Source organism: Sphaeramia orbicularis, chromosome 21 (genome assembly GCF_902148855.1).
Source record: "Sphaeramia orbicularis chromosome 21, fSphaOr1.1, whole genome shotgun sequence".
In the NCBI taxonomy this organism is placed as follows: domain Eukaryota; kingdom Metazoa; phylum Chordata; class Actinopteri; order Kurtiformes; family Apogonidae; genus Sphaeramia; species Sphaeramia orbicularis.
In genome coordinates, this window is record NC_043977.1 from 27644935 (window position 1) to 27717023 (window position 72089).

The 72089-nt window shown below is 38.5% G+C and overlaps 2 protein-coding genes across 4 annotated transcripts in view; both read right to left on the reverse strand.

The window, feature by feature from the left end:
• Positions 1-453: 453 nt before the first annotated feature.
• satb2 (SATB homeobox 2) lies at positions 454-50508 on the reverse strand. 3 transcript variants are annotated; one of them, XM_030125128.1, is made up of 15 exons: positions 50202-50508; positions 49739-50015; positions 40515-40730; positions 35088-35273; positions 26545-26671; positions 25384-25507; positions 24246-24348; positions 23440-23490; positions 22773-23362; positions 21661-21873; positions 18885-18971; positions 17922-18074; positions 16053-16247; positions 4127-4330; positions 454-4001 (listed from the first exon to the last, which is right to left on the reverse strand). In XM_030125128.1, the coding sequence occupies exons 3-15, from the start codon at positions 40684-40686 to the stop codon at positions 3384-3386; spliced, it is 2823 nt and encodes a 940-aa protein (XP_029980988.1). In that variant the 5' UTR covers positions 40687-40730; positions 49739-50015; positions 50202-50508; the 3' UTR covers positions 454-3383. The 3 variants fall into 3 exon arrangements, with proteins under 3 accessions (XP_029980988.1, XP_029980989.1, XP_029980987.1); XM_030125129.1 differs by having other exon boundaries at positions 4127-4309; positions 49739-50508; XM_030125127.1 differs by having other exon boundaries at positions 49739-50508.
• A 21038-nt stretch (positions 50509-71546) lies between these two features.
• dnajb11 (DnaJ heat shock protein family (Hsp40) member B11) overlaps positions 71547-72089 on the reverse strand; it is an 8242-nt gene continuing 7699 nt past the window's right edge. The window contains exon 10 of the mRNA XM_030124976.1: positions 71547-72089. This exon is cut by the window's right edge and continues 645 nt beyond it. The gene's annotated coding sequence lies outside the window, so the exon portion shown is untranslated.

The window sequence follows — 72089 nt, forward strand, 5'->3', positions numbered from 1 at the left end:
GTGTGTAACAAAATGCATGTCTGTATGTACTGGTGTTTGCACAAACATAAATCGCACTACTGATTGAAGGGTAATTTTGTTTTCTTCTTCTTATATTGTGAAATGAAGCAGTGAAGAAAGTGGATATTTGTGAGACTGAAATCTTTTTTTTTTTAACCCTCTCTCATGTCCAGCTTATTGTTTTCAGTTTTTAACAGTCAAAGTTAAGAGTCTATTAGTAATGCTGTGGGATAGAAGAGACCAACTCAGAGAGCTTTGGCTCAGATTCTGTGTGAATTACTGTCACTCCTCACTTATCAGAAATCCCAGCCCCTGTGGGTTTCCAGAGCTTTAATTGATTAGGCAGGGGGAAATGTGGCTCAGCTATAATATGTGTGTTTTTATGTGTTTGTGTGTGCTTAAATGAGTAAGGCGCAGATTAAATATGCTTTACAAATAACAACAGACAACTTCTGAATTCACAAATTTTAATTCACTTCAACACTGAATAAATCCAGATTTCATTGGAACTGCATTTAAGTCTAACCCTGATTCCTGTCATACAGAAAAGCACAATAACATCATATGGAGTGATTGGATTTGATGTAATTATTAAAAGGCAGGTCTTCTGTTTGAGTGTAGCAGCCGATCAGGATAGTAAAACAAAAGACTATCCAATGTCAGATATTGTTTTATACATATATTTATACACAACTGCACCAGACAGCAAACAAAAGCAGTTTTGATTTCTTTTTAAATACTTGTGAATGAACTGATTGGCCTGACACAATGAAATGAACCGATTTCACTGAGTTGTCCAACAAAAGAAGAAAGAAAAAAACAAAAAAAAAAAAAACAGCACTCATCTGGCACGCGAAACTGGCTCAAACACGTAAAAGTCACTCAGCAAAATAAAAAATAAAAGAATATCTATAACAATTTATCCCATGTTGGGTATTTACAGACATTTGAAAAACAAAGTCAAACCTGCCACTTTTCTTTAATGGCTCAAAAAAGTAGATTGTCGTCAACTGCAGCAAAAAAGCACAGTTTTTGCTTTTTCGTATTTAACTCTTTCTCTTTTCACAAAGTCTTATTTACTATTTTTGGAAACCAGAACTATAAAAATGGCATAATATAACAGGACAAGATTTTCTTTTACCTAATAACACTCAGTAACTGCTTCTTTTCATTTTTATTCACTCTGCTCCTTTTCTTCCTCTTCTTTTAGGGCAGAGTGTCTTAATGTCTCTTGTTGCCCAAACAACCGCCCTGTTCTGCAAACCAATATTTAAAACCATGGAAATAAAAACTAAAAATAGCACGCAATGACAGCAATTCTAACCATAATAACAACAATAATAACAATAATGATAATAATAATCATGGATAAAGATAGCAATAAATAGGGTTGGTGAAGTTTAAGTGCGGGTAGGTGTGGTGAAACACAAGACTGTGGGCACCAATTAGAGAGAGAAAAAGGGGGAGAGAGTGAGATGGAGAGAAGAGATTGGAAGGGGTGGACTACCGCACATAAAGTGACTGATTGTTTGGTTCCTGAATCTCCACTCTGTCCTTCCTTTCTTGACATTTTTCTTGCCACACATACGCCGGTGGTTCCAGGAAGGGTTCAGAGCCCTGGGTACACAGGCCCGAGTGTCCCTCCATACCACATCCTCTGAGGGACTCTTGATGTCAGTCCACTGTCCTTGTGCCAAACTGTCCACTCACTTGACTCATATTTTAACCTCACAGTTCTGTGAGCCTTTACGGAGGAGATGGAGGGAGAGAGGCAAAAGTCAAGTCCACAAAATATCAGTGTTTTTTTTTTTTTTTTTTTGTGAACAGTAAGTGCTAGATAGGACTGGTAGTGATTCTGGAGTGAGATGGTAAGACTATGGTGGGTTGTGGGGTTAGTTCCAACAGCGCGTCCTTCCCCCACATATTGAAATTAAGTTAGTAGATCGACGTCGACCACCATCTATATAGGTTCTCAGGCAGGCAATAGCATTAATAATGAGTCTCCTGAGGATCTATATGATTGTTGAGGGCATCGAAGAGCCCAGGATCCGGTCATAAAATGTGACCCCGCTGAATCCAACTTGACTCAGCATAGAGTTTGTCCAACGTGACTGTGCTCAGACTTTAGAGAGAAGTATTCTACGCCAAAGCAGACAAAACACTGCCCTCTTGGAGTGCCTTTTGTAGAGAAGAGAGCTGACTGATCAGTTAGATCATTGCTAGTAATGGTTGTGTTTTTTTGTTTTTTTTGTCCATTTGTAGGTTGGATGCATGAGCAGCAACACTTCCACCTCCTAATCAGAGTCTGTGAGTAAATCATTTAAAACGTATTTGGAAAAGCTTTTCTTTCACAGTTACACAACAACTGCTGTGTCATAGCACACTGCAAACCCGCTGTTCTTTGCTGAGGTAATTTTACAGCTGTCACTCCACGTATCAGGTTTTTATAGATATCTGTCTGAGATTGTCACTGTAGTGTCGAATCATGTACAGTATTCAAGACTGATTGTTTGTTAGTGAAATTGTGCCAACATAGATATACATCTCACATAGGTTCTATGCAGCCATACTCCCATTGTAAGTCCATTAATAATTCCTAGTTTTATGCCCCTCTCTCTTTTCCTGTGTCTTTTCCTCTCTGGAAAGTCTCTACATCTGGAAGTCAACCTAAATTCCTGCACTATGTTCTGCACTGCGTGTACTGTGTAAGGGCTGAAGTATGCATTCATATGGGTTCACAGGCACAGGTAAAGTGAGCTCATTGTGGAAAGGTAGCAGGTGAGAGCAAAATTTTAGGATTCTACCAATGTCTTGGAGTCAGACAAAACTCCTGACCAATAAACCACCACAAAAGTTGTAGGTTTAAATTAAGTGATATCTGTACTGGAGTGCACTATATGAGTGTTTGAACACGAAATCTACAACTTTATTTTCTCGTTTGTTTGCTTTTTTGGGCGCTCACCTTATCTTAAGTTTCATTTTATGAGACTTAAGAGCCAACACATGCAGAAGTCCCTGTGATATACACTGAGCCTGTGCATACAGAGTCAAGACACCCAAGGAGGATCCTTTTGAGGTTTTGTGTTGGTGGAAGAAGCATGCTAAAATGTTTCCTAACCTGGTACTGATTGCTCAAAAATGTGCTCAGCATCCAAAGGCAGCCAGTGAAAGAGACTTTTACTCATCTGGATTTGTGACTCAAGAACAGCAGAACCAGGGACTGTGGATAATACTCTTTTTCAGCACAGTAACCTTATGGGCAATTAACTGTCAGCATAGTGAGTAGAAACATAGTGATTGAATCTGCCAAATATGGTTAATTACGATTTATGATTAGGACGGCACAAAAAAATGAAGCACTTGAGAGTGAGTGGCTGTGTAGTCTATGTGTTTAATGGGTCCGGGCGGGTCCGGATTTGACATGGAGATAATTGCGGGTAACGGGTCTGTTCCGATACTGCGCTTTGTGGGTGTGGGCGGGTAGAGGTTTGCAAAATTGGACCCATGCAGGACTCTGAGTCAGCCTGCTCTCTAGGACTGGATGAGGAGCTCCCAGGGGACAGGGAGCCACCAGGTCGAATGTGCCCCTTGTCCTTGCCCTCCTCCTGAGCCACGCTGCACCCTGAGGACGACTGGCTGGAGTTGGAGCTGGCGGAGGCAGGAGGCTGGTTCAACCCCCCTGAGCTTCCACCGCTTCCCTCTGTGGATTGGTAGATCTCCTCAGCTCCATCTTCACTGGACTCTGGGTCCTCAGAACCGGAAAGTAACTCCTCTTCCCGATACTCACTGACATCCACACCTCCGCTGGCAGCAGCCCCCTCACCCAGCTCTTTGAGGCGGCCGTGATGCTTGACATGGTACCGCTGGTTCTGGAAGAATTTGATGATTGTGTGCTTGGGGAGGTCAAGCTGTGCTGACAAGGTGTGGATAGCCTCCTGGTCTGGGTACAGGCCAACGTCCTGGATAAAGCTTTGCAGGATACCTAAGGCCTCCAGGGAAATCTAGATGAAACAAAGACATTTTAGAAATAGACATGGAGAATTTAAGCAAAAGGAAATGATCCAAGACTATTACTTTAGAGGTCCTGAATGACACTGAGCAGGAAAATTACAATCATATATTCTACCTTGGTGCGTGATCTTGGCTTCTTACTACTTCCACTACCGCCAACTGAGCCAGGTGGACATCCAGCTGGACCCGTTCCTACAGTCTGTGACCCCGCTTCATTGGCTGGGACAGGTAAAGGCTCCTCACGCATCGGTGACAGGCGGTGCTCCTTTACTGGGGCAGGGGGTGGCCTGTGAAGGGCCTGACGAGAAAGACAGAAGAGCTGATTAATGGGGCACAGTGACCCCTGATCAAGTCTGCATCCAAAAACGGTTTTAAACTGACATTATGATATTCACCATATTGATGAATTGCAGAATACATCAGTTGCCTGTTAAATGTGAGACTGAGACAGATCTTTCACATGTTTCATTTGTGCTGCTGGTAGAGTTTGTCTGGCCTGACTCCCCTTCAAACATCCATCCAACCAAACCTGTGACAGGCCAATCACAGTTACTACTAGTACTACTACCACTTTTGGCTGCTCCCTTTAGGGGTTGCCACAGCAAATTATCTGCTTCCATCTGACCCTGTCTCAGTCATCTTCTTCTTTCCAACACCAACAACCGGCATGTCCTCCTCCATCCCATCCATAAATCTCCTCTTTGGCCTACCTCTTTACCTCCTGCCTGGTCGCTCCATCTTCATCATCATTATATGAATATATTCACTATCCCTCCTCTGCACACGTCCAAACCATTTCAACCTGGCCTCTTTTCCTGTCCATCATTGTCACTTGTACAAAAAAATCTCAACATCCTCAGCTCTGCCACCTCCAGGCCAATCACAACCATTTGTTACCTCCGCCAGAAGGTGTTGTGATCACTTTACTTTGTGTGTGTGCGTGTTTGTTTGTTTGTTAGCAAGATAACTCAAAAAGTTATGGACGGATTTTCATGAAATTTTCATGAAATGTTGATACTGGCACAAGGAAGAAATGATTAAATTTTGGTGGTGATGGGGGGAGGGGTCTGTCTTAGCGGAGGTCTGCGCTCTCCGAGTGCTTTTCTTGTTTGAAATGGGGTGAGCTTGATAAGATGCTAACAGTCTTTTGAATCCCGTAAACAAAGTGGATAGTATATTTTTCCTAAGAACAAACAACTACACATAAACTTTTCTGTACTCTGTTGTTTTGTTTTTTTTGGGCAAAACTTTACCAACATATGATTGATTGTCAATTTAATTGTATCCAGAATCATTTGGTTCCTTGGACATCAAAAATGAACTGAAAGGTCCCAGGCTGATAGATGGTAGATGCAATATTAATAATTAGAATAACTTGTTGTAATTTCAACATGTGGATCCATTGTATAGTCAATGCAACACTAAAACATGTGCTCTACAGGATCACTGACGTCAGTTAACTATGTGTGCCAGATATCCATTAACAAAGATGATGATTTATATTCTGCAGTTGATAGAAACCTGTGATGATGCAACTCATCCTATAAAACAGCCTGCCTCTCCCTTCATCACACAGTAGCCAGGGCTGCAGGGCTGCAGGGTGAACAGAGGGCGAGAACAAGTGTTTCACAGCTCACAGGGCGTCACAGTCTATTAACCAGCTCCAAGGCTGGGATTCAAGCTGCTATGTGTCCCGTATACCTTTGACCTAATGTGTGTAAGATTAGCTCTAGTAAAACGCCAACCACCTGTCTGCCAGGAAGTCTCTCATTTACAAACTTAGGACACCCCATCACTCTTTAACCAGCCCATTGAAAACTTCAGAAGGACAGAGAACTGAAGTGGAGAGGGGTAAAAGAACCTGAATTATCTGTAATCAGTAATAAAAGTCTTAAACCAGAACACAAATGTATAGAGCTTGGAGGCACTCAATAATTTGTGGATAAAGACAAATAAAACAGAGTACTGTATTTAAAAGACACCTACAATGCTTTCCTGAAACATTCAGAGCAAAGTGGCTGAGACAACCTGGATTGTCCTCAGCATAGACAGATAATCATATGGGTGTGGTTCAAATACAAGATCAATAACAAAACATTTTTTCTCTATAAAGCTGCATATATTTTGTTAAAGGCAAAACCTGATTTACTCAATGCTTATTCTAAAAATGCTCCATTATTTTAACAACTCAAAGATGAAAATTCAGCTTTATTTTATCTACGTAAATGTGGTAAAAATGAAGGGTTTAAACAGAAGTAACTCATTTTGTTGGGACTTCCACAACTACTGACTAAACACATAGGTGCTAAGTAAAAGGAGCACTGTTTTATGTAGATTAATTTGTCCAATTAATATTTATATGCAGCCTGTACCCTGCAAGATTTACATTTCAGTACTCTTAAAGCTGTAAGTATGACTACATTATATAATAAAGGAAATGGATTAACTCCATATGAGTGCGTTTGAGGTTAATCAACTCAACTCATCTGAAATGTCTGGCTTTATTGAGTTTTCAGTTATGTCAATAATGACGTCCTATGGTCTGTTATTTCCGTATGCTTACAATCAATATAAAATTGTTGGTGTGGTATAAGCAGTTCCAACTGTAGAGCCCATTAGAGTACATCTTAATTAGTAGAAGGCATACAATAATTTCATATCAGTCAAATTACTTTCATATCAATGTTTCGTCCCTTATTTTTTTGTAAGTAGCTGTATAATAAGCAGGATGACTTACACAAGCATAATGATGACATACAATAAACACAGATATTGTGATCAGCTCACTGTATGTTATACCTGTTTTATGTAGCTCGAGCTCGACCTAAAAGAGAAATTTCAACCCACACATAGAAAAATGAGTTAATAACTGCGTAGACTGACATATAATTGACATTTCTTGTTGTGTCTTTTTTTTTTTTAATTTTACTTACTTTTTTTCTTCCATTGTTTTAACCTTGTTGTATCTTTTACATAGTTTTTGTCCTATTAGATCTTTTTCCAAAATTTTTGTCTTATGTCTTTTACATAATTTTTGTCTGGCGAAGTACAACTAAGGCCTCCCATTTGCATTTCACATGATGTTGATGGGATCACCTTTTATAAACTCTTTCAGAGAATGCATGTTTTAATTGGAAAATTGTATTTATACATCATAGCATTATAATATATTTCCCTCTTCTAATCAATGACCCAATTAAAACAGCCTAACCTAAATGTGGGACCCACAGCCTTAGACGATGAGCTGTGGTAGTCAATATATAGAGTTTTATTTTTATTCATTTATTTATTGAAAAAAAAAAAAAAAGATTGGAACTAGTGGGGGCAGATGGAAGTAAATGATCTATGTCTTTTTGTTTAAGTTGAGTGCATAGTGCAAGGTGGAGAATCATTCTAAATAAAGAAAGTGTGGGTAGGTGTAGGAATGTATTTGTTTTTGTGATGGGTGGAGTTCATTCCGACACAGAGGGATTCTCTGACTGTCAGGACCAGTTTGAGGGCTATTTGACAGCAGTGAGGAGGGCAGGATGAAGTGTTGGAAGGGAAAGTGGGGACTTTGGTTGTTTGTCAGAAGGTAGTGGCTGTTGTGAGAGCGTTGCGGTCGTGTCCCGCCCGCTTGCTTTAAGAGCAGGGAGGGGCCTCCCCACTGGAATGCCCAGCTATAAATCTGTGGTGCATTAAAATTAAAGGACCCACATAAAGATAATAGTCATTCGCTTTTCTCTCCCTCTCTTCAATAATAACAGGGTATTACTTAAATAATATTGAGGGCAGGCCAGACCATGAAATTGCTCCGGTTTTATTCATAGGGGCTTTATTTTCTGGGGGGGGAATGACCAATTTACAGGAATTCAGTAGGTTTTTAGGTTTTCCTTTTTTGTTATTTTCCCCTCTACCTCCCCCATCTTGTCTTTCATGCAAAGTGCTGATTTGAGATATTGAGAAAAGACTTTAAGAATGCTAGGAAACCAACAACAGAGCGAGTGAGAGACGTAAGCCTGAAAAAAGATATCTATCCCTGCCCTAATGAGGACCACACAGCCACAAACATCCCCATACAAACTTACTGAGACACTTAATAACTAAATTGAGGGTAAATCATGGAGGCATTGCGAAACCTACCGTCTCCCCACCCCACCAGTCACAGACCTTCATCATTTCTAAACTTATTTGGGCTGACAGCAAGGACTCTTGGATCAATCGCTACACACACATGCATGTACTGATGGCGGGGCCTGGTCTCGCTCATGCACTAATGATGATGTCAGAGAGCAGGACTGAACACCCAGGGCTGTTTGGCTCATTCAGAGTTCATCTCCTTGTTTCTTGCTTGCCTCCTCTTTCTTCTGTTTTCTTACTCTTCTTTCATACCTTGTTTTTCTCCTTTCAGTGTCTTTTCCTTTTCTTCTCTACAACCCTCCTACACATTCTCTTTCCTCTGCCTCCTGCTCTACTCACTTATAATGCATCAGGACACTAATGAAGTGGGCCTTTGCCAAGCCAACATGACTCCACATCCAAATCAGCCCTGAACTGGTGAATGCCAGGATCCACCCCTCCTCTCAATGTCCTCCACCTCTACCTCCCTACCCACTATCCCAGCCCTCCTCCCCTCCTCTCTGTGTTGTCCCACCCATTGTAACGTAGTTCTTACACCTTCAGTCCCAGTTGCCACGAGTTGTTGGACTGCACTGTTTTAGTCCATTAATCATTTATTCTTAAGACGTTTTATGCCAAAAGTTAATTTTTTAACCCTCAAAAACCTAAATAACTGCTGGTGAACAGAAGCATCTCCTGATTTAAAATATTTAATAATTTTTTAAACTCTAATCCTATCAATACAATGAAATAATTTTGGTAAAATGCAGTTTCCAAGCCTTTCATTGGCATCATTTGGATGTCCAGAGGCTCTGTAGTAAAAGTCATTTTCTGCAACACTGATTCCACAAATAAAGCCCATATTGTTTGAAAAATGCCAGTCGATGTAGATGTTTGCTTTTATTTTCAGTTATTGATATATTTTGCATGTCACCATGTTGATATAATAATTTTGAATTCACACTGGGCTTTTATGAACATTTTCATGGTCAGTAAATTATAATAAGAAAATACTTGATTTTCTCAAAATACAGAAGATAATCCAGTAAATGAAAGGTTAAATGTAGATTAAAAAGTTAATTTGGAAGCTGCAGTATAAATAGTTCAAACTCTTTAAGATTTAAACATGACTTAACCCATTAACATCCACATTGGCAGTAGATAAGTGTGCCTAAAAAGCAGGGAAGTAAGTGTAGATAGTATCATGAATGCATGGAAGTTACAATTCTTTGACTTCAGTTCCCTCTTTCAAACTCAACCCCAATTTTTCAGCTTGAATGGAGATGGATGGAATTTGTCATTATGCCAGAGAAGTGGTGAAAAATAACAGGTACACCTGAGTGTCATGTTTCCATTACTTTCCATCACCACACAGAGCTGGATCCAATAAATATCCATGACTACTGAGGAGTCATCTGACCTGGGAACGAATGCCGATTGTAACCTTTCACACAGAAGACAAAAGCCAGATGTTAGTGAGTCTTTCGTCCACTGTGAAAGGGGTATTAAAATGCTGAATATTTCTTCAACTGAGATATTAGTCAAAGGAACTTATTCACCTCATTCTTCAGAATTGTGACTCACCAGTTTTTCCCTTTACCTATTTTTCTGCTCACTTTCAGAAACCCTTCTCTCAACTTTCAATTTAGGAATACAACTTTTCTTACATTAACCAGGACTATAAATATAGCTTTTTACTGTAACTTTTGGTAAACAAAGTCAAACAAAATAACACTATTTCGCAACAGACAAACATGTAATTTACTTTATCCGTCTGACTGGTTTTTTTGATTTGGCACCTCTCGGGACAAAAAACATCATCTGGTATTGGGTTGGGGATTATATATTGGTGTTAAAGACCTTAGTTTGATTGTTAAAAGAATTAACAAAAACAGAAAAAACAATTAGGGGACAGATTGTGACCATAAGAGAAAACAGCACTGACTGTTGGGAAGAAATGATATATCAGCAGCAATTTCAGTGTGTTTTACTGATACACACAACCCTGCTGCTCCAGTTTGCAGCTGGATAAGTATACCACCTTTGCTCAGATAAATTTCACTTAATAATTTGACTAAAGATGCATTTTTTTTAGCAGTTTCAAAGTGATTGTACAGCCATAAAGATGGACACCTCACTAGTTCTCCATTAACTCACAAAAAACCCTATGTCAGTTTGGCATTTATACTGACAAAATCTTTCCCATGAAAGTTCAAACACAGTTGCTGTATTTAACTTACATACATAAGCTTACATTAAATCTGCCCCTATTGACCTTTACTCCTCCCATCTCTGACCGGTACCCTATAGAGGAGACTGCATGTTACATCAGAGCAACACAATATAGTCCTGCTCTCCCGAAACCACAAGCCCTGGAGCCCCGCGGCCAGACCAGCTCTTCTCATGGCATGATTCAATATTCCTGAAAAACGTCTCTTTTTTTTTTCCTCTTCTCTGTCTCACTGTTTCCCTTTCTCTTTGCCTTTCACTCTGTTTTAGCCCCAATGCTGGCAACGTTGTGCAGTAAAATGAAAAAGTTTTCTTTTAAACGTAAATCAAGGCAAATTACGGCACAGAACTATGAAAGAATTATAGAACATGAAATATTCATCTTCTCCTTAATGAGCTCTGGTCCTCCTGGGCCCCTAACTCTCTCTCTCTCTATTTCTATGTGTAATTTCTTTCTGTTTTTCTTTTTTTTTAAGGGTGGGGGATGGCAGTATGTGACCACCAGAGACACCATTAACACAGAGATAAATATGCAATGAAGGAAAAATCACTTTTCTGTTAGTTTTGTGCATGACTTCACCTTTTCTGTTAATCAGAGTGTATTTCATTTTATTTGCTTTTTCACTCTGTGCCTCCCAGTCTGTGTCGTTTTAACCCACTCTTGTGTCTCACTCTTATATTAAGTGTGTGTGGTTGCGACTCATGACGACTGGGTCCAGGCTAAGGGAGTAGATGAGTCACTACATGGTTCCTTTTTTTTTTTTTTTTATAAAATAATGTTTCCTTGATGAAAAACTGTATACACGTAATGTTATTGAGGCTAACAGGGAATGCAGCCCAGTGTGTGTGTGCGTTTGTTTGCGTGGTTGTTGTGTATATGGATGCACACACTTGTGTTGGTGTACTTTTTTTTTCTTTCAAGCTGTGTGTGGTATTCATTCCATTTATCTGCAATTAAACAATTAACTTAATTGTGGTTTGCCAAAAAGCCCAAACTCCACCCCGTAACAATGAATAAGAGGCCACCAGGACACACAGAAGACGGAGAGAGAAACACAGACAGACTCTCAAAGTGGATGAATGAAAACGACAAAAAAAAATTGTTGAAGCTTTGAAAAGTTCATAGAGCAGGAAATCATGTGTTGTTATGACTGAGAGAAAGACAACTTTTAATAAAATGGGATTCATAGACTATGACCTTAAACTACCTGTTATATCATGTTTTGATCATTTAAGATTATTGTAGCCTTGTAGTTCACAAAATGGTATCAAACATTATTGTACTTTTCATTTTGTTTGTCATAATTGGCTGTAAGCCTCTAGTGGAAATGTTAAAACCATTGATACTCTAATAAAATGCTCATTTGCTTGGTTTGGTTTCTACTACTACTAAACAGGATCAGCCTGCCACAGTCTTCAGTGGCCACAACTCACAGAAAAGTCAACTGTATTATGTTATCTTGACCAACTGACTCATGGAGACGTTTTTTTTTACACAAATGATAATTATTTTTGCTTTATATCAAAGGTAACTTGAATAGCAGTGAAGTACAATACCTCAAACACAGTGAAATGAAAGTGAAATTATAGAGTAAAAAGGTTAGCTGTAATTTGTTACTTCCCTGAATGTCTGAAGTGTCATGAAGTGTGTCTTTCAAATTCAGTTTAGAGACTCACATGAAGAACAAATTCTAAATGGATAATGTTTAAATAAAGATGCAAAGACTCAATGAAGAAAAAGGATGTGATCTGGTGGTTTAGGAGCTTCGCCCACATTATGCAGTTAAAGTCAGAATGGTTTTGCTTCTTTTGCTTCTCTTCCTTTTTTCTCCCTGCATTGCCATATGACTGGTTTTAAGTTAAATGAACAATGAATTGTCTACTGGGTTGTAAAGAACTTTAAATGGACCCTCTTCCACCAGCTGCTACCTTTCTTCAAATACACGAACTTTGCAAAACTATTGAAATAAATATATAAATATGACCTATGTGAATGAGGAGATATGTTTACCATTTGGAGAGGAGGGCCTTTGTCTTTGATGCAAAAAAAACATCTTTGGACTGAAGTGAGACACACAAAGAGGTGAGGAAGGGTACAATTGTTCGTTCTTGTTCTAGTCCACCACTCCTGGGGTCTCAGCCACAGTGAGTGGTGATACACACACACACACACACACACACACACACACACACACACACATAAACAGCCCTAGACGTGCAGCAGAAATCAATTTAGCAAAAACAATAAAGAAATTATTTATAAGGGCAGACTCTGCCAAATTAGCTGTGGGACGCACTTAACCGCTAAAGCTGTATGAATAAGAGCTGTGGAGCGAGCCGTAGGACCATGTCAGTCATGAAGAAATGTGATGCTGCTGAGGTTACTGACATGCACACATAAACACGCACACAAACAGCACCTGCAGACCTAATAGACACTCTATGACACAGTCAGAGATCTCCCAGAGCCCCAAACATGGAGAAATAGCTCACGCTACATTACATAGTCCAGCCAAACACACATACACACACACACACACACACACCTACACACACACACACACACACGCACATACACACACATCAGTGGGTGGATTTACTGTACAGCTATGCCTTGGAGGGCAGCGCTGCATTCATTTTTTATATGTATTTTGTGGTTAGTTGTTACAGTTTTAGAGACCCTCTTATTGTCCACATACAAAGGAGTGCTCATATTACCAACTATCAGTGTGAGATTTTGTGTATGTGCATGTGTGGCAGATGGGACACATGTGTGGTCTGTGGTGGCAGGCTGGCTGGAGCCTGAGGTTGGTGGAGGCTTCATCTGGGACAGAGGGGGGTCTGAAGACAACACTACGAAAACACACACACAGTGTATATAGGTATACGCGCACACACCTCATTTACATTAATAAATCACCAGTATTTCACCACAGTTCATCTCACTGTCTCTTGAGGTGCTGTGGGGGGCGTTCCAAAATGGGCGTTCTGAGGGTAAGCTTTATTTTTAGTCTTTGCTGAGAGTGTGAGAGGAGCAGAGGAATGTGTTAATGGTGCCACCACAGCTTCCTCCCCGTCTTCCCATCAGCCTTTAATACAGAGCTCTGAATAGGAAGCGGGAAAAATTGCTCGGTGGTGGACTGGAGGTGGGTGGAGCCGCAGAACAAGCCATATGATTCGTGTCGAGATGCTTAATGGGAAGTTTCAGCATTTGCCTGTTTCTGATTTATAGCATATGGTATATGCTATATGTGGTATATAATAGCTCTGCATTGGGGAGCAGGGTGGGCTGGTGGGAAGATGTTTTAACCGGATGACCTGAGCTCATGATCACCCCACTTAAGTGTTTTTGTGTAAGCAGTGAATTCAGAATCTGTGACTGACCTTTTCACCTTTTCATACAGCATGAATTTAGTCTTCTGTTGCATGTTTGCTCCACATGGAGGTAACATTAGCTGATGTGGCAACTTTCTGAGAGGGGCACAAACATGACAGCAGTAAAATAAAACTATGGGTGATGCAAGATATTTAAGGACTGTTGAACAGCTTAAGACTGAAAGGCTTTGGTCAAAAAGTTGAATAATGCCAGAACAATTAGGAAAAATTTTAATCAACCAAGTACTTTGAATAAAATTGATCAGAAATGTCTTGTTTTTGTTGTTGATGTTTGTAGATTCGACATCACAGTAGGTGGGACAACTTTGCAAATGTCAAAAAATAAATATTCTGATTAAATGGTTTAGATCATGTGAACAGACATGTTATCAAGTTGGAATCTCTAATCACAAATCATTATCACAGTTTGAAGAAATATGCTCCATGTAACTGCAGCTATTGCACTCGAGTAAAACCTAAATGAAGTAATGATGATGAATATTTGATACGTTTCATCCAGGGGTGGGTGTAAATACAATACAGCTGCATTGGGACCCTTGGGTAGTTAATGGGCCTATGGGAAAAGATTTAGATTCCAACTGTGAACCATCTCTACCATGTTTTTTTTTTTGTGTGTGTGTTGTTAGTGTCAATCTATAACAACATTAAAATATCAAATAAACAATGACAAACTATGCAATCAAATGAATAGGTTATATCTATAGATAAGATATACTTGTATATAGAGGAAGTATATTGATGTTATCCAATCAATGTCTGGTTTCTATTTGATCGTGGTATGAGACAACAGATACTGTCAATACTTTATAGTTATGACTAAGATGCACAAGGACCCATCTTGATAGTCTGCACTAGGGCCCATTATGACTATGTTACACCACTGCTTTAATCTTATGGGTGATTTAGGGGTTTTATATCCATAGTGTAGGATCATTCATAGCCCCCCTACATAATCTAGTTAGAGGAGAAGCAGGACATTGAATATAAACAAATGAGAAGTAAATCAGAGAACTCATTATCATGGCCACCTGAGATATGTATAAAAGGTTTAACACCCCCTTGGTCATGTTACATATATTTCAGATTTATTATGCTGAAGTAAAGGCAAGGACATAACTTACGGAACTAGAGGGTATTATCAAGGGGAGCCTAGTAAAGCAGACAGAGTGTGTTTAGTATGTACAGTATGAGAGTGACAGGCAGAGGTTTACAGTGACGAAAGACGTTGTCGACATGTTAGTGTGTTTTCTGCATCGATCTCACTCCTCCCTCAGCCCTCCTTCAGCCTCCCACCTCAAAAACTAATGGGGCATTTCCTCCAGTGCCACACCACCCAGCAACACTGTTTACACTTCGATCCACTGGGGCACGCACAGACACACAAACACATGTGCACACACAGCTAGATCAAACAGCACTGGAAACACTCATAAGGAGCAAATATTACAAGGAATTAATATTTACAGGTGTGGTCTCTGAGAAGGGAGAGATATGCTGTTTTGTGCTTTTTTGTGTTGAGTCATGACACATGGTTACATCTGCACAGTATAACATTCATAGCGAGGGTCTTAGTCAGCATTTACACAACATGCGGGTGCATAACTGTCTGTATTGGCAATGTACTACGCATGCTGTTTGTGGGACTTGAAGGATGTTTTTTTTAAAATTTCATTTGCCATCGTACTCTAACATCTCTTGCAATTTTACATGAAATGAGTTGATCTTTTCCTATTTCCTTTATTACCTCTGGAGGTTAAACCAGCTAATAAAATAGCATCAAAGGTCCCAGTATGAAATACACTGTTCCTCATAAAGTTGGAATAAAATATTTTTATTCCAACAATATTCTTATGAAATGATTGTGACAATGTGATTTAGATAAATGTGAGGTAGATAAAGTGTAACTGAGACTCAGTATGTAATCACTGAACCTGATCAAAGGTGATTACTGATGTGTATAAATAGGAATGTGTCTGAAAAGTAAATTATTCAAACTTTATGGGCATCAGTGTATTTCAGACACTGTTTTTATTTTCATAGTGTTTTGTATGCCTAAACAGAGATCAGAAAAATCTGGTACTTGTCAAAAATTGATTTTCGTGATACTCTTGGATGGCAAAAAGTGAGAAAAGGTGTTTACTGTCAATTTCAACAGGATGTAAATATTATGAGATGAGTGTGCAGCAATCTGAAATGTGTTTACCAGGGATGTATTTTAATGCCAAATGCAGATATAATCCAGACAGGGCACATCGCACCTTAACACAAATATATGATGTAATCCTCATCATGCACATGCTGTCAGATCTGGTTCTTACCTGTGGATCCTGTGGCAGATGGAGAACAGTGTGCAGCCGCTCCGTGTGCTGGTGTCTGGACTCCTCCTCGTACGCCAGGTCCCTGTCAGGCTGCGGCAGCGTCAGAAACCTCCGGATGGTGCACAGATTCTCCCACAGTGTGCGGTTCTCTGGGCTGGGGTTTTCCTTCCACCGAAGTAGCTCGCACAGCCAACCCTGGGAACAGACGCATAAACAGGCATGAAGCAAGTGGTGGAGGTTAAAGGAAGACGCAGATGTTCAACCTGTTCCGTATGAGTGTTGGGGAGGTTACTTTACAAATACAATAGGTTACAAATTACTACTTACTCTGTTAAAAATACCACAATGGTTTTACTTGCTTCATCAAAATAAGATATTTTTAAAACTGAGAAATCCAGGATGTGTGAATCTCACCAACATGTACTGTGCATCTTTTATTAAAATTTAGAGGGTTCTGGTTTTGCAGTACAAGAATATAGAATATGTCTGGATGAAATCACCACCATTTTGATTAGTAAATGTAATTTAAATACATATTGTCCCCTAACTGTAGAAGATTACATTTAAATTGTATTGTTAATTTATTTACATGCACTTCCAGGTGGATACATATGTTGATATCAGTTTGTTTTATGGGTTCAGTTTAATAATTATTAGAGGCAAGATTAGGAAAAAACATAAAGGAAGCTTATATATGAACACTCAACTGCCACAGAGACTTAGAATTCCCATTTTTAATCTACAAACAAGTTAAGAAGAAGAAAAGGAAGGAAATGTTAAAGTGTGCAAGATGAAATATGAGTAAGAAAACATACTATAATTTATGAAACATGGATGGAAAAAAAGAGAGAATAGAGCTACATTCTGCAAGAAGTCGAAAAAGTTGAGAGACGTGCAGGGTGTGTGAGGTAAACAGAAAAGACGAGGAAAGGAGAGATGGAGAAGATTCAATTATATCTGCTAGACTGGTTCAGTTTGTGACACCAGCTGTTGTGTTCAACCAGCCACCTCGGGCAGCATGCACCGCTAATAGCCTGATCATCTCTCTCTCTCTCCCTCTTCGTTCCTCTCTGTCTTTGTGGCCAGCTGCAGCAGATGGGTGCACTGAGCCGTGACCCTCCGCCACCCCCAGACCCACCAACCTGGGGACCTCGCTAACCACACACACACATAACATACTGTACAGAAAAATGCACACATCTCAGCCTTTGTCACGCTTACAGATGGTAAATACCAGAGACATGCGACTGTCCTGAAACACAACCTACTGGTAGGATTAATTGACACTTTAGCCATGCATTATTTGATTTTCTCTCCTTTTTGTCATTCAAATATTTTATATTTCTTGTCTCCTTGCAAGTCTACGTGTCTGTCTGGATTATTTGTCTTTACTTCTGTTGGATGTTTGAGACTCATTTGACAGTGAGTTTTCATTTTTGTGCCTCAAGATTATAATGTTCCATTTTTTATTAGTTTTGATTTGTGTTTTGGTTTGATGTTTTGCTTTAGCTTTACACTTGGTTTTAATTTGCTTAAAAGAATGCTTGCTAGTGTTTTTATTTATGGGCAACAGTGTACAGTGAAAAAGACAAAAAAAAAAAAAAAAGTTTTATACATTATTGATAACAACCTTGGTGAACTCTATATGTACCTCTTATAAATTAATGGATAGGTTTGGCAGTAAGGATGGGACTGGCATGTAGTTAAGATGGTCAGCATCTATAAGCATAAGGTGCATGGCTGGTAACAGCGGCAAGATGTGTTGGATGGACGGATAAGATCTTGGACTTCTCTGACCTGTGTCGACCACAGGCCCATTTGTGTCAGGTAAACCCATATGTGGTCTGTCTTGATCTCAGCGGTTCTCACCTGGCTCTTGTTGGCAGCCACTTTTGCAAACAGAGCTTGGGACACTTTGGCTCTCTTCATCTCCTGCTGAATTTCATCATAGATGCCTGATGTAATGTTAACCAGTGACTCCAGTTTTATAGGGAGGTCAGGGGCCAGGCCAGACTGCTTTGGCTGAAAAGGAGAAGCAACACATGATGTAATACATAAGTTCAAATGAAATGGGCTGTTTAATGTTATAGGAGCTATCAGATAAGCTGGGATAGCAGGAAGTAACATAAAAGCATACTGAGTTACTATCATATTAAAAGGATTGCATTGCGTATATGTATTATCAAAGTGTCTTCTCCACAAAATCAAATCTTATGTATACAGACAGTATGAAGAAAGGTTATCAGCTCATGATCGTGCCAAACTGCTCTGAGAACAGACATGCAATGTTTTTTGTATGAGCATTGGCTGCACATCTGCACTGCACGTCTCCACATGAATTTTGTTTACAGATCAAAGTCATTAAGTCCTGCTCTTTTGTCTTTCTTTGTTGTTTCTGTTTGAATGAACATGTATTGGCTCTCAGAAAGCTTGTATACACAATGTTTGAAGTTGTCCACAAGACATGTACAGACCAGCGAGCTTACATTCCCCCAGTGTAAACGACGCTGAGATAATTTTACATAGACATAATAAGAATAACACACAAATTCACCCAGAGCCTTGAATGGGCATTTGCCCTGACATCAGAAAGCATTTCTTATCACTGACATTGCTAAATTGTCCTGTGTGCATGGAGAGACATTTCCAAATACTGTATAATGTCCTTTATGTTTAGAATATGCTCTGATGATAGCTTTGAAGATGTTTCTCCATTAGAAATGGAATTTGTTTAAGATAAAACTTTAAAATCACAGTAAAGGCTTTAAACTCTGTGCATGACATGCTACAGTCTACTTTGTGGGGGCAAGTTAAAGATTGTAGATTACTTACTGAGTTGGAGATCTTAGTCTTGTTCTTCCAAATGGAGGCCCAGGTATCAGAGGTTATCTGGTCATCCAAGTTCCTCTCCCACACTTTCTATGTACACACACAAAAAAAACACATGACATGTAAAAATCACATATTTATCTCACAGAGAGCTTGCATAAATCATACAAATCCCACTATGTCTTTCCTGCTGCCTTGCAATGGCACAATTAAAGATCCATGAAAAGAGACTGGACTCATTGTGGTTAACTTACTCATCTGCTTGTCTGCTGATGCTACAGTTGTGGTCGGAAGTTTATGTATACTAACAATTTTAGACTTTTTCAGAGGTACTCAAGCACAACAAATACCAGCATCTATTATTTTCATTGTGTACCAACTTGATTTGAGGTTTAACCCCTCAAAGTTAAAGGGGTTTGACTGCTTTTCCAAACAGAATGTTCCATGTTTTCTTTTCTTGAAAATACTTACTGGTGAAAAACTCGTGCTACTTGCTAATAACTCTTTACATCATTATTTTGGTGAACTACAATCAGACAAAATGTTTAATGTATTAGCTGTCAGCCAATGGTATTCATGTCACATTCTCATCAGGGGCCAAGGTCCCCTAAACATCTGATGCTAGAATTGCCCCTGTTTATGTACAATCATTATGGACATAGTAATATTGGGTTTTTGAAGATTTTTTTTTTGACTGTTCTTCTGGGGAAGAAGTTCTGTACAAAGTATGGCTTTAAAAGTGAATTTTAATCTTTGGTTTTCTGAAACACAGGAAACAGTATTGAAAATGTACATACAGCACACCTAATATTTGGTTAAATATCACTTTAAAACTTTCACCAAAGGCATTTAAATAAATCCACCCACCCATCCATCCATCCATCCATCCATTTTCTGAACTGCTTAGTCCTTGTAAGGGTTGTGGGGTTGTCAGAGCCAGAGAAGGTGGGGTATACCCTATATTTGTCTCCAGCTAATAATAGGGCAACTCTCCTCATCAGAAAAGCTCAATTAATCTAGCAACTTCTACCCATCTTTTACACCCAGTCCATTTCCAGAGCTAAAGTTTCAGTTCAGTGTTAGCGTGCTTCATCCATTCTATAATCAGCTTTCATGTCGTTGGGATCATTGTCCTATTTAAACAAGTTTCAACAGTCTGATGTTTTGTGGTTATGATGAAGTATTCTGAGGGAGTCCTCCTTTTTCATTATTCAACCACCAACATGCTTGATATTTTCTACACATTTGATCTATTGGGCTTAAATGTTGAGACTTTACTCCTTCAAACAAACCTCTGGACTGTGTGGACTTGATGTATGTCTTTTTTTTCACCGTAAAAATCCTTCAACAAAGCTTTTTCTTCTACATCCATGCGGTTAGTTGTAACATGTAGTCAAGATCTCGCTTTGGAGTAGGGGCTTCTTTCTTGGACAATAGCTTCTCAGTGCATTATGATATAAAAGTTGACTGTAGACAGTGACACTAGTGTTCCAGCTGTTTTCAGTTCCTGGTCGACATGTGCCTTGGTGGCTCCTGGGTTGTTCTTGAGTATCTGAACTAATTTACTCTCAGCTGATGGTGACAGATTGAGTCTTCCTTTAGATCTTGGCAAAGCAATGACAACTGTGTTATTGTTTGAACAGATGAATGTTGTTGTTTAGAAATGGATCCAAGAGACTTTCCAGACATGTGTAAAGTTACAATTCTGTTGTTCAGATCTGCACTAAACTCAATGCACATCCCCACTATACTGTATGTTGATCATTTCAATTTCTGTCAGTCCAACCCTTTTACTCTGCCAGATGTCAATCCTGATGGCTATACAAGTTAAAGCACACCAGCCTTAGCACATTTTTGCATATTCAGCACTACTGATTAATAATTGGGGGCTACATCCGTGCCACTACACTGTCCCAAACTGTTTTAAAATGGAAACAATCTTCATCCACACGATCATTTGAAGAAATTATCATTAGAACAGATTTATTTTCTGTCCATTCCAATGTTCTTCAAAAACTTATCTTCACAAGAGGTGTTGATAACAGAAGTGAACACAGGAATTGTCCCAGTTTGCTCAAGTAAGACCTAGCCTGCTATGAATGTACTCAGTAATTTCATGGCAAAAATCTGACTTAAACTGCACAACATCTGTCAGAGAGCGTAAAGACAAAATTGCCTGTGGCTCAGTACCAATGACCATATTCTTCCATACATGATCATGTAACATGAGCGTGACATATCAGGGGGCAGTGAAAATGGGTGTTAAGGATGGGTGGGTATTTCCAAAAGTTATTTTTATCTTTCAAAAGTGAGAGTGAATGTTTGTTCTTCTGTATATGTCAACCCTGCGATGAACTGGTAACATTAAAAGTTAGAATAATATATATCCCACCTTCTCTGGCTCTGGCAACCCCATGACCCTCACAAGGACTAAGCAGTTTAGAAAATGGATGGATGGATGGATGGATGGATAGATTTTATCTTCCATATCATATCACTAAGGAGTTTCACCACTGAAGCTGAGCCGGTAGAATTTCCAAATGTATTAGTGTGAACATCATGTAAGTGAGAGTATGTTTACGTTTGACCCTATTTTCATTTCCGTAAACCATAAAATAAAGGAAAGCTTTGCCCAAGTTATTGTTTTCTATTAAAGACTGATGTTATACAGTCTTTTCACTGTAAAAAAGAACATCCCAAATAAATAAACAAGAGGCCATTGTCACTGCTTTTTGACCCATGGTGATTACTATATGTGAACTTCCAACTGCATCTGTACCTGTGACAGGCGGGGAGCAGCAGGGCTAGAGGAGTTGGAGGCAGGGAGGCCTACAGAAGGGTTTATTGTGCGTTCTCTCTCCTCCTGGTAGATTCGGTCTCTTTCGCTCTCAGGCAGGTTGAGGAAGTTCTGCATTGCTTTCAGATTCACAAGCAGGGACTGTGAGGCTGTTCGAGGGTCCTCTTCTTTCCTCAGGATCTCTGACAGCAGACCCTGTGCAAAGATGCACACTTCCACTGAGAACTTTGCTATGTATTGTTTTTCTATGGCATCATCACATGTTGATGAAAATAATCAACTTTAGACCATATTAAGAACATATGTGTTGAATGATCATCAGACATACACACAGTGACACACACTAAAGTGGACTAAAAACACCTGGCCCATACTTTTTAGTTGTAGCTCTGTTAGCTTCCATTCATTACATTGATCTAATGGGGCATGTGGTAACCAGTTTAGCACAGCTTGAATACATCAGGTGTTTGTGCTGCTGCGGAGGCGGGAAAGGAGATTCAATGACCCAGAAAGGTACCCTGCTATGCTTCTACTAATCCTGAAAATACCAAGGTGTGTGACCATCAAATTAGCTCTCTGAAAGATGAGAAGTTTTTTAGTAATGTGATGGATCTGCTATTACCTGTAAAAGATGCCAATACAAATATATTCTTATGACCTAAAATCTTAAGATGAGGATAATGAGTTCTGGGATATTGCCACAAATGTTGTCGGTGTCAAATAGCTCATGTCCAAAGATGTCAGTAATTGATCATATGTCAAATCATTATGTCTTTTGAGTGTAAAGGAATATTAAAGAAATTATTATTTGTGATTTTAAACAATTTGATGCTAAACAACTAAAATCTTTTAACAAAAAAATCTGCATGTGCAAAAAACAGTAAAACAAAATACTGTGACAACCATAATTATATTCAATTGTGTTGCCACACCGCAGGGAGTCATACACTGATTATTTCAATCTCCACCTCCTTCACCTTTTGTTTATGCTAACACTATACTAGCTTCATCCTTCATGGATCATCTTGCTCCTTTCCCTCTAGGTATTTCACCACTGCACCACTCTTGACCACAGTCTGACCTGTTTTTCTTACCTGTGTGCGGTTGAAGGCCACCCTGGCGAACACAGCCTGGGACACACTGGCTCTCTTCAGCTCATCTCTGACCTGCTGGTAGATGTCAGAGGACACCTCTGCAGCTGAGGGGTTGCTCCCTGGGTGATCACCACCAACTTTGGATGAGCCCCGAGGGATGGGTGGGTGGTTTAGGAACTGCTGGTTGATGGCCTGGGGGTGCTGATGGGCTAGAAGACGGCTAACAGCTAGCTGCTGGTTGATGAGGTGTGCCATGGCGAGCTGCTGACGTACCAGCTGAGGGGAGAGCTGAGGGGAGAGAATCCCACCTGGCCCCAGCAGGGGCTGTAGGGCAGCAGGTGGGGGTGGAGGTGGAGGAGGCACCTGGCCTGTGCGCAGAGGAGTGCTGTGGTGGAGGGGACCATGTGGGGAGGGCTGCTGCTGGGGTGGAGGGGGCTGCTGAGGGGGCTGAGTAGGTGTCTGCGGATCTCCAGATCCTGCCTTGAGGAGGGGACTGCCAGGTCCCAGGTGACCGAGCTGGGCCAGGCCGGCTAAATGAGGAGGGGGTCGCTGGCCCAGGACACAGAAGTCTGCAATGTTGTCTCTCTCTACTGGAGATTAGAGAAGATGGTCAGTGTGGTCAAACAAACACTTGAAGATGAGATGATTTTTAGAAAAAACCACTTACTTTTGATGTCAGCAGCATCTCGCCCTGACCACATCTTCTCCAGGTAATCTACTGCTCAACAAAACAAATACAGAGAGTCAGGAGAAAAGGTCCTAAACTTGAATTTATGATTATGTACATACATGACAAAAAGCAAATGTGAAATAATTCCAAATCTGTTCCTGTAAGCACAAATTTCTGACTAGACAAAGTCCTTGTATACTGTGATTCAAGCTACAACTAATGTAGCAACCAATCAACAGTGTTGGGCTATTCAACAGATTATAGATTAGGTACAATGTTACAAATGTAAAAACTAATGTAACTATTTCAGTTAGTCCATTTAGGAGATGCAGCTTAATACATTTAATTGATATTGAAATCAATATTTTAAACTTTACAATAAACTGAAAAGTTGAAAACAAATGCATATATTGATCATAAATAAGAAAATCACATCATCATGCAGTTTATTTGTCAATAACTACAATAACTATATCAAATCTTTTTTTTTTAAAAATCCATATTTAACCTGTTGTAATCACCAACATTGTGATTAGAAATTCCAGTTTTATTTCCAATTTATCTCTCGGTAAGTGTAAATAACTGTAAACACATTTATTTTGTAATTTAATCAAATGATACTATTACTTGTTCCTATTTACTCACTGAAGTGCCAAGTCATGACATACATATCTCTATCTATGTCTTTATGTTGATTTCAAGTGATTTCCCCTGATATGTGGTGGAATTTCAATTATTGCCAAAGGTAAATATATTATTTTCCACATTAGTATGGGCACACATATAACACACATATATCTCACCTTTCATTTTTTTATATTTCTTGTACCAGCGGCCAAACTCCTGGCATTTGGCAACAGAGACATTGGCATAATAGGAACTATTCACTATGGAGGAAATCATACTCTGAGGGAGAAAGAGAAGGGAAAGATAATTAATAACCAACGTAATATGAAATGATTATACTCATGCAACAACCACATGGCATGCACACGTAAACACACGCACACACAATAGGAATAGACAAACATTAATCATGATTGGAAGCCACCCATGGAAACTCGAGCCAGTTCAGTGCAGAGGGAATCTCCAGCCACACACACATATGCTTGCAATTGATTCTGCGATCAACACCCCACCAGCACTCCATTTAAACACAGCACACAAACACACACACTCACTCACACACACACACACATAAATCTCACAAACAAGTCATTATGAGACCAGGATGGAGGTTTGACATACATCTGGGAGTTAACACAGTTGGAGAGACAGTACTTAATTTGGTGGGGTGGAGTTTGATAAAAATGTAGAGCAATTATCAATGAAATACATGTAAAAAATAATTATTTACAGCTGATTGCCTGAACATATCTAATGAACATTGACTTTAGTCATTATCCAGAGCATGTGATGGCCAACACAGACTGTTTTTAGCTTTAAATGATCATATAAAAGGCATTAAACTGATAAACTTTGTAGATCAGTTATACATTTTGGGGTTAAGGCTGAGTTATGTTTAAGCTGACTCAATTTAGTGAAAAACACAGAAACAAATTAAGTTTAATATGTTCATTTTGACCTTAAAGTTGTGTTTTAAGCTTCAATTAACTCATATACAAATGCAAAAAAGGTGAATGAGGAAATGATCATTTTTGAGTGAAAGCTGAGGTGTTATTCTATGTATTCTGTTGTTGTCAGATTTTAATTTGTCTTTGTTTTTATGATGGTTGTATTTTGTTGTTTTTAGCCCGCTTTACACCCTGTGTTATCACTAGTTTTACTTACTTATTTACTTATTTAATCCCTCGTTTTATGTTTGGTGTATGACACTTTGGCCAGCTGTAAAGTTCTTAAAGTGCATTATAAACAAAGTTGGTATGGTATGGTATGGTATGGTATGGTATGGTATGGTATGGTATGGTATGGTATGGTTACCTGTGACAGAGGACACTCTTTGGCCAGAGTGCTTTGGTTCATTTCCTTCAGAAGCTCTTTGAGTGCATTCCTGACAGTCGCATGGTTCCACTGTTCACAAGGCAGGTCCTCCAGCTTTGAAAAACTACAACATTAAAACCACACCAGGCCAGAAGAGTCAGTTACAACTTCAGGTTAAATATTGTAGACACCAAGGATGAGCCACAAAAAAGAATAACTTCTACCATGATATACACAATGTTTTGGATGAACTTTGAAAATCTGCGTTTAATTTCCTTGCTGTAACTTTACAAAGCAACTTAAAGCACTTACATAAACTTGAAATTGAATCAGTAATCTCTGTATCTACCTGTTTTTTTATCTTGTATTTTTTATTAATTTGTAATTCTAACTATTACTTTACATCACTGTAAATGAGAATCAATAATTTTTCAGATGAATAAAGATAAACAATAAGTCTAAGTTAACCTCTAATCCTATTAACGTTCTAAACTTCCTGTCTTAACCTCATCCCACACAAACCACAACTTCCTGTGCAGACCTTTCGTCCTGAGGTCTCCTGTTTTTTATTTTATTTTAACCTCAAATGAATCATTTTGACATTGAGCAAAACATGTGCCAAAGCTCCTCCATTGCTATGGAAACACACACACACATGTAAACAAACCTGGCTGGTATGTGCCAAGACAATAACAATAATAACCCTCTCTCATCTGGAGTTTATCTATTTTTATCTGTCCATCAAGTGCCTGCTTCACTCATTCTAACAGACTAGGAATTACTGGCACACACGGTTTCCCTGACGTACACAGATAATAGATAAATCCCCACCGGGCTGTTTAACTCAAGCCTTAGTGTTTCAATATTGATGCCTTCAAATTTGATAGATATGGTAAATTCTTGAACTGCAATCAGCGGCAATGACATCAGCCACCCAGTGGACCGAGACCCAGACACAGTGTAACCGCACACAAGCATCCACATGGATTAAAAGTTTTGTTTTGTCCATAAAATATGGATATGCAATGTTTCTGAGGTTGATTTCATATTCAGGAAAGAGTCTTACAAATGGAAAGTCACTGACGTAAATGTTTCTATTGTCTTGGTCTGATATGTCAGACACGCAGTTGGACTTTCTCACGTTCTAAAGATGATTCTGACCTTTGTAACTGGATGCGTAGGGTGACCATGTGGTAGACTTCCATCAACATGTCGGCCACGGTAGCTTCTGGAGCGTCCGTGAGGAAGTGGATGGGCAGTGGGTTCCACCTTCCCACTTTGATGATGCCTGAGCAGAAACAGAGAGGATTCATGACAAACCATCCATATTTTTACCTCAGTATTACCCACTGGTAGTTTAACTTACATTTAGAATCAACACATTACAATTATGTACAACTTTACTTTGCCTAAATATTAGAGGCAGGCTACTTTTACCAGTTTTATATCAGTATCAGTGTCTCTACTTTACTAAAAATGTGGTGTGATCTTTTGCTTTATCACAGTTTTATAGATAATTTTGAGCCTGTTTGCAGTAATAACACATCGTCATCATGCAAAAGAAACTGTTTGATCCGTCTATGGTCAGTTTGATGTGAAAATGTAGTTGACATATCACAGTTTCATCAACCAACCTCTTTTTTTTTTAGGAATTTGTAATAAAAGATTCACCAGAGTTCACCAGAATGAAACAAAAAGATATCTTAAACATAGAAGTACATGAAAATTTAGAGAAAAATGTCAGATTTTTTTTTTTTTTTTTTTACTAACACCACAACAGTTTCTCAGGATAACTATTAACATGTCTACCAATAGTTGTCACATATACAGGAGACAGACACTGAAGAACCTGTTTAAAGCCCTGGAAAAAAAAGAATAACTTTTGCTATTATGAATTTTTGTGCATTTCTGTAGCAAGTAAACACACAAGCAAACCTAAATCCCTGTAAAAAAGAAAAAAGAAAAAAAAAAAGAAGAACAAGTTTTTGTGTGGATTAATTAGTATTTCTAATTTCTGGATTTGTGCACTGCAATAATACTATAAGTTGGTCTCCTTAAGAAGAATATCAAGCCTAGAGAAAAGCATGTAAGTGCAGGAATGATCACGCAGAAACACACATGTACATGCACTCACATACAGGTTTTTCATGGGGACTGGCTGGAGCTGTGAAAACTAAACAAAGCTAATCGCATTACTATCCTCTAAATGAGATCCAGACGGGTCCTGAGAAGTCTCTCTCTCTCTTTCTGTCTTTCTGTCCCCTAGTTCTTTGCTCTCTCCCTCCCATCTCCCCTCCCCCATATCTTCATGTTCCTCTTTTCTTCTTACTTTAGTTTTCTCTTCTTCCCAAAACCCTCTGATCTCCATGACTCCTTTCCCTTTCTCCCTCTGTGTTTATAGCTCAGTTATATCTTTGATTCCAGACAGGCTGGGCTGTGTTCTTCATTATCTGTTCATACAGGGGGCACATCACTTAATCCTCTATGAACAGTATAGACCAGACCCTCAGGGAAGAGAAGAACCCCAGAAGAACCAAAGACCACCAGGATTATGTTTAATAAACCAAACCATCTGATATTGCATCAATTTCTAATTGGCGATATTAATTTGTTTTTTTATACAAGAGTTGTTTTTATTAGTGTATGTATTTTCCAATTAATCTGAACCGTACAACAATCCAGTCGGCCATCAGCAACCCATTTAAGAGTTCGGTTCAGAGGTAAAGGTAGGTTCAAGGTTACATCTGAGCTGTACTTAAACTAATGAAGTTTAGGTTGTGTTTTAAACACATATCAAAAAGCAAAACTAGAAAAGGGTTGGGGTTCAAATAAAGTATATTAAATGCTTTTTGGTCATTTAGTGCTGTCATAAACCCAACCCTAAACCTAAGGTACAGTTCCATGAAGACAGTGGATGTTAAAAGGTTAAACCTTCACAAAGACAGTCTTTGAAAAGAGTAAACATGAACAGACATGTGGTTTTCTGGATGTTTCATTTCAACATTGTTTTCCCATATAACATATAAAGTTGTACATCACGTGTTGTGTTTTTTCTCCGTAGACACTGCAGCTTTTCTATGTGATATTACATTATCGTGTGAAATCCTAAATGTCACATGTGAAAGAGTTTAGTGTATGTAGTTATTTTGTAAAGGAAGAAAAGTAATAAAGTATTTTAAAGAGATGGAATAAAATACTCAGTTCCCTTTACGACACAGAAAATAAGAGCCTTCCTCACTGGCTTTGTCTGCTTTTCATATTTTTTTTTTTTTTTGTGTGTGTCTTTTTCTTTAAAACACTTTAACACACAAACACACAAAAATGGTCTTGATCAGCATGTAGTATCCACACATCTGAAAATATAACAATTTCTCTTAATGCTAAGTTGGGTGGAAGTGAACGCATGAATAAGCAGATAAACAACTCACAGATGACACATGACAGCACACAGAGAAGAGAAGTGGACATGTACATGTACCAGTTTGCATGCAAGCACACACCCACCCACACACAATCGCATGCTCACAGTGTGATGGTAAATGCATTAATAATTGATCCATCATTTTTGGTCTGCTGTTCAATGGGCTCTGCTTCATGTCCACATTTAAAAGTAGAAATCATTGTTCCCATTTCCACATTAAAATTCCACCTCCCAGAGACATGCTTTAATGTGGCCAGCTGGTGGCTTGGCTCATGTCTGAGTGTGCCCATCCGCACAAACGCAAATCCATACACAAACACACACTCGTGTCTCTGACTTCTCTCATCAACACTTGCACAGGCCTACACGCATGGATGGCTGTGCGCGCACATACGGACACAAATACACGTGGACACACAGTAATCCCATTGTCCCATGCTAGAATAAGTCTTAATGGTCACAGCAGGCTGCACATGCATGCGGGGCTTCTTCCAAACTGGTTCCAGGTTCCACCCCTGGAAACACTGAGGGAAACCCCATAGGCTTGGCTCAACCCTATCATCCAGATTCCATCTCAAGGAAGTCCTCTATGACAGTATTTCCCAAAGGTTTTTTCTGGGCGGCCACGTTTTAAAAGTGAAAAATCATCATGACCCAGTGCACATGTTATCTCTGATTAATGAGAAGGGGACATTTTCACATTATTTTATGTCATGTCTGCACCACCTTCTGATATAATCTTGAACAGGTAAATCTGCCATTTTAAAGGGATAAATTGAAACATTATTTAATGCACTTAACATCTGTGAGACATACAGATTGCACATTAGCCTTTCATATTAGACTCACTGTACAATTATGAGACAAATATCCATCAAAAATATGGTTATCATTGAAACTTTTTTAAACACTTGAAAAGTACAGTTATTGTGACGACCCAAATAAAATCTCCTGTGACGCACATGTGGGTCCTGACCCAACCGTTGGGAATATACAAATAAAAAGCTGCATGAGGAAGCACTACACTTCACTAAAACGATCCAAACCTTGTCTGATAAATAATTTGGATGAAGTTGAGCCGAGGTTGAGCCCTCTGCTTAGGAAAGATGAGCATCTCTAATGTTTAATTAATCACTTTTTATGCCTTATTGACCAGTGATAAATAATTTATCAGAATAGCAACATTTTTGTAGTTAGTATCACTCACTGTGTCCTTACTTCAACAATGACCATTTATGCTCTAAAGTCCTGTACCCAAAGTCAAACATCAGCAAACTTCAGGAATTATTTTAGTAGAATATACTTTTAATAAATAACTAAATACTTTAAGTAACTTTTTATAACAATGTGGTATTTCAATATCTTCATGGCAGAGACAAGGCTACAATTTACACTGGGTCTAAACTGAGATGTCCAGTAAATAGCTGACGGTCTGCAGCAGTGACCCTCTGTGGCCTGTTAGACGTGGCACAGCAACAATGCTTCCTCTACCCCTCTCTGTCTCTCTGTCTCTCTCTCTTACTGACCAATGTTAACTGTTCACTGTCTAAAGCCGTAAAGTACAGGTCTTCTCCCATCTATTCTATAAAAGCCTTCAGACCCTTATAATTGAAATAAACAATATCTCCCAGTTAATTACTAGGGTAAGCTAATTAAAGAAAGGCCGTGGTCCTCAGCGGGGACTTTAAATACACCGCTGGGACACAAGAATGCAGGACACAATTCAAACAGGGAGAAAATAGCTAGGACTCTGTGTAATTTTGGTTGTGGACCGCAGGGGAAAAAATGTATAATTTAAGCCAGAAATTATTCATTTAACATAAACGCTTGTTTTAAAAAACAAAAAGTATTCATTTGAGAGAAGCAGGAGGGAAGTGTGTGTGTGTTTTCTGTTACACTGAATACACTGCGTATGTACATTTGAGTGTGAGCGTGTGCAAATGCATCATTGTATGGGTTAAATAAAGTTTACATGAGTGTGCCTGTGTGTATTTTTACAAACAGGAGCGTGCACACACACACACACACACATACAAGTGCACACTGTATGCGGACTGTGCTTGAGTTAATTCTTAGAGTTTTGTTTGTGTCGAGTTGCGATGTCCCGTTTAGTCTTGCCTTTGAAGCCCCTGCTGTGGTGTTTGTAGAGAGGAGTGCATTGATGTGGACAGGGGACCAATGTGGCTCGCTGTTTTCCATACACACTGATGAGACAGACAGAGAGAGAGAGAGGGCGAGAGAGAGACCTCCCCCAATACTTGGCAAAAACATTGAAGCCTGAAGTGCTACTAATGGCATTCATCTGCAAACCATAGTCAACGCTCATCATATATGTTAGTGGGCTATTTTTGACCATTGCTACAATAATGTGCATTGAGTGTTGTTTATTTTTCAAACTCCATTTAACACGGTGTCAGTTACAGTTCTGAACTTTACAGCCCAAATGCCTTAAAAGATCTTCAGTTGAGTCAGCTGAAGGGAAGGGGATAATAAACTCACACTAGAAGTACAAAAAACTGAAATTGTGAAACAGCGTGGTATTTAGATATTCTCAAGTCTACTGGAATTTGAGGGATTTTATGTGTGATTCTATATCCCATTGTGCTAAAGGTTGGAAACTGTTCTGCTATTATCAGTGTTGCTGATTTTTGTTTAAATCCTCCCAATTTCTGAAATGGCTGTAGATATCAGAATTGGATGGAACTCAAGACAACCCCTTGAAAGATAATTCCAGTTTATTGTGAGATTGAGCTATTTGTTGTTGCTTCAGCAACCCAGTCCCCAGAATAAAATGATGCCTTTCCACATTTCTACACACCACAGATATGTATAATCTCAACACAATTTGCAGTTGAAGGATCCTCTACAGTTTTGCCTTTCCTCAATAGACAAGAGGTGGTTGGGGTGGATGGTGAATGCAAAACCACTGTGCCACTGGACACTAGAGTTCAGATCCTGACCATAGGGTTTTAGCTTAAGGCCATGAGAACACTTTGCTAAGGATTAAGAAAAGATCATGGTTTTGTTTAAATATTCTTAAACACACTGTAAATCACATTTATCTGTTTAAACCAAGCCCAGAGACAGACCAGAGCATGACCAGAACCATAAAATCAACAACAATGCTGTTGCTTTGAGAACCATGGTTGTTATACAGCCTCATCATATTTGCTATAGCGGCGTAATCCTCATGCGTGGTTATCAACATTATAATGTTGATATATATGTATCTAGAAATGTTGGTGTGAAACTTCTGGTTCTCAGACTGTACGTATCTGTGGTGTGCACATACAATGCCAGCATTTTATTGATGGGACTGCTTTGTGCTTCAGGCCAACTGAGTAATTGATGAGATTTGAGGAGATGGCAGCAGTGAAGTCTGGTTTTTAAGCAATATTCAAGAACAGATTTGACTTAAGTGATTAATCCGCTGTATGGCATTATGCCACAAAAGGAATTATCTTTTAAGCTCTTTGGGCTCCTAATGAGACAAAATTCTAACTTTTTATTCTTATACATCCTTAAATGATAGGTGATCCAGGCTACAGAATGAACACCAGATTAGTGAAAACACTGAAGCGGAGGTCAAGAGTTCACCTGTGCTTTACGTGGGCTGGAGGCTTGATAAGAGCCTCTTAGCGTTAAAGCAGTAAAGGGATTACCTACTCGTTTATGAGGCAATGGGCCACATGTAGCACCATTCTGTAAATGGTCTTTCATATTTTGTCTTAATGTTGCGTTAAGAGTAAAAACAACAACGAGGTCAAGTCCAGATTGACTAAATATTCTTAACTGTTCAAGTCTGGGCTTATCCAGGTATCTGTGATGACTAGACCAAACTCAGCCATGATCCAGTACATCACTGATAACAGCTGATCCTAGAGCCAGCCCACATCGGCCGATGGCTCAGTAGATCTTCTTCATACCCAACTGGTGAAACTCTTCTAAGGCGAAGGTATTAAACTGCTTATCTACCTGCTCAGCCGCACACATTCACTGCTTCGTCTGCAAGGCGCTTTGCAGCAGACTTCCGCCTTTTCATGGTGTGTCTGACTTAATATTGTATCGTCACTGATGCCTGGTCATTTCTGTTGCTCTCCATGAACAGATCCATTCCAACAAATATAATTTAGTGTCGATAAAATAAGCTTTTTTGACAAACATGGCCCTGACTGAAATAGTCTTAATTGGAATCAGCAGAGCAATATTATCTCTTTAACCCTCAAATGTAATAAACCAGTCAAAATAATCACTCTCAAACATATAACAAACTAAACTGGTTAGGTATGTGATATTCATGTGTTTTTTGTTTTTGATTGTTTGTCTCTGAAATTTAAAACTTATGCTTCTTTTTGTTGATCAAAGTGTTTATGGACTGTGAATACTACTTTTTTTTAATAATATTATTGTGATAAAAATTTCAGAGAGTAAATAAGAAAGTAGTAATGAATCCCAGTTAGACAAAGGGATACTAACAAAACAAGAACAAATCGTGGATATGAACAGAAATAAGACATCTCCCTTCCTGCAGAAAGAACAATAATGACATACACTTGCACATATACTGTATATTAAAACCATGTCTATATATCAGTACATCTGCTGACATAATTTCAACAAGACTTAATGTGGATGACGCCTCATAAACATTCAACTGAACAGATGGGGATCTCCCACTATTTTCAGTGTGTTTCAACACTCTGTTGCTCAGTTGTTACCGTTTTATATCAATGTAAAACTCCTTGCACAGATGGAATATTTTGCATACTTGAGAAAAAGACAGCAGTAAATGACACTGTCCTGTTGCAGATGACTACCATGTGTGCAACAATAAATTACAGACTATTTCTTGTGTTCCACTCATAAACATTCTCACAAATACAGTACACACACACACACACACACACACACACACACACACACACACACATACACTTACTGAATACACAATGTATTTTTGTCTTGTGGAGACATTCTTGTCCAGCTCTTTGTTGTGTCTTTAATGAGTTTTACAGGCTCTGTCTGTGTCTTAGTTGTGTTTTTGAAACATTCTTGTGCTTATTGCCACTGTACCAATACAGTGTCTGCTCTAAATAGACAACCTCACATCTAGTTTCTTTTCAGGCCACTGATTAGAGGGAGAGTCTCTTCACAGCGATCATTCCAGTCTTGACCGGTGAACTACATGGCATGTAATCCTGTGTCACTTATACCACAGTTTACACAGTGAGAGACACTTGGTGGTTGGAAAATCATGACTATTAATAATAGCCTTGATGAAATTCTCTTGAAAGGCAACATGCCATTTGGTTTATATTTTAATAAAAGTGCTGTCACAGGATTTGAAGAATACTGGCACTCAGTATTTCTCAGCCCAAGGATTTTCCATGATTGAAGTCTGGCTCCGTACAAACAAAGCTCTGTTGTTTGTTTGTTTGTGTTAGTTGGGCTTAAGGTAAATCCTGGTCAAGATAAAAGTTAACAATGCGCAGAAACACACCAAGTGTGTTTACACTGAATGATTCCACATTGTGTAATATGACCATTGCCGCAAGTACAGGTAGTTGTGTGAAGCTGGAGTGAGGCAGAAAAAAAGGTTGTGAGGTTTTTCTGAGCGTGGAGTGAAGCCAGTTTTTTTTTTTTGTCGCTCTTATTATGGGGTAAGAAAAGCTTAAAATACAACAAAAATGTATGGAAACATCTCCTTTTGTGGTTAAAAACTTCTGTCAGGCACAATTCTGTCTATAGAGACTCTCAAAAAATGATTTACTTTGACATTTTGGTTTGTTGTGCACTCACATAATAGCTGTACAAAAACCTGCAATGATATGTTACGCTTTCAGCTGTTAGGTGTCTGTCTGAAAACAATAACAAACGACATAGTTTGATGATGAAAAGTAGCAGGGGTTCATGGGAATTTTCACCATTACTATACATGAAAATCTGTTTGAAGTGATTCAGGCTAAAATCATATAGTTGAGGTAACTGATATCATGTTTACTGACATATATTCATGTCATGTCATTTAAGTGAAATTAAATGTCTATATGTTGTTTTGTTGAGTTGAGTAATTTGATGTCACAATCAAATGTTTCCAACAGTTAACACATAAATTTATTCCATGTATTTGCACATTTCACTATTTGGTTACACATTAGTGGCATCACATGTTTACGGGAAAACATCAAATGTTAATTATGGTTATTTGATTAGAACTGTATATAGAGTGATGATAATACTGGTGAAAAAGTTAAAAGAAGTTGCTATTGTTTCTTTGACTGACCGTGGGCTTGTGCCGCTGAGCTGTGGGAGTAGCCGAGCGCTAACAGAGCTGTCTCCACCAGCTGAGAGAACAGGATATCTTTTCTGACCAGGACAAACTCTGCGTGCTCGTCTCTGCCTTCACATCCGTCTGTCTGAATCCCTCCATCTGCCTGCTCCACCACACAGAAGACTGGAATCATCAGACCTGCGTAAAGAAGACAGAGGCAGAAAAAAAAAAGAATGGCAGCTTAAAATAATGACTTTTATTGTCTTCATAGACAGCAAACACGTGGCTTGTATTTATTGTTGCGGCTTGTAACCACTTTTTGTTTTGTTGCAATACTTGACATTCTCAATTACATTACATTTATCAACAATAAATAGACTCTAACAGTGTTGTTCACTGTTCACTGTTCATTAGACGCTTTATCAAAGGGTCTAACGGTTTATTAGATAGGCAGCTTTAACAACTCACCCCGTACAGATATGCAAAGACAGTATTCAAAAGACCTTCACTTTTTACAACTGTCTGTTTTACAAGAGGATTAATGAGAATGGAAAACCTTAATGACAAACATATCTATTGAAGAGTATCCAATGGTTGTTACATAGATTTGTAATAACCCTTAGGGGTCTAAGTTTATTTGGGCTGTTTTTGAGTACTTTTGATTTTGCCTTTATATACGATATAAAGAAATGCTTACTATACCTATGTTTGGTATCTTTTTTTCAGCACAAATTCATCTATCTGTTCTGCCTATTATTTTTTTACTTTAACCTACTATATCAACACAAAAGTCCAAAAAACACACAAAAAAAATTTAAATCTGATTGAAAAATGTACGTAATTTATCGCATAAATAACACAACGATGCTTAACGAACCTTTTCAAAGACTTTGAAAGTGAATACTGGTTCCAAATATTAGCTATATAAAATCAAAATTGTAATAAATTAAAACTATACTCAAATATTTGACATAAAACCATATCTTTACATATGCATTTTCTCCAGTTTTCTCTTGAAAATGTCATGTAATTCAGTCACAGGGCCGTGACCGTGGACCCCTAAGGGTTAAAAGCATAGTTGTCAACAGAATGTCCTTAAATTCTGTTATGGTATATGTATCATGTAAATCCATGCCAAGTTAAGAATCAAACCAAACAAACCAAACCAACAGTTTTGATAAAGCTCACCCATTGCTTCCACAAACAAGCCAGGGCAAAAAACTTGGCATATTCTAATAAAAGTTTAGCAGCATGTGAAAATTGGTTAAGAACAATTATATCAATTATTAACTGAGACAAATTCATCCACTACAACTAGAAAAGAGGTTTATCAATATCAGCAAGCTGGGATCTGATGACCTTTCCAACCTCAACACGATAAACATAAAACAGTAAAACAGGTTGTTATCATTTTCGTACACACTGCACAGAGGTTTTTCTTTTTCGCACAATATTGGATCACAACATTTGTTAAAGGGGTCATATTTTGCTAAACCCACTTTTATTAGTCTTTGGTACATTTATTTGTGTATTTGGACCCTAATAGTTAAAAAAGTTTGAATTTGAACCCTCCAGGTGTGGGAAAGCTATCTTTATGTTCATTTTGGCAAAAATCGATTGGATTTCTACAACCTGTTCTTTCTACAACCACTCCGGCTTCCCCCCACAATCCAAAGACATGCACTGATAGGTTAACTGGTTAATCTAAATTGCCCATAGGTGTGAATGTGAAAGTGATTGTTTGTCTCTATATGTTCAGCCCTGCGATGAACTGGCGAAATGTCCAGGGTGTACCCGCCTTCGCCCGTAAGTAGCTGGGATAGGCTCCAAGCGACCCCCCTGACCCTAGTGAGGATAAAGCAGGTTCAGATAATGAATGAATGAATGAATGAATGAATGTTTTAATTCCTACTTAATTTGTTGTATCTATAACTAGTTATGTCACAACATTTGCACATATAAGGTTAAGACTTCCGACGAACATTTCTCCAAGTACGACATAATTGTTTGTCAGCAGCAGTGGTTGAAGTCCATATTGAAAATATGTCCAAACTTCGAGCCGATTACCTAAAATGTTCAGTTGTTGGTTGAAACAGGACAGAGCAGCACAGCCAACAACTTGAAGGGGGTTGGACGTGAAGTGGCTAATTTGCATTTAAAGGGCCAGCGCTCAAAACGACCTTTCTGGTGTCATTACTCAGAAATAGGGTTGAAGATGGACCTGTGGAGTTTAAGACCCAAGCATAGCATTTACAGTTTATGTAGAAATTTTTTAAAATGCATAATTTCATTTAAGAAAAGCAAAATATTACTCCTTTAAACAGTAACTGTTATAATAATAATCTATTTAACCATTTTGTTATCTGTGGCTGTTACGGTTTACTTTGGCATTATACCAAAGTACAAACAAACTTAATCCAGTGTCCAGGTTAATTTAACAAGATATTGTCTAAAAGGTAAATTGTACTTTACATATGGTCATTTTGTGTAACTAAGTTGGAATAACATATTGCCGTTAAGTTTTTATGTTTTAGACAATAAAAGGCGCTTTGGTTAGGGTTAGGAAAAGATCATGGTTTGGTATAAATATTACTAAATACATCATGGGTCATTTTCTTTGCAAACTTTTTCATATTGAACCTACCATTTTACTAGTCCTGACCCAAATGCTGCAATGAAATAGTTAAGTGTGAATATAATTTCTGAGAAACACCATTGGAAAGCCCCATGAATGGTTAAAACACCATAAGGTTAATATACCTTTATGGAGAAATTATGACTTTTCCTTTGCTTATGATATGACGGTCAACAATGGTTAGTGGCTGACGTTTAACTGCTGTGTTTTATTAAGGGATGTTTCATGAATTTGTGTGATTGATTTGTGATTTGTATTAATTCAAAGGTAATGTAAAGGCCTTAAATACTTTCAAACACCTCCGATACTGCTTTATATTTATTAACATATTTCTTATAGAAAATGAGAATAAATTAACACAGTAAAAACATAAAAGCATTAATACAGCATTAACATCCACTAAATTGTGAAAATTGTTACTTTTCTTTTAGTCTGAATTTCACAAAAAAATGCATCACTACTATTATTGGTTTGCAGATATTACACGTGTCTGTGCTTTGCTGAAATATACAATATAATGACAACATTTTAATCCAATAAATGTCTTATTTTGTGTTAGTAAAATGATTCAGTTGCATGGTCAGTTTATTTATGCTTGATAATGCATTATGACCTATACCAATAGTCATGATGATAAAGTCGCCCCCACCTTGTCTGATCCTGACAAAACCACACATAGCATATTATTATTTTTAATGAGCATGTTTTAATAAACTAATTTCTCACACATCTTCTTATTTTGAACGAATACTTGATCAGTTACAGCTTTTCAGTCTCTCTTCTATCAGTCTTTTCCTCCTGTATCCCTGTCCTTCTGGCTTCCTGTTCTATTATCTTTACTTTCTCTCCAATATCAACCTTTTTCCTAAAAGGCTTTTGGTTTTGGGCCACCTGTCATCTGGCAATTAATTAAAGCTTTCAGAAGAAATGATGGACTGAGAGCATTAGGCAGCGTCCCAGCACTAATAATACAGAGCACAGCGATGTGTGTTACCACATGGATACCACACAATACCAAACACACACACATACACACACATACACACACACACACACACATACACATATGCCTCCTTTTCCCAGCACACATCATGCTCCTCCATACAAACACATGAGGTGCATGCAGCATTAGCCTCCACCCCCACACCGCCCAACCCGTTGTTTTAATCAGTCAATTCCTATATTTCTATTTCCTCCTCATTAATCACTCTGCTCCCAGTCCTCCAGGCTCTCATGGAGTGAATTACACACTGGAGCGCTGTGCCAATTCAAGTAAGTGAATTTCCCCCAACAGGGAAATATAACTGTCAACACAGAGCAGCTCCCTTCGACCAGCACTCCTCTCTCTCTTCCTTTTCCTCTCCCATTCTCTCCCACCATCTCTCTCTCTCTCTCTCTCCTTTTCTGGCTCTATCTGTCTCTCTCTCCTCTTTCTGCACCTTGGTCTGTCTTCTCTTATATCCAGTGTCCTGTGATTTGCCCGCTGACTGTGTGATCTGGTTTGGATGATGCGATGCTGCCTCAAACCTCTAATCCCTCTAATATGTATGGGGATGAGTGAACGAGGATATTAAAATAAGATATGTGTGTTCAGTATGTTTGTATGTGGAGTGTGTCTGGGAGTGTGTGTTGACAGTATTGTTTTTGGTGTGTGTTTCACAGTATACAAACTCTGTGAATATGGACGCTTGTTTGGTGACAGCACGTAAATGTGTGTGTTTGTGTTAGCATGTGGCTCTGTTGTGTGTGTGTGTGTGTGTGTGTTTGTGTGTGTGTGAGTGTGTGTGTGTGTGTGTGTGTGTGTGTGTGTGTGTGTGTGTGTGTGTGTGTGTGTGGCCCCCTCCTCGTGGAAGCAGTGTGGTTTGGAGGAGACACGTTGAGTTTCCTGTCTTCAAAGACAACCCGTCATTATTACAGGCCAACCATCCATTCAGCACAGGAAACCCCTTCCTCTGTAGTCTTTCTGTTCCTCCCTCAATCCTTCATCACTGTTCTTCCATTGAATTTTACATTTTACATTTTTACATTCATTCATTTTCACCTATCAACACAATAATTCTTTTTTTTTCATTCCTGCTGCATCAAAATAAAACCCCTTGTTCCTTAACTCTTCCTAAAGCACTTGCAGATCCATCTTTACTATCTGATACACTGTTCAAACCAAGTAAGTTGTCACTTTTATCATTTCTTCAACACAGATCGCAGAATTTCCAGAACTATTCCAACATATATGAGATAATTAGGGGGAATATTTCTATTTAATGTCATAACTATATATAATAGCATATAAAAGTGAATGATAAAGACAAAATTACAATCATTCTAAAACAGGCAGCAACACAAGCACCCAGGCACAGACAAAGGAGGTGCATTCAAACACACATGCACACACATGCACACATAAACAAGTACCAACTTTCACATTGAATGCAAAGATCGATAACCCAGGCTGAGTTGTATAAATCTTGTTTATATGGAGCAATCTCCTTTATTTGGTAAGCCTGTATTATACAGTTCCCTCCAGACTTATAGATTAACAGTGTAGAAACAGCTCTGTGGTTCTCCCAGCAGCAACAAAGTGCACTGAGCCAAACTCAAGTCACTGCCAGGATGTGGCTGTTTGCAGAGCCAAACGCTGTCTTTGGGTTTGACACACAGGAGCTTAAAACCCTCTGACACCTGGGTGAAATAGGTGGAATCTGTTTTTTTTTTTTTTTTTTTTTTTTTTTTGAGTTTCCTCTCATGAGTAAACAACTAACATGATATTCTCTCCTTATATTTCTCCTAATCAACATGTGTCTTACCTCCCAGGGGTCTCTGTGGGGCTCCGTTGTGGCGTATACGGGGTCCTGTGGGGCTGCCGTTGAGCTCTAAGCGGCCCTTCTTCCCTGGTGGCGGGAGGCAGCTGAGATCTGGGCTGCTTCCCGGCCGCTCAGGACTGTCCTGCGTGATGGGACTCTCTCCTCCTCGGTCCATCCTCCTCCAGACCCCCAGAGGAGCTCCAGGCAGAGTGAACGAGTCTGGAAGAATCAGGGGCAAATAAAGAGGAGACAGGGATACAAGTTGTCACTGTCTGGATATTTTACATGAGGAATTTAACCATTAAGATTGATGATTCCCCTCCTATTGATTACAAATCCTGTGAAACCCCCAAACCAACCACCAACAACAGATTAATCCCACTTGGTATGGCCTGTGTAGCCAGAGCCTGATATATCTTATCCCTTTGTGCCACAGACCTCCACTGTTGTCCATAAAATATGAAAAACACATCAGTCAACCACAGTGTTGCACTGTATGTCATGTTCTTTCATAAGATGAACACACACCCACTGTAGTTAATTTAGTGTCAATCACAAATACTTCATTATCTGAGGCTGAAATAGTCACAGAGAAATGCTCTATTCACTACTGTTTGGGTAAAATGTATAAGGTGCTAGTGTTCAGAAAACTGTTTTTTTTTTTTTTTTTTAAGCTTCAGTATGTAAGAATTACATATGCTCGTGTATTTATGTGAGGTTTGTGGTGGAAGCAGCTCGTTTGTTGATGTTAGCTAACTGTTGCTAAGCTAATGATGCTCTTGGACGTCTAAATCTATGATACTGACCTGTACACTGATTTTTACATGGCAAACTGTGACATTTTTCCAGCAACAATTCTAGTGCTGGTCCTGCATTTGATTTCAGTGTCTCTCTTCTCCTCTTGTGGCAACAATAGGCCTATACAACAAAAGCTAACGTTACCTTAGAAATGTAGACGGCTAACGTCAACAAACAGCTCCACCACAAATTTAACGTAAGAATGCATGAAACTCCCATATTGAACCTTTAAATATTAGAATATAATAATAATTAAATAATAATAATAATAATAATAATAATAATAATAATAATAATAATAATAATATATAAATATATTTATCCTCAGTGAGAATGATTTAAAAGAAAAACAGTCTAATATTAATGTAGATTTGTTTCCTGCAAATATATTACAACAGCAAACATTTTATTTAAGTTGTAAAAATTGCAACTGGAGTGCAGAAAAGCAGAAATGTATCTGACAGAAGTAGCCTTTTATCAGCTTTGTGGTGAATGTATGTGGCAGTGGCAGTATTATGTCTGTGTATGGGATGTTTTTGTACACATATACATCATATCATGCATGGGAACAACCCCCAAACGTATCCACACACATACATCAGAGTGTGAGCCTCATGGGTTTATGTCCCTTGATAAGAGCCTCAGCCAAATGTCTAATATAGGGTAATGCCATTAGAAATGCTGCCAGAACAGAGAGGGGACACACGCCAAAGTATCAAAGAGCAGCCAGCTTGCTCAGGCCAAATGGACAGCTTTTATTTACATACAAGCCCCGGGATGATATCTGCCAACATGTGTGACCCTCAATGGAGAGAGAGAGAGAAAGACAGGGACAAGAAACAATCAGTGGAAAAATGGTGAGAGAAGAGAGCAAGCATGGGAGGATTTTATATTAGAGAATGGAAATCAAGTTAGTGACCAGATTTGCGAGTGGAATAACACAGAGGGTCTCTGCGCTAAGTGACATTGGCCAGCAATGCAGCAGAACAAATGAGGGAGAATCCATGGTTATTGTCTGAGTGTGGCATACTCCACAGCGCTTGATTAGAAACTGCACTCCACTCACTTTTAATATTTCTGCAGCATTTACTGCTCCAGCTGTCGTAACTGTGAACAAAAAGACAATGTTCTCCTAAAGTGCCGTGTCTTTGTCCTCCTCCTCCTCCTTCTCCTCCTCCTCCTCTCGCCTTCTTTCTCGCCTCTTCTCTACCTTCTATATTGACTCACATTCTTACACAACTGCACAGCTGAAAAACACCATCCACCACAAACAACGAAAAACAAACTCTCAATGTGAAAAGTATTAAGAGCTTGGGCAAAATTTCAAAATGAATAATAAATTAAAAACATTAGCTTTGGCGTGATTAAAAAATGTGGGAGGCAAAGAGGCCAAAAATGCAAGTGGCAGAGTTTAATAAAAGTGGCTTTAAAAACGAAAACAAGTTCAAAGAGCTACACTGGTAGCTATAATTCACAATGTGGGGCTGGCTGAGAAAAAGGGAGGCTTTGCAAATAAATCTAACCACTAACAATGTTATAGCTACAGTAAAGAACAACCGAATATAACATGACATAAAAGGAAATTCACTAGCTGCAGCTGACAGCAGTGACTGCATTCGCAGCCTGCTCCTCACTGTGATGATGCATGTAACTCTACATCTAAAAGTGACTACAGTTAGAAGGAAAACTAAGAATCAGAAGTGATTTAATATGAATTTTTCACCTCTCATTTGTAAATAATCCCATGTGGAATCTATCTGTCTATCTGACACGTCCTAACCTGCCGTAGCTTCCCTGCTACTGGTGATCCCTATCAGGACCTGGCTGTGCCGACATCTCACCATCTAACCTGGGGCACACAAATGCATTCATACACACTTTCCCAGCATCATCTAATCTTCTCAACACATCCTGCTTCAATTACATGTCATTTGGTATTTGATCCAAGAGATTGTGCTATGCATTTTTTTTAGGCAACCCTTGTTCATTTGGTTTCATCCTCAAGATAAGATGTCCCACATCAAGAACAACAAATGCTACCAGGTCAAGTAGTATCAGATAAAGCAGAATTTCCATTTATTCATGTATTCATTTTCTGAAATGTGTATCTGCATTGTATGAAGTTGTAAGTAATTCAGTTTGTCCTAAAAGAAAACTGATGCAACTACAACTGATATTAAGATTGTGTGGATTTCTTAAATTCTGGTTATAGCAGTAAAGTATTGTACCACAGAAATATGTATAACATATTGAATGTCTTATTCAATATTAACATAAAAGTCAAAACCTTGATTTACAACAGATATACTGTGTATGAGTAATCTATTCATAAATTAATTTATCCCTTTATTAATCACTGGGCACTAGATTACTATAATTCTTTCTCTACTTTCCTTTTTGTTTTCACATTTATTCTGTTTCATTGTTTCTTCTGCAACAACACCCAAAAATAGTACTAAATGTGAATATGTGAATAAAAACTGGGTGTTGGTCTGTGTGTCTGAATATCACAACAGCATAGAAAACATCCACAGTCACAGACTGATAAATGCTAATCTATTTTATGTAATTATTATGGGTATGTTGAGCAATAACCTTTTGTTCTAAAGAAGGTCTTAAAGAAAACGTGGGTACAGTTTGATAACTGTATGACGTATAAATCTCCTGTTCATGGCTGCCACTAAAGTAATGGATGTAGCAATGTGTATATCACTACCAAGATTGTTGTCAAATATCCTAAATCCATCTGAACTGCGCTGTTTGATAAGGTGTGTGATAGTTAAAGCTGTTAATAAAGAAGCGATAAGAGGAGATGTTACGTATCTGCTATGGAGACTAGCACCAAATGTGAAGTGTTTTTGATAAGGAAAAGTTCACGACACATTTCCCAGTTTATTGCTTCTCCAGGCAGCGGTTGTGAATCTTAGAGGAAGATTATAAAGCATTACTGGAGATTTGGTTTAAAGTTTTGTTAATTATTAAGATGACAATAATACGCCACATTATTTGACGTATTGTCTTTTTAATAAAAATCTATTAACATTAACTAAAGTTTCAAAAAAGGCTGCTGTGACCATGATATGCAAACAGAAAACTCTGCTCTGTTTGTCCCGCATTATGTTTGATACTGGGACAATTTTTTGGTTGTTTTGCTGATAAGCCACTATCAAATTCCACATTATTACATGTTCTAGACATAACAAATACATACTGAGGGCCAAAGACAAGATTGCAGAGCAAAAATGTAGACACACCCAAAGAAATAAAAGAGTAGGATACAACAACAAACACACCTATAAACAATATGTCCAGCTCAAAAGACATAAACACACACAAACAGAGGCTAACATGTAATTCAAAGCCAGTCTAAACTCTACAAATCAGACGGCTGACAAACACTGATTGGTAGTCCCATCCATTTGAAAGACATATGGTATAATGACTGGTGTAAAGAAGTGTTAAGTGGGAGCTGCAGCAGAAGAAAATTGGAACAGCCAATTGAAGCTGCTCAGCTTGTTTTAATTCTTTTTCTTCACCTTTTTATTTTACTTTTTCCTTCATCACTCCGATCAGGGCTTTTACATTGCATCGATTAAGGTCTTAAAAGCACTTAAAGTTCCACTTGGATATTTAAATACTTTAAATGACACAACACATGCAGAGTAAAAATGATCTCCAGTGGATGTAACAATCTGTTTTTAAGATGCAACGAAGAAGAAATGTTGCCTCCCGCCTCCCAATTTCATGCCACCTCACACACCCACACACACTACTTCATTGTAATCCCACAGTGATAAATTGTAGGCATACAGGAAAGAGAGAGCAGTAAACACTGTAGCTCTGAAAGTCACACACACACACTTTTGCTCTGAGATTTCAGATAGAAAGAAGACTAACAGTGAAAATTATGGATGAAAAGTTAAAGCACATGCAGCTCAACATCAGGATAAGATGAGACCAATGAGAGCAAAGTGTTAGCAAGAAAAGGAACTAACCTCTGACTGCAGGATCAAACCAAATGGCGCTGAAGAAGTTAAGTCAAACTTAAACTACATTGCCTCGGTGCCTTTTCTTTCTAACTGCCATTCCCGTATCTCTTTTACTGTTAAGATACGTGTCTGTTAATGAAAGGTTGTGCCTTTAACATGCAAACCAGACAGAGAGAAAATAACCTATGAGGGCATTATTAGCACTGATAGCAGGGGAGAGTGGGAGAGGCGTCACCTATAGGAAAATATCCAGAGATACGGCTGTCCTTCCCCTTCTAGATCCACTTTTATAGCAGGGCTATCAAGCTATTGGTTAATGCTTGGCTCTGCAGCACAGATAAAAGTAGGCAGAAGGAGGAGGGGGAGTGATATTAAAAGCCCTGCTGTCAAATACACGCACAAACTCAATGTACACATACGTGTATGCACAGGGAAAGACTGACTTGGTGCTTATATGAGGCTAAAATGCCTCTCTGAAACCCAACCACATGCACACACAAACTACCATCACAACTTAAATGTGCAAAATCAAGAGGAAGTACAAAAGTGTGATTGGCAAAATTTGTGTTTTAAAGTCTGAAAACAAAATGGGGAACAACATGAAACTTTTTATGTGGCTGTTTATGAGAAATGATTGCTGTTAGGGAAGGTTACATTATTGTGGAATTTGCCGTTTATGACCATCAGATGTGTTACTGAGAGAACATTGTGATGTGGGAAGAGTTGGTGTAAGGGGAAGAGAGACCTTTATAGCAAACACACACACTTTTCTGCTGCTCTGGAGAGAGTCCACAGGCTAAAACACACTCTCACATTGAAGAAAATAACTGGGGCGAGGGGGCGAGACGGAGGCCTTCTGGCAAACATATTTGGATTTCTCGTAAACATCTTATTTGATAATACTGGATGAAACGTTAACAGTGAGCATTTATGGCCTCACCCTTCCAGCTAGGGTATGCACACACGTGCTCATCCATAGTCACACACACAGTTGCACACAGACAGACACTCAGCCACACAAACCACAGCCAACACGCTACACAGACTCTCTGCTTTAACACTTCCAGGGACCACACACTGACTCAGATACAGTCATACACAGAGGAGACAAATACGACCATGAGGAGCGAACATGCATAGATGGGTGGGGGGTCAACAAAATGATAGCGACATGTTGCAATATGCAGTAGCCCACTATGCATTGTTGATTCAAAATGAATTACATCATATGCTAGTTAAATAGTTGTGATATTTTGGTCACCAGTGCGTGCTGTTGTGAGGTTACTTGCACAATGCAACTTGTCAGACATTTAAAGACCTGATGTTATTGAAGAAAAGTGGCAACAAAGTTAAACTTCACAGTAACGTTACTCAAAAAGGTCCAGACACACTTGCACATACGTGCATATACTGATGCCAAACCCATCCACCACAGCTCACACCAACCTCACCAGAATGGGAATAACTGTGGGAAAGACAGAAGAAGCAGGAAAAACAGTGAAGACAGGTCTCAGCATCCATTCAAGGGAGTTTTCTCAGTTATGGGCTGCATGGAACATGAGTTTGTCATCAGCAATCATCATAAGCCACAGGGTGTCCGATGAAATTATGCACAAAGCTGAAAAGGTGACATAGTGATGTGTGTGAGGCAGAGTGAGGACAGCAGCAGTGACGCCTGAAGCCAAAGGAGCATCATTAGTGAAGCTCTTCTCTGCCCACAGAGCCTCTCTACTATCTAATCTGCAGTTTAATAGCATGGACACACCCATAATATGTGTGATCAGATAACTGGGTTTGTGCACAACAGCAAAAGGAAAAAGAAAAGTTACTGAAATAGAGTAGTCACATTAGATTGTCTGATTAATTTCTTCAATTAATTGTAATTGGAAAACATTCTGTTAGGTCTGTGGTGATGTTAACTACAAAATAATTTATTTTAATAAGAAACAATAACTTATTACAAATAAATGAAGTAAAATATAAGTAAAAACTACTAAAAAATGACAGTGTGAAGTTAAAACGGGCATATATAATGTGCATGAACATTGCAGATCATAAATAATTTGCGCATCACCATCAGTGCTCCAAATCTTCTCTTCTCTGCGTTTTGTGGCAAACAGAAAAAAAAAAAAAAAAAATCACACACAACTTAAGACAGCTCAGATAAATCCAAAGTAAATATGAGTTCCCACTATTTTTGACGGCAAACTCTTGACACACCAATCCCTTTCACGTACCGATAAGTCTGCTTCTAAAACATCTGAGGAAAGTTTAAACAGACAGGCCAGAAACCTGGAGCGGTTGCTGAAAGTCTCCCATCATACCAACTGAAACGAATTCATTTTCCCTCGCGGCTACCTCCAAAAAATCCACTTTTTTTTTTTTTTTTTTTTTTTTTTTTTTTGTCTAAATGTGGAGGTCATGGACTGAGAGAGGAAAAAATGTTTGAACTTGACGTCGGTGTTGGATGATAATGCGCCATGGTGCTGTCAATGTCGGAAAAAGCCAGTTAATGTAATTAATTCTACTTTTAATTCTACAAATAAATTACTAATTTAACTTGACTAATTCGCTTTCCTCTTGGATTAAAATTTTGCATTCTGAATTATCCAAATTCTCCATCCTTACTTCACCTGCTCAGGTGTGGAAACCCATGAAAAGTGACATTTCTTTAAAGGAAGTTGGCAATTCACACGTGTTAAAATTTTATGACAAAACACTGTAAAAAGGCTGTGTGAATTCCTGGTGGTTTGGTAAAGAGGAGGAAACTGAGTCAGCCTGCTGTTTTAAAAGGTCAGAGAGGACGCAAATCTCCAGTTTGAGGTTAAAGCTGCTGTCAGTGTCCCTGCGCCTGTATTTAAAAAATGCAAAAGCCAAAGTTCTGCCTGTCTGAGTTTTCTGACGCTTACGTTTGTTTGACGCGTAAAAGACTTAAAAATGTTTACCAGCAACTGAGAATTAATTGGACATTTGCTTGAGGATGTAGCTTTCATTTCTTGGCATTCTTTGCTTTTATTTTTAGTGGAGGACAAACAATTGCTCTTGACATGACGGTCTGCAGAAGGCCTGTTTCTCATTTGTTGCCAAACGCATTTGGCTTCGGTTTCTTTTGATTACACAGAGCAGACCAGAGGCCTTTGTGTCCCAGACTTCTCCACAGTGATCCCTGATCAGACCTGAGCTTTGTTATGTCCGCATATTTCATATTTACTGTTAAAAATGAACATAATTCCCATCCATTTCTGAGTTGAACGTATTGGTCTCAGCCTGTGGTGCGTTTACTGTCCCGCGTGTCACTGAGATTAAAAGGCCGAAAACACTTGGACGCAATTCTTCACCTTTGTGTTCACTTTATGTGTTTTATTCAACACAAGAAATGATGTCGAGTGGAAATACAATTCGCATCTGTGTAAAGACTTACTATTATTTTAAGTGTGTGTGTGCGTGTGTGTGTGTGTGTTAATCTGTAACAACAGTAATGATCTGTGGGAAAAAAGTTAAAAAGTTACAAAGATGACAGAAATGCCGTGACGCATTTTAAGACGATTTCTGGAAATAAGATTTAGTGGAAATGTTTTTAAAGTCAGAGGTGTTTCAACGTACACACACACACACACAGACACGCACGCACACACACACACGCACACACATACACATCCACCAACACAAACACACACTCACGCATATATTTGCGTGGAGTGAATTCGATAATGTCACGAAACAATGACATTTTGCCTCAGGTTGCAACTTTTCTGTCAAAGTTTCTTTGAAAAAAATAATAAATAAATAAATAAATAAATAAATAAATAAAAATAAAAAACAAAAATAAAAAAACAAAACAAAACACTAAACAGCTTAGTAAAGTCGCAATACTGTTTTTATTTTATCATGGTTTGGCTGAGAAATTATGAAACATGTGTAATGTTTAAATCACTGAGATAAACAAGTTATTATTTGCAAAAAAATGTAACCAATAATATAATAAATACTATAATAAATTTCACCGCAAGACACAGTGACTTAATTATTTAAAGGAAAATAAAGATTAATATGCCTTCTTTCATAAAATCTTTAACAAATAATTATCATTATAGATATTAATGTAGTGATTATCATTGTTCTAACTTTTAATTGATGACACATAAGGTGGAAACAACAACAATATAATAATAATAATAATAATAATAATAATAATAATAATAATAATAATAATAATAATAATAATTTACAGGCAACTTAATTAAATTACAATGACTTTGGCTCCAAGTTAGAATTACTTTGAATACTGTCAGTGTCAGTCATCAATTTATCATTTTTATTATCTCTCCTCTATATTCACTTAATGCTGATTTATAGGCTCCTTCCATCGTCCCTGGTGGGCAGATGTGCAGGCTCCGTGCAGTCACAGCTCCTGTGGGCTGCGTGTCTGTAACTACTCACTGTTTACGGCGTGTCTGTAGCGCTGCTGGCCGCTGAGGAGGCTCTGTCCATTGATCAGGAGTATTGAATCCAGGGCTGGGCTTCGGTTCGGCTCCTGGACACACACTGATCACGCTGGTACCGAACCTGGACTCGAACCGGACCGGGGATCCACCGAGAAAAAAAGTTAGTGGCACTTGGGGAGGGGAGGGGGACGCCGACAGCGCGCAAAGCAGCGGACTGAGTGGAGTGGAGTGGAGAGGTGGACGGACAGCAGAGGTGGACGTACGATGCGCGTCTGTGGGGAAGTAGTGGAAGGAGAGAGTGGGAGAGAGTAAGAGAGAGAGAGAGAGAGTGGGTGAGAGGGAGGGAGGATGAGAGAGAGACTGTCCACTCAGTAGTGGTTTGTCCAACAGCCGGTGGGACCCCTCTGTCACTGGAACCTAGAACCGGAGCGCGCACACAAACTTGACTTTTTACTCACAATTTTGCCTCTTTTTTTTTTTTTTTTTGCCTTCCTTTTACGTTTTTCTCGCCTGTTCGCTCAAAGTCTGTCTTCCCCTAAACATATGGCTTCATCCTCGGAAGAATGAAAAGCGCAAAAATAACCCGGCATAGTCGGAAAGACGCTCGGCACGAAATAAAACCAACAACACAGGAGACAACAAAGCCCAAACCTGATGCGAAAAGCGGACGCCGGTGTCTGGGTTTCAGTATTAGCTGGATTGATCGGCGCAAATGAGCGGTTTTTAATCAGACTGTGTCACTTTCAATCTTTCCTGTGCCAACGGGCGCACTGACTGATAGAGGGAGGAGAGAAGGGAGGAGAGACAAAGAGAGGAGGAAGGGAGGGAGTAGGGGGGCGTTAGAAAACTAATATGACACATGAAAGCATTTGGGGGCCGGATCTCTTATGGAATATATAAAATGATAGAAAAATGCCCATTAGAACTTTTTTAGGTGAAAATGAATTGGAAAAATCTACTCTAGGTGCAGCCACATAGAAGAATGCGCACCTTAAACATCTTAAAAAAGTCTTTTCCGATGCTTTTTTGACGTTATAAGTTGTGCGTAAAGACTGAAATCGTGCGTAACTATCTAAGACCTTGACATTAGGAAGCAGAATGCTGTTTTGTTACTTTCCCATGATTAGAACATTTCTGCCTCACACAGCACTACCTTATCTGGCTGCTATCAGCACCGGAGCTTCCCTCTAATAGTTTCACACATGTTAGTATCATCCCCGAGATAATCCGTCCAAGTTGAAGTCCATGCACTGATACATGTTAATCAGTAGCCTAATAATAAGTCAAGGATGGACTCTTTTTTTTTTTTCTTTCTCCCTCGCCCTCGTTGGGTCACTACAACAGCAGTGCACGGCTTCGTGGGGTCCCAGTTAATAATAAACCTGTGACTTGATAGACAGATGTCACTGCATTGTGTCTCACAGATAAGGAAGCCAGCAAGGGTCAAATGACTGTAAAACTGGATGACACTAACACTGAGTCTAAAAACAAATGAGTTGAATATTTTGGAGTCATGCAACAAGGTCAGACGTTATTTATTTTAAACTGCGTTGACATGTAAGCAATTGTATATTTTCAAATCATTATATCACTAGTAATTTTTTTGATACATGCTGATTTAATTAATTATTGCTCATTTCAATGAAAAACATCCCTTTAATTAATAAGATGAATGTATTAACACCTATAAATATGTGACTTTGTTAAATATTAAAAGGGCAGTTCATTTCCATTTCCCCTTTTCACTTCTTTTTCATTATGGTTTGATAGTAGTTCAGATGTGTATTTAAGATGGCCGGGTGGTAAAACTACAAGAGCCTTTTTATGTACATTTTACGAGAGCATGCGCAACACAAATGAAGCCACAGGTTTGAAACATCTGCAGCACTGTGACTGTGCGTAAAAACGCATCCAAGCACATTGGCTACTCTGTTTTCATGGAGCGTCGTGTTGGTATGACAGGAACCGCGGCGGGTACCACTGAGAAGAGGGGACGGATTACTCTGCTCTCTCTCCTGGCCTCTGGATGCTCAAAACCCGGATGGGGGAACTTGTAGGGTCCAGTAAGAGAGCAGTTCCTCGTGTGTGCGTCTCCAGCCGTGCGCGCGTAGCTTTTCAGGAAAGACACTCTAGCACTGAATGTAACTTGTGGCTGTGCAGGCCTGTGTTTTCCCTCTATTTTTAATTTTTAATTTTTTTTTTTTTATTTTTTAGAATTGAATCCTCTATTAATATCAGGTAGAATGTGTCATACTCTGGAGAAGCGCTTGGCTGAAAATAGGCCGCAAAACAAACTTTTTTTTTTTTTGTAGGTATTTACGCACATAGTTTCTCACCACAGAGGGTTGTTTCTTCTTAATTAAAACCCGAGCTGCTTTGGAGAGACGCTCCACGCATGTAAAAACTGGTGACTCTAGACCTACTTCGCAACTGAAAGCATTAGTTTGGTGTATTAAACCATGAGAAGTGAACAAACACCTTTAATAAAGCAGCACATCTTCCACTCACCTTTTTAAAGTCTGGACTAAACACCTGGCAGTTCTGATCCTACCACAACCGCCAAGACACAACTGTGACAACAGTGGATCATTTCCTCTGCTTCACGGTCGATATTATTAAATAATTATTAATAATTATGTTCACAGTGAATCTGATGACAACAGACTCAGGTTAATATAGGAGTGAGTGCAGACCTATTAGCAAGGATATAAGAAAATATATATAAGGGACGTGAAACAGCGGGGGATTTTCTAAAATAATTGAATAATTAAATTAACGGATTGGGATTAGATTTTTAAGACTGACAGTAGGTTTAGTGGAAATTAACAGACACTGTCGAACTTTATCCTCAGAGTAAATAAAATAAGCTTAATGTCTTTAAATGAACAACAAAAGCCAACGTGACTGTTTTTTTTTTTTATAAGGTCATTGGCAATTAACGATGACCTGTTTTCCAGAAAGAAAGAAAAAAAACTCCTTTAATCCATACACAGTACCTTTAAGCCATTTGTACATTTGTAGGTCATTTTATCCAATAAAAGTAATGTACCTGGTAGAAAGTTTTATGCTTTAGTCACCGGTTCAGTCCTCTTTTGTAACTGTCGTTAAGAGGTTGTATAAATTCACGAGGCTGGGAGGATTTTCATTGTTAATTTTTAATTTATTTCTGCTAAATCTAATGTATTCAACAAACAGTTTTTTGTGCTAAATATTTAATCATTGCATTGCTGTCGTAATGATGAAAATCATGCGTTGCACAAGTTTAACGTACATGTAGTCGATTTAAACACTGAGAAAAAACTAAAATGGATTTTAATAACTAGTGTTTTGCAGCTTGTTCTTTCTAATCATCATAAGAGAAAAAAAACATATCACTCACATTAAAATACAACAATGACCCGAGAAGTAAACGTGTCATGAAAATGATTGTTCTGTATTTATTCAGAGAAATGTTCTGTTAACCTCATTATGCAAAGACACCGGGCTGCAGTAGGCTTTGTAAATAATTGAAGCCCGGTAGGGAACCCTTTGCCTGCAGAGCTTCTCCGCTGCATCACTTACCAACTCCTTCTCTCTATCTATTTTCCATTTCTTGGGGAACTGGGAATCTAGGAAGGAGTCCAAACAAGCGTAAAATGCTCCACAATGCCATGAAGTCAGATGAAATATTGATCCCTGAAATAACCCCGATGGAAAACAAATTCAGAGGACTCGTGTGAAATATTGATGTGATTTTTGCATCCCCAAAGCTTGTGTAAAACATGATAGTGACTGGAGAGTAATGTAGGCGCTTATGATGATTGAAGACAAACGCTTGGGTAAGTCGTGCGTCAGTATTTTGTTTGTGCGTGTAAGTGTAATGTCTTACCTGGAGGGCTTGGTGTTGCACTCGATCACCTACTGTAATCCACCAAGGAAACACACCCCCCCCCCCCACCCCCACCCCACCCCATCCCCCATCCCACTCCCACTCCATCCACCCAACTCCCCTCCCTTCTCAAAAAAAAAAAAAAAAAAAAGAATAACATGCTTTTATTTATTTCACATCCAAGGACCAGACCAATTTATAGAAACCGATCCTGTGATTTTAAGCAGAGCAGACCTCCGGCACAAAACTCATTTAAAATTCAAGAAGTCAGCAGAATCATTTAGAGAAGTATGCATCTGGCTTGGATCAAGTACAATGAAACATTAATAAATAACTATAGTTGGTTTTAACTCTGAATTTACACTGTTCGATGCGTAAAGACGCACGGATGCATTACATAAACATTAATACACATTAGGAATTGAACAGTTTCTCTTATCTTGGTGAAAGATATTCAAGGTAGTATTTTAGAGCTAAACAAGATGAGGAAAAAAGCTTCTCTTTTACATCTATTTTATGCAGCTTTTTGTTTGTGTCATTCACTTTGTCACCGAAAAGCAAGATAGTTCCTTGTGATTTTCCAGACGTCTGTGTCACCTAATGCTGAGAAAAGCAGAGGCATCATTTGTGCAAACAGCGCGGCTGTGTGGTGAAGAGGTGGAGACAGAAACAACCGAGACAACAGGAAAGAAAAGGCCAGACAAAGTAAAAACTCCGATCAAACCCAGGATGAAATGACATTTATATACTTGAATGTCATCACCTGTATTTTAGGATGACCTTTAACTTCGTTGCATTGCTTCTAAACGGAGGTGAAACCTTAAACAACGACAGGATGCAAATTATTTTGATTTTAAAAAAAAATGTCATCAGTTGACTCCCACCGCTTTAAAAAAGGAACCAATGAAATGCAAGAATTGTCCATTGATGTCAAGAGACAAATAAGGATTCACATTGAAAATGGCCGATGCGTGGTTCTTCATATGAAACAGAAGAGGAAGTCAGTAAATCCGCATGAAATTTTTAGTTTAATAGGAATGCATTTAGAAAGAACATGTTTTGCAGGGATATTTTAGTAAGTTTTGATATTTTTGTAATAGTTAAAGCAGAGAAACAGCATTCGTTTTAAGTTGATATGATAGGCTTAAAAGAAATGTTTGCCCACAAGAAAAACAAAATAACAAAAAGTGCTTGAATGAGTCATATTTCATATATTTTTTTCAGTATTTTCAATGAAATCCTAATAAGTACTCGAGTTAATAAATGATACCATGAATTAAAATAAATGTAATCTAGAACATAAATCTAAATCAAAAGATTTGAACCTTCTTCCAGGGGTTCTGGTGGGATAACCTCTCACATATTGTCATTTCTTCCCACAGAGGATATGATTTATTCATATGAATGAGGCTGCGGCAGTTTGATCTGTGTCCGCGGTGAGAGACGAGAAATCCCCTCAGATGATGGGTGAGACAAATCGTGACGTGAAAAGGCCTCAAGGCCAAGATATGAAGTAAATGTATTCAGAAGAGGATCGAGCTCATAAAGTGGGTAAAGTTATTATATACAAATGTAGAAATTACAAAAGAAAAATAGAACCTGATGATAATGAATTCAACAGCCCTTATAAAATAAAATTAAAATAAACGACAAAATAAGTAAAAAACAAATTATTATTATTATTATTATTATTATTATTATTATTATTATTATTATTATTATTATTATGCTGTTATTGTCGCATCTCCATCCACAAGACAAGCGTTTTTTAATTTGTACGTTTTCTAGTTTTCTGCTAAATTAAACTGTCATGGTTAAAATCAGCTCTAATTGAAAACGAAAGTAACTAACGCATAACGAACAACAGGCGTACGACACTAAACAGACTATTAAACAAAAATCCGACTAAAATAAATACATATTTACAGAACACCTACTTCAGATTTTTGTTTTGCATTTTCTTGATTGGAGCGAATCAACATGGATTAAGATGTATGACTGAGTTTGTGCTTTGAAGTGATTCCATGGTGGGTTTTTATTTGTTAAATTCACATGTATAAATGGTCTTTGTGACTTTTTCCTCAGTGCACTTTGTAACATTCGCATCTTCTTCTTCCTTCTGCGCTAATATTCCCCTGGTTGGGTCAGTGAGATCTGATGTGCCAAAGCGGCCCAAATGGCTTGTTTTTAGAGGATGTATCTCGTTTCCGTCAAGGATTAATTTGTCTTTTTAGCGCACTTTCAACCCTTTTCCAAATTGCTTCCATACACAGGTCACGACTCAGGAGTCCATTAATGCTCCTTCACACCATTTTTCACTGGAGCACTGTTTTTATGCACAGAAAATCAAGATTTCTTACCCCAAATCATTGCATTTTATTGATTTATAACGAAGTAATAATAATAATAATAATAATAATAATAATAATAATAATAATTCATTATGGTTATTAATTTGGAAAATATTTCATGATACAATGTGCTTTAATTAATATGAATTATTGTTATTTATTTATATAAACATAATAAAATAAAAATTGTGGCCTGGATAATATTAAAATTAATATTGCTCATAGTTGAGACATATTAGTGCATTAATTGTTGATAAATTATGCTGAAAACACTGTCCATTCTTCGTGATTTTTTCCATCCATTGTTGTTTAACTATTACTGAAACAGAACCTAAAATGAAAACATTTCAAGCTGCTTTATGAAACTTTTTTTTTTTTTTCAGTTACATAAATGGACAGGAAGTCATGTCAAAAGCAACACTTGCTTATACCAGGTTGATCCGTTTGAAACAAACTGCAGAAGTTTTATTTTATGAACAAATTGCATCTATCAGAGACAGCAGCGATAATGTCCTCATGCCTGTGTCAGCTTCTCAGTGTCTGGGCCCTTTGAGCTATGATATGCAACACAGGGGATTGTTTTCCTTTTGGTAAAAGCCGTGGCCCTCACTGGCAGCCCCCACAGCCTCTTTTCCTCCCAATAAGTTCTTACCTGAAATCAAATCCGCCTGCTTAACGAGGAGGGAGAACGTTGGAGAGAGAAAGGCAGTTGTAAGAGTCAGCACTCTGCACTATGTCATTGGGCACAAGTATTTGACAGTTAGAATTATCTGTAAATACTTCATTAAACTGTGTATGAGTTCCCCTCTTGTGCCTCATGGTCCACTTCTGGTAAGATTTACAAATGATAACATAAACACTTTGAAAAAAAAAAAAAAAAAAGAAAAAAGAAAAAGAAATTCAATTCTCATTGGAAAAGAATCGGAGAATGGCAGTGGAGGGGGGGGGGGGGGGGTTGGACTGGGGGAATTTGATTGGGGCCCACAAGCAACAAAACAGCAGAGGTCTCTGTAATGAGGTTTGGAAAGTGTGTTCAGTGTTTGGGGGCCAGGGTTTACTTGACCTGCCAAAGGGATTGTCTTCCAAATGGACACCGTGCCAGAAGCTGACTCGAGCTGTCCAGGCATTCACTCCCAACTACCTACATTGTATTAAATCTGTTAAGAAATGTGGAAAAGTTTCCCAAAGTTCTCCAGACAAATAGGGTCACCTCATCAAAATGCTGAGTCTAATTCATCTTACAGCTTGGCCCTAATATTCTGCCTCAGTGAAATAAAATCTCTGCCAGTCATCTGTTTACACCGTGAAAATTTCCTTGATAGATATTCATTTCTCTCCTAAAAATACATCATCTAAATTAAGCACCTCTACAGCCTAACAGACAGGACAGTCTTCAGACCAGATGCACTCAAAGTTAGCCGTAAAATAAAATACTCCGTGGCTCTGAGATAATTTAGTTGGTCACTTTGCTCTAACTCTGACACAATCACCTTGGCAAACACATACACTCACGTCAACCTGTCTGTTTTAATAACTCAGCAGCCAACCTCATATACCTGAGAGCCTCACATCGAAACGAGGCTGATGTTTGGAGGAAATGGAAACTGATATGGTTTAATTGTGTAGCCAGTGTCTGCTCTGGTGGATGTTTGTGGGCAAGTGGTGAAAAAATGAGGTGTAAAAAGCAGAAATTATAAGTGGGGAGGGAAATGTGGAGACAGATATATTTTCGTGAAGGGAATTTGCACCTTGAGTTGTGGATGCTGTAAGAAGGAAAAGCAGGAAGTTCAAGTCTGAGGATCATAACAGGAAGAACGTGTGTTTATAAATCTCATATATCTTACCACACAGCATGCTGATTCCCACAGTTTGTCAGAAACGTGGCGTCCTCGGTGCGTATCGGTGTCACAACCATCTGAAACATCTCTTCTCCAAGTCCTCGCCCCACAGGACACAGACCCGCAAACGGCCTTGTGGGTAAACAAGGGTGCAGGAGATGGGATGGTTTCACTTTGCAGGTCCCCCCTGAGTGGGCGGAGCTAATGGACTCAAAGTAGATGTCAATCATTTACTGTCAGACACCAATGAGGAAACTTTTGTCTTCCATAGTAAATCCCTTTGATTTCTTTTAAAGGAGTCAATGATTGAAAACATGAGGGACACCCATACTGCATGTCAAGCAGTCGGTGTGTCTAAGTATGTGTGTGTGTGTGTGTGTGTGTGTGTGTGTGTGTTAGCTGTGTGCGGCTGTCAATGTGATAATGATCTAGCCCTCTGTGTGGAGGGTGCGAGGTCAGAGGTGACCTCGCTGCTGTGATCTTGTGTTTGTTATTGCTATGCTGCCCTTGGACGGGTTAACATAGCACACACTGCATCAGCTGGGCTGCGCACTTCCTCTGACACACACACACACACACACACACACACACACACACGCACACTCACGCATACACAGATACTGCTCAGTCATTGGGCCGGTGAGTGGGTCCTGAGGGTCACTTCCACATGTTTTGATGGGCTCTGAGTGAACAAATCTAAACTGTTGAAATGTTATCCCACTACAGGGAGGACGGGAGCCAAAACAGCCCCACTTCTGCACTCTTTATCCAATAATGATCTCTGTTCAATACAGTATTTCACATAGAGGATCATAAGGAAAGCATATGTTTCACATAGAGGAGAGTAAGTACTCAGACTCTTTATTTCCATGAAAGTACTAATATAATCCTAAGAAAACACTGAAAGATGCAGAAAACCTTCAAAACCTGAATTAAAGTAATTGTTATCAGAGAATGCACAAAAAGTATGAAAAATAAAAGTAATTATTGTGCAGCTAAATAGCTTCTATCAGTCTACTAGTATTATATTTTGGATTTATTGCAATGTGTAAGTTGCATTTTATGTTAAACATTGAGCCCATTTGAGGTACTTTTTTAAAACTGTTGAGCGGTTTAATCTAATCTGTTGCATCACATTCTATAGGATCATCATATGTTTGGTATGCCGAGACTGATTGATTGATTGATTGATTGATTTCGAATATGAATGTCAAAACAGAAGAAAATATTCTCATAACTCAACAGTTTTTTCAGCTTTATGACATTTCTCACTCAATCCAAAAATGTATTTAGTTTAAAAAGTTAAGAAACCCATAAAGGGGCACTCCATCCTTCAGTTTATAACAAATAGTAAAAAATAAGCGCACACATGGTTTTTAATGTACAGGAAGGGGATGAAAAATTATAATCTGAAAAGTCTTTAAAGTTGTCAGATAAATGAGGTGCAATAAAAAGTACTAAACTGTATTTACCTCTGGAATGTAAGCAGTAGAAATATAAAGTTGCATAAAATGTAAATACTCAAGAAAACTATGATCACCTCAAATCTGTACTTAAGTAGAAGTACTTAGTTACATTCCATCTGTCAAAGTCATTTTAAGTTGAACATGTAAATCTAATGGTCAGTGGCTCCAGCTGGATGGTTTCTATTTACCCCCAAACTGTTTCTCACAGCATAGAGTGGAGAAACATGTTTTTAAAATCAGAATTATTTTACATTTTCATGAATGCATGTCTGGGAAAAATCCAACCTGTATGCCCTATGACATGGTGGTATGAATTTACATTTTGTTTTTGTTTTATTTGTGTAAATATCCACAAAATGTACTGAACATGAAATGTAGGTCATCACAGTTTCACAGGTAAGATTCTGGCTAAAAATAAATCCAAATATAGACATTTCATACTTCAAACGTTCATTTTGTGCAGACTATATGTTAAATATGTTAAATAAAACAACTGACAATATGAGGCGCTAAATACTCCTTAATGTATCTGAGCTGGGTTTGACATTGTTTTTCTTACCTAGAGTCAAAATGGATTCCACCGGTGATAATCATTTCAAATTGTCGTATGTGCATGTTCTTTATGCCCAGTCAGAAATCTCACAAGATTTGATGTATTTAATTGACAGACTTTATAGCCACAAGATACTTTTGTGGCATAGCTTCATTGTAAATATAACAGTGGCCACATAAGAAAGCTTTAGAGGCAGTTGTGCTGACTGTAGCTGTGCCAGAAGAGGTATGCTAATGGAGTCAGAGGATCGTTCTATGTGCGTCACAGGTCTCCTCTGAGTATGGTGGTCAGCTGCCCACCCACCTCCTTAATTTTCATACTTCAAACACTCAACAAAGACCCGCTAATACAGAACATATTGGAGGATGGAGGGCCGGGGCGCTGGACATGTAAGAGAGACAAAAGAGCGGGAGAGAGCAAGAACAAAAGCGTGTATCCACTTAATCAGTCATTACATGTATTTATAGTCCAGGGAGGTTTAAAATCAACATGTTCAGGAACCAGTCCCAGGCCTTATGACTTTATAACTGCTGTCCAAATAATCACAGCACAGATACCAGATAGGGATCACTTCTCCTTAGCTCCTGCACTTCTCCCCTTCCCTCCCTCTTAGCTCTTTGTTATATATATTTTTTTGAATTATTAAGGATTACTGCATATCCTGCCCCTGCTTTTTTTTCAGCCTTCCTTAGGGGTGGGGGGGTTACACAGCTCTCAGTTGTAATATTATAATATTATATTATAAACAACCATGGGAACAAATGTATAAATAAGACAAATGCACACTTTTGCATTGCAATTTCTGCCTGCACTCTTTGTGTGTGCCGTCTACGCATGTGCATCGAATGTGTTTTGTGAAAGCTGCGAAATGAAAATAAATGGGTATCTTAAACGAGACGAACATGAGTGATGGAGCTGCTTGGAGGTGAACAGAAGCATTAGTGTGTATGGTGAGTGGTCTGGTTTGGTGTATGTGTGTGAAAAGGGATGGGATGGGGGGGGGGGGGGGGGGGGGATTATTAGAGGAATGGGAACGATGAGGCAGATGAGGAGAATGCTGGGATGGAGTCAGTGAAGGTCTGACATTGCCAGAACCTGCCATGTGTCACTGATTAACCGAGTAGAGTTGCAATGATTTAGTTGACAAAGCATCACATTAGTGCTGCTGATCCAAGTGTGTGTGCATATGTGTAGATTAATGATCCAGGGAAAAGCCAGATACTTGTTGACATGAATTGAGGTGCCAGAGTGATATCATGACATTGTTTTATTTCTCACAGTCTTCTTTTTTTTTTTTTATTAGTATGAGATTGTTGAATATGACTGCAATTCTTCTTGGAAACGGTAATTGCAAAATGATTCATGCAAAACACTTTGCAGCAACAGCAAATATTAAAACCGAACAACGGAAAAACAACAGTTTAGCTATTGTTGTAGACATTATAATAGAACTGTATTATAATTCACTTGGTTACTTTCATGCAACGGATGAAACCAAATCAGATGCAACCCTTGATTCTTAGTGTCAGGAATACAAACAAAAAATACTTTACTTTAGGCCAGTGGACATGCCTTTTTGAAATTATACAATGGGCTTGAAATTGGTTTCATGGACCTTAAGTTCATGGAGATTACTCAACTTATAAAAGAGCGTAAAACCACTCAAGCCAGGAAAAAAGGTGAAAAGCACCAACAATGAGGATTTAGGTTGGCAGCAGGGATCACTGTGTCCCTGGATATAATTTCTGGATCAAATGTGTATCCCCCCTCCTGGTTTAGCTGAAAGGAATGGGCTGTAAGCAGCGTGAAACTGTATCTGCTGCTACCACTTACAGTATGTGTTCATATAGATGTGTGTGCGTGACTGAAAAGGGAAAGAAGTGTGTATTTGTGTGTGTGACCAGAGGATGAAATATTCAGTAAAAGTACCAATACACCTATAAATATGAATAACATGTTGCAAGTCAAATTCCTTCAAGAAAAAGCATGCTTAAGTAAAAAATAACCAACAAAATGCAGTTAATGTACTGAAGTAAAAGTGCTGGTTTATATATGAAAAAACACAATATTATATATATAAAACACATTATGTTGTTAATAGTGAAACATCAACATTGGAGTAGCATTCTACTGCTATATATATTGAGGGCAGAGCTAGATAAAAGTGCACTTGATAAATAGAAAAAGCCTTATACTATTACCTTATACTATACATAAGGGATTATCATATGATAAATTACAGAGGAAAGAAGAATGCAATACCCAATCCTGCTTTTTTGTCCTTTTCTCTAATCTTTGATCAGTGTTTTTCAACCTTGGGGTCGGGACCCCACATGGGGTCACCTGGAATTCAAATGGGGTTGCCTGAAATTTCTAGTAATTGATAAAAATAAAAAAAAAAAAAAACCTTACTAATACACAATATATGGTGAGTTGAGAGAGACAATCACAATACATAATAGACGTGACAAAGTGAAGTTGAAGCTGAAGCACTGTGGTACTGTTTATCTTTCAAATGTTCATTGTGGTCGGTTTAAGATGCTGCAGCTCTTTCATAATTCATAGTTTGAATTATTGTTTGTTCGGTATTAATTGTCAGCCTTGTAAATACAAGCTGGACTGACTGTACATATCCTGACCAAGGAAAATAAAATTCTCACTTTGTGCAGTAATCTACACCTGACTTTTCTGCCTCTGTCCATAATAATATACATTATATAGACTAAATGTCGTCTAAAATTAATGTTTATTTGCAACATAGTATAGCAAACTATGATAAGATCAAAAATAAATCAATTTTAGGGAAAAAAAAAACTCTTTGAATGTCTGGGGTCGCCAGAAATTTATGATGTCAAAATGGGGTCACGAGCCAAAAAGGTTGAGAACTACTGTCTTTGATCTTTGATGATCGAAGACAATATTTCAACATTTACTGATATTTCAACATTTACTGAAATGAAGTAAAAGCATGAGAGAAGTTTAGATAGAAAAATCATTCTTTGGTGGAGCTGTTAACTATTGAATAGACGTGAAATGTGAGCCTGATTACACACTGTTACGTCAATGCAAAAACCACTGGTTTAATCTTTAACAAGGTATATTTTAACACTTGTTATATTGTCCAGTTTGTACATTAGTCATCTAAAAAGGAGGTGAATACTCGTAGTGGCATGGACAGAACAATATTTCCCTCTGAAATGTATTGCAGTGGAAGTGTACCATAGCATAAAATGGACAAGTACTTCAAAATTGTATTTAATAGAGCACTTGAAATAAATGCATTTAGTTACTCTCCATCAATGATGTGAGTGCATTTAATCGAGGTGAAAGGGTCAAGTAGACTAGACAAGAGGAGATAAGTGTGGGACAGGAACAGCCGACACTTTTGTTAAACCAAAGCTGAACCTGTTTTATCTCACTGTGAGGAAAGAAAAAGGGAGAGGGGTCTTTGCAGGGACAAGGCCAGGCTGGGCGTTGTGTGGCTGGGCGAGCTGGAGGGGGGGGGTGGATGAGGCTGCTGTAGGCCAGGGGGGTCTGTCTGTCTGTCTGGGAGCTGCTCTTGGGGCTAACTGATTAGGCCATAATTTGAGGGGTGTCTTGAGGGAGCAGTCCTCTTTTTCACCAACCGCCACCACCCATGGGAAGCTGGTGTAGGTGCAATAAGACCCGGAGAATATCACACACACACACACGCACGCACACACATACACACACACACACGCACACACACAAACGTACAAATGCATGCTTATGAAATGATGGATAAGCAGACGTGGGGATTGAGAACAGGAAGTGATGATTTAAACAGAGGGCCAGAGACGCCAGCAACAGAACTACTTACCCCCCTTTTTTCAAACTATACGCACCCTGGAAGAAACAAGTAAGCTTTGAATTATACTTCACAGTCAAACTCTTCCACTTTAAAGTCTTTAACTTGGATGATACTGTATGGACTCACAAATCTGGAGACTGAAATTACTGTCATAAAATCTACGTTGGAGACATGAACACATTTATGTCCATATTAACGACTGAACATGAAAAAGTAGAATAGAAAATGTTTGTTTCAAAAACTTAATGTGGGATTTCTGCATGCAATCAGTTTTTCATTGTATATTTTGCATATTCTGAACATTTTTATATATTTCACCTTTATGTTATACATGTAATTTTTTTATACATATATATATACACATTGATGCCCATAAAGTTGGAATAATTTTTTTTTTTGCAGACATATTCCTCTTTCAGAAATTGCCAGGCGCAGTGATTGCATACTCCCAGTCACACTTTATCAATCAAAAATAAATCATATTGTCACAATCATTTCACAAGAAGAGGTAAAAATATTTTATTTGAACTTTATGGGCAACAGTGTTTATATAATGTTTATTTATTTATTTATTTATTTATTTATTTATTATATGTATATATTCTAATTTGATTGATGCTAACTGATACAGATGCTAATTTTGCAACAGGGGTTGTGGGTATTCAAGATAGAAACTGTATCAGAATTATTCAGAAGAAAACCATGTACACACTGTTACACCAACAAATAAGTCAAGACTTGTGGATCTAAATACTCTATTAGATGTTTTCGATCCACCCCAGCACCTATTGGACACTGGGATGTAAAGTTGTTCTTGTATTTATGGGTGTTCTGTTTGAACGCCCATAAATACAAGTAGTAACCTACATCCCGAACCAGAACCCATTAACACGTCATATCTTAAGTAATACAGACAATATAATGGTTGTAATTTAAGCCTTGTATAATATTTATTGCTGCTGGTTTAAAGCAAAGAAGCTGATATTTATCTAGTAATTACAGGTACTAAAGCCCAGCCCTGCTTTGTGTTTCTGAATTGTTTGTGCCATTGCCATGACACTGTGTGGGTCTCCACTGTCAACAAGCAGCCTGCAATCTCCCATTAGATCAGACGCTATTAGGGCAGAGAGGAGTCACTAAGCAAACAATATCCCAGCCTTTATCTAATCTAGTCAACAGGGATGAGCTGGACTTTGAGTCAGACAGACGGGGCAGTTTGTCCATAAGTATTGTTTGGCACGGGAATAAAACGCCACTCAAGATCAGACGAGTCTCCATTGGTCGATTCTCATGACGGTACTCATGTGGAGTACAAGCTTTATGAGCGGGGATCAGATAAGGGCTTGTGGAGGTACTTTGTGGAGGGTCAGATAACGTCTGGTGCTGATGATTGGAGATGGTGCAGTGGTTCCTTTCACGCAACTGCATTAGATGTGATTCAGTGGAAGGATATTCAAGGAGAGTCTGTGGTCTATAACAGAAAAAAGAAAAAAAACATCTGTTTTGTTTGGACACAGTGAAGGATAACTGAATAGTGTTGGAAAGATGTTTTCTTCTCATTAAATAAAGGTTTGCATGTTTTAAAAATCAATGTCAAAACAAGTCACATACCTGCAATGCACAATGAAACAGCTTTTGTTTCATATGTTCCTTACAATTATAATCATATCAACCCCTTTCTATGGCTTTAAATGTAAGACTTTGGGGATAGATTTTAAACATTTTATGCTAGATTTATGGACTTTTCAGATTACAGTTTTTCATCCCCTTCCTGTTTGGTGAAAATTGAGTATCTCAAAATGTGCTGATTTGGAATATTTATGATAATCTTAAGGATCAAGTGTTCCTTTTTGGAACTGACAAAATTCTGCTCCTTTCAAAAGTGATCACATGAAGATGACGGAGAATGCATTATCACATAACTGAAAACAAAGCAGTTACTTGAGATGATGAAAAGCTTACTTTACTGTATGGTTCTCAAAGAGCAGCAGTTGTAAACAAATGATGATGGTCTTGGGATGTACTGCTGAAGATTAGACAGATAGTACATAAAGTACTTTAAATTAATAATTTAAAGCTGTTAAATACAAAATATTCATTAAGATAGTAGTAATACTGATCCAATAATATCACATATAATCACTTTTCATAGTCTTCACAGCTAAAGTAGAATTTTGAAAGCAGATTGTTTACTTGTAGGGGAGTGTTTTCACTGTAGTATTACTTATCACTTAAAGGATCGCAGTACCTCTACAGGCACTGATTATTTCTAGTTGAACAGCAGTGGACAGATAAAAAAAGAGGGATTTCTGCACAAAAAACACCATCACCTTGAAAGAATCCTATATTTTCTCTGAAACTCACACTTATAGGATTGCATATGTTGTCACATTAAATTATATAAAGAGGAGATCCCTTCACGGCCAATATGGACAGGAGGAATAATTACTGCAACCACAAGTTGTTACAATGTACAGGGGTGTGTGAGTGTTGTCTGACAGGCATAAAAAGTAAAACAATCCTTTAAGCTTGATTCTGGACCGGACTCTCTTCCTGCATTAAAGTTGTCTCAGAAATCTAAAAGGAAATCACCTGTGCTTATTCTGGAAAACATAACCTCTTCCCTTCATGCTTAAACTCTGCGTAGAGAAGGACCTACATACAGTGAATGTTTTTATTTAATACCTTTATTTGTCATTCATGTCCCAGCTCTTCCCTCTCTCTCTCTCCCTCTCTTCTCGTCCATGGCTGAATGCTTTGGTCCAGGCTCAGGAGGCAGAGGCGGCTGTGTATGCGGGCGCAGCCTGGCCCGGCCTGCCCAGCATCAGGCTAAGTGCCTCTGACAGCCCACCGCACAGTTATTAACTGTGATCCGCCACCACAGGGCCTGGGCAACCCCGCGCCGAGGGGAGGGTCCACCAGAGGGCTCTGCTCTAAACACAAAGACTGCTTTCACCTCTCTCTCTTAGTCTCCTCTGCACTCCACCATCTACCCTCCTGACCCCCCCCCCCCCCCCACACACACACACACACACACGCACACACACACTCACACACGTTAATACATATTTACCTCATTTCATATACTGTGCATACAGATTTTCTAATATGGACCTATTCATGTGCCACTGCAACTCCTGGAAAGCTCCTCTGCCAGCCGTCCAAGTCCCTGACACTGATGTGCTGAATAAAAATGCTTTTGTAAAGGACAGCTGTGAAGGTGGTTGTTTTATGAAGGATTGCTGCAGGCTTTATGTATATACAGACTGCTCTAACATGCAGCTGAGGCATGTAAAGCGCTGCCTCACCGGCTTCAGTTGCCTATGGAATGCTGTCCATAGACTTGTGGCTTTCATCCATATAGGTGGTCTGTAGCACTGTTTGTCCTGCACTCGCCCTCCAGTATCCCAGCAAACCCCTTCTCTTCCTCAGGATGTGGGAGACTGCAGAGCCATCAGCTCTTTCAAACAACAACGCAACACAGGTCATTAGATGACAAAATTGGGAGTGAAATAAATAAATGTTATTGAGTGGGAGGACAGAGAAAGACAGAGGCAGAGAGACAGAAAAGGAGAGAGAGAGAGTGAGATCCATAATGACAGTTGACTATGTTTAGCCCCCAGAAAGGCACTGGGATAAACAGCAGCTCGTCCTAGCTAACAGGAGGGCTTTAAGTCGCTGAATTGAAAACCCCCAAAGCCACTTTTTCCTGCCCACATTGGCCATAATGAGAGCCCCACCATTCAATTGTTGAATAGTTGAGGCTTTTCCCTTTGAGGTGACTGGCTTTAATATAGCAACACGACATACACAGTGGAGCAATGGACGTCCCCAGCAGTGTTCAAAGCTGTGGCGGGCTAAGGATACGGCTGACATGCATTATTCCTTACAAAAGCTGCCCTTTGTTTGCTTTATGCTCAGATCCCACAAATTGTAGGCTTTGTCCATCAACATTTCTTATTTCAGGCAGAGTCTTTTTTCCCCCCGCGCCCCCCTCCTCCTCCCTGCTGTCCTCTCTGGCCTTGGCATGTGTTGATACTTCATGGCATCGATAAGTACACATACACTGAAAACAAAAGTCTGTTAAATGCATCCTTGATGCAGAGGGGACTCCAGAGGAAGCAATGGATGTCACTGTAACCTGTCAATCCATATGTGTAAAATTCAGTTAAGATAAGATAAGCAGAAGTTTATGGAGGTGGTAAATTCAGATGCTTATCAACCTCAAATTCAAACATATCTATGTCATTTCATGCTTTCTTTTTTTTTTTTTACCTCAATAAGCTATTTCTTTTAAAGAGTATACATTTCAAACATTAATTAATTATGCTCTTACTAAATTATCCACTGTGGTGTTTCTACATGTCACTGTGAAAGGAAATGTATTTGATTATTTGTGTTGGCTTTATGAAAAAATGTTGAGAACATTCAGGACACTTTAAAATATTGGTGTAAGCGGACTATTATTTATTTCCATTTTTAAAATGAAAACCAGTTCAAAAACCCTCAGATCCCAGATTTTGTACACTTTCATTCATAAAAAGTTGTTAAATCATTTTTGGGAACTGAATAACATCATGTCTCCTTTTCCGAGCAATGCTCCAGTGATGTTTTGGGCGGTACTCTTCAGAAACCCTGCATCTCACGGGTCAGGCACCATTAACTGAACACACTGCAGAGTCAGAGCAGGTCAAAACATCCATTGGCGCCGCCACTACACACACATATACACACACACTCTCACACAGATTGCTCAATTAGCTCTCCTTTAGCCTGAGCCTCTCTTAACCCTGCAGCTACGCTTAGAAGTCATTACACTCAGGGTCAAGTGTGATCCCTGTGCTTATCTGCATCAACAACTGGCAAGTGCAGGCATGTGTGTGCACATACATCCAAGCATATACACACACCACACACAAACACGCACACTCGACAGACCTCCGGTGAGTGTTGTGGGTAATAAAAAGTGATTTAAAGAGGGATGTGATTGAAGAGGCAATGCTGCCCTCATGTGCTCTACAATTTGCAATTACAAGTGGTTAAAATATATTATTTGTGGATGATTGGTAAATCCCCGACATAATTCACCCAGCCCTTTCTTCCCAGAACCATCTCTTACAAAAGGGTCACATAAAGACATGGCTCAAACTGTGTTATGATGTATACTGCCTGCTCTGGCTCCTGAGTCCAGACTGCAAGTTATGGATTGAAAATTCAGCATGTGAGCATATTAATATACATTTGGTCCAGGTGGACAATGACTATTCTAATGTGTAAATATAATAGCAAGATTCAGTCCAGCCAGACAAATTCTAGTTAATGTACCATGCTTTAGCTTTGTGTTTAGGCTATTGTGGCCTGAAAAGGCTTTTATCACACTAGTGCTATGAGGATGTGTTCAATTATGAGGTGAAACAGTGAGATGTTTTATCTGAATAGAATCACAAAGCGTCTCTTCTCCCCTCCAAAGTCTGTTCAGACTGAAAATGACTACGGGATGTGCGGTGGGCCAGGGAGGAAACTCCCTTTACCACAACCCTGCTACAGTATCTCTGTGGGAGTTCATTATATACAGAGACCGGCCACACACATAAATGCACACACATACACATGGACACACAACACAGACATAGACGCAGACTATTATAAGAGATTATTACATACATATTCACACACACAGGCTCTGATATGATTACTGGTGGGCAGATGTGCACACCACCCACCACACTATAAACTAACCTTCATGAATATGTCTCTGTGGACATCCCCTGCTCCACCCATGCAGACAGACTCCCTGAGCACCACCCGCTTCCACCCACAAGGTGGGTGTGCGTCAGGACCAGAGATAAAGATGCATGTAAGATATTGAATCATTTGGAGTCAGATGGCAGCCGTGATGGTAAAACAATCAGAGAAGTTTCAACACTTGGGGTCAAAGGGTCAGGATGTGTAGATGATTTTGGAAATTAAATACGCATTTCTCCGGTTTAATAGGAAAGTATATGCCATACGTCAGTTTTCAACCATAACTCAACAAATATAATTAAGATGATTTATTTTGAAATATGAAAATTACAAACAATGTATATGTAGGAATTCTTCAGGCTACCATGATTTGATACTGATTTTTGTTCTGCTCATCATTAAATAAGTTGCATTTGTGATCTGAGATACATCATAAACTATCATATTAACCATATCTTATTCTTAACGACACATAATAAGTTAATTAATGATAAGACATTTTACTGTATGAAAAGAAGTGGCTTTTCAGTGGTTGATAATGGAATATAACAGATATTAAAATGTATTACCAAAACATAAATTACTAGCAAAAGTCTTTGGCCAACATTAGGTTTGTTGGTTTAGTAAAATTCTAATTACCACACATATGCACTTCTCAGACTCTATATTAAGATATGATCTGGATATATGGGAAGTATGCACAGCAGTACAAACAAAAGTTTCAGGGAAAAAAACAGCTTCTATGAACCAGAGAGGTAGTATTTAGTCACATGTATTTAACTCTTTTGTCCAGACAATATGAGGTTTATTGCATTAATATTTCCTGCTGTTTTATACCAGGTTTCATTCGACATGTCAGATGTTTCTGTTTGTGCTACTTATCAAATGGCCAGAGGTCACACTAAATAGTAACTGTAAGCTGTAGTTTTTTTCTGTTTTTTATGTGTGTGTGTATTTTAAAACTGTGCATTTCTCCTGTATTTACTTGTTGTATCTGAAGAGAATAAGAAATAAATGTGTATGCTCATTTCAACCCCTGCAAAAACAGCAAACCCAGAGGTGGCCTAGGACTTTTGCACAGTAATGTATTTATACATTTATATATATATATATATATATATACACACACACACACACATATATACATACACATATATATATACATATATATACATATATATATATATATGTATATATGTATGTATGTATGTATGTGTGTGTATATATATATATATATATATATATATATATATATATATATATATATATATATATATATATGAAAGATGGATTTTCAGTTTTTGCCAAGCACCCCTGACTCCACAATAAGTCTGCTTCAACACCACACAACAGAATTGTAAAATTCATCCGAAAATCCTACTTCTGGCCCAGTCCCAGGGGAGAAGTAAACTATTAACATTAGTTATTGTGGTTTCTTTAATTAGTGGTGAATGTGTGCTGTGATTTCACTTATTCACTATCCCTGTTTACTGATTATTTTCATTTGTCTTCAAACCATTAAATCATCTGTAATAGTCAAGTACATCAATGGAAATCCTTAGAAAATAATTCAGACAATAAACTGCTGACTGTCTCTGCTCTAGCCTTCATGCCATTGCAGAGGCATTTGAAAAAAAACATCCACCACAAATTATATTTTCTACAACTCTATTAATTATATAAATAAACAGTTAGGATAGGCCATTATTCCAGTCTCCCAGGCTTTGCTGTCTAAATTACCATGAATACAGGTGAATCATTTACAAAGCTTTGATCAAAACCAAACTAAGTTTAAAAAAAAAACAAAAAAAAAACAATCTCTGTGAGAGCATTCTTGCTGAGGAATAACTTATTACATATGGTAAATCCCTCAATTACAGTCAAGTTATACTCTGCTCTAAAGCCACACTTTCTCCATGGCCACATCTATCTGCAACCATTCTGATGAGTCAGTCAAAGCCTGTATGAAGTGGTCAGTGCCTTAATGTGATGGGTTCAACTAACACGGTCAGCACATGGTGAAAATTCCCCTACCATCACTTGCAACCCTTGTCTTACAGCAGATTTATCACTCACAGCGGTAAGAGTAAAGTCAGGTTTTACCTCAGACTCTGACGTCACCTACTGGTGAATTTATGGTATGACATCTCTTCAGAATTTGTAGAAATCTTTATTTATATAATCGGTCCAAAGAACATAATCTCCCAGAACACTCACTAAAAATAGTCAAATAATTCACAAGTAAGGCCATGATACTCAAAGAATTTGGAGGCAGCATTGCAGCAGATACTAAAAACAATGGAGACGTCTTAAATGAAGTTAAACCATAAAAAGTTGTGAACATAAGGAAAACAAAGGAAGCAATTTTTTTTCAGGTCAGGAAAATTATAACATCCAACAGGGATTGTGATATTATAAAGTCTCAAGTCTCTTTGAGTTAGATTTGATCCAGGAAATAGTGTGGGACTGTGTCAGAGGAGAGTGAAATGAAACAAACCTTTAGCTGTGACACTGGAGGAACTGCTAACATATTCAGCCCACATAATACAAGTAATAAAATTTCACTGTTGAAAGAAAGAAGCTCATCTCTTGGAACAGTGACCCTATAGGATGTAGGCAATCCTCACATCACAATGTGCCAAATGCAAACACAAACACAAACAAAAAAAATATTTTTTCTTCCTCATCTATTT

Bases quoted from the DNA above. Each gene is read 5' to 3' on its own strand.
- satb2 (XM_030125128.1), bottom strand. From the start codon at position 40,686: ATGGACCGAGGAGGAGAGAGTCCCATCACGCAGGACAGTCCTGAGCGG. The intron at 25,508-26,544 runs GTCAGAATCATC...TTAATGTTGTAG, and splicing joins CTACGCATCCAGTTACAAAG to TTTTTCAAAGCTGGAGGACC. The intron at 23,491-24,245 runs GTGAGATATATG...TTTGTTGAGCAG, and splicing joins GAAATATAAAAAAATGAAAG to TAGATTACCTGGAGAAGATG.